Below are 72,089 nucleotides of genomic sequence, written 5' to 3'. Positions count from 1 at the left end.
TTGGCTAAAACACGCCAATACGGAATGAAGTACGCCACTGTATTGAACTTTGGCATATAGAATAGAAGAGAAGTATTTGTCTAAATAAGATGACTTAACAAGTGATAGTGATTCTCAATGACACCCATGCAAATTAGCAAGCCAATTAATGCATGATGACATAACAAATTATGAAGATAGCTGTAAAGGAATTCTGTTTCACCGAAACACAGTTTCAGATTGTCCAATCTTTGCAGTACTAATGCGTACCTAATCCTCTTTAAATTTTTATGGTACACTCATAACTCAATATTCCACAACACACTCAAAAATCATAGCATTCCAACGGTTCATTAAAACGATACAGTACTCAGAACCCGACTACTTTCAATAAGTGCATACAGAATTTAGTTCCGGATTTCTCACACTTTGGTGTACCTAAAGTGATCATAACTTCATGCAATTTGTACAGTAGGTAACCTTCATATATACAAACATCATACTAAAATTTCAGCTTTGTCCGATAAGCGGAGAATGAGATAAATAGGAATCAGTCCCATATTCGGGATTTAAACTCAGCAGACCATAGTCATATATTGTGCAAGCTTTGCAGTAGCAAACTTGACCTGATCCGCGTGAACATTTTACTGTACTTCTATAACAAGGTAAACTACGACATACTCAAATTTCATCATATTCCAACGGTTGAATTTAAAGATATCATTATAAAGAAAGCACCGTATGAATTGGCTAAAACACGCCAATACGGAATGAAGTACGCCACTGTATTGAACTTTGGCATATAGAATAGAATAGAAGTATGTGTCTAAATAAGATGACTTAACAAGTGATAGTGATTCTCAATGACACCCATGCAAAGTAGCAAGCCAATTAATGCATGATGACATAACAAATTATGAAGATAGCTGTAAAGGAATTCTGTTTCACCGAAACACAGTTTCAGATTGTCCAATCTTTTCAGTACTAATACTTACCTGATCCTCTTTAAATTTTTATGGTACACTTATAACTCAATATTACACAACACACTCAAAATTCATAGCATTCCAACGGTTCATTAAAAAGATACATTACTCAGAACCCGACTACTTTCAATACGTGCATACAGAATTCAGTTCCGGATTTCTCACACTTTGGTGTACCTAAAGTGATCAAACCTTCATGAAATTTCTAGGTAACCTTCATATATACAAACATCATACTAAAATTTCAGCTTTGTCCGATAAGCGGAGAATGAGATAAATAGGAATCGGTCCTCTATTCGGGATTTAAACTCAGCAGACCATAGTCATATATTGTGCAAGCTTTGCAGTAGCAAACTTGACATGATCCGCGTGAAAATTTTACTGTACTTCTATAACAAGGTAAACTACGACATAATCAAATTTGATCATATTCCAACGGTTGAATTTAAAGATATCATTATAATCAAATCATGCAATTTCTTACCAAGATCTTTTGAACCACAAATTAGGGTTTTGACAGAGAGTACCCACAAAAAAAAACTATACACACAATCAAAATAAACAATCCTGGAGATCAAAGATATGAAAAACAATCAAAATAGTACAGAAATCAAACTCTTATAAACAATCATGGAGATCAAAGAAGAAAAAAAACATACCTCGAAAAAAACGTTTCCTCTTCTTTCTCCTATTGTTTTCTACGCACCAAACTCCTTCCCAAATCTCTACTCTTTTGAGAGATTTGTTGTGAGACCAAAATACACTAAAAACTCCTTCGAACTCCCCAAAGCAACCAAATCCCTACTATTGTAGGGTTTTATGACTAACAGGGAGTTCAAGAGCTTTTTTTAAACTCCCCAGCGACTAACAGGTGTTTTCTAGAGAGTTTAGGAGACTCCTCTAAACTCCCCCACGACTAACGGAGATTTGAAGAGACTCCCTCAAACTCCCTCAGCACTAACAGGAGAAAACCTAAATACATTAAAATCTATCGAACTCTCCCACGACTAACCCCCTGTTATTCTTTCCTTCTCTTCTCATCTGTTCTCCTCCTTCTTCTTTCTCTTCCCTGTTCTTATGCTCCGATCGATTTGTGAGTTGAAAGTGAGTTTTATCTGAGCGAATCAGTTATTGAAGATGATTAGATCAAGATGGTGGTGGTTCTGTATAATTTTAATGAAGAAGATGGTGTAGATGAAGAATCGATAAAAGGTAATTCAGGGTTTTCATTCTGTTAAATTTGTTTACGTAATTTGGTTATGAATTGATGAATTTTAGATGGGTTCTTGTTTAATTCGAAGTTGAACTGGTTGTATGCCGTTTTGGTTTTGCTAGAGTTGGTGATTAGGGATTTTGTTTTAGTAAATAAAAACCTAGAGTCCCCGAGTTTAAATTGTTGATGAAGAAGATGAATTGAACAGTGGTGATTCGAGGAAGAGATGATATTGTTTCAATCTAGTGTTTTTCATTTGAGATTGGGTTGTTGATTTAGAGCTTTACGAAGAAGAAATACAAGTTAGGGTTTTGGTTCTTAACTGGGAATCAACTGAATTTTCTTGGAAGGAAGATGAATTAGGAATTGGGGTTGTTGCTGGTGAGTCGGAATTGGAGTTCTGTGATTAGAGGGTGTTGATGAAAGTGAAATTTATGATGGGATTAAAAAGATGATGAAGATTGATTGGCAGTCTGTGAAGTTGAGAAGTTAAGTTGTAAATTGAACTACAGGGGATGAAGACGCATTAGAAAGTGGACTTGCAAATAGTGGTGTTGAGGTTCAAAGAAGATTACAGTTCTGTGGGTAGTGGTCTTGACTTGAGGCTGTGAAGGGGATAGATTTTAATTCAGCTGAACTAGTGGTGCTGGTTGTGTTTATCAGGAGGTGTTGTGGTAGAGATGATATTGTTGTATGTGTGTTGGAAGTTGCGAGTGCCTGAGTTGAAGTTTAGATGAACATTTAGTTTTCTGCAAAGGTGATGGAATCAACTGAAATGGTGGGATTGGTATTGCAGGTGTTGGTGCAATTGAACTGCAATGGATTGGGTGCTGCCGCTGTAGGCGAGGTGGTGGTGATTTTGAAATGATGCAGGAGTATGAGATAAACAAGTAATGGTATTGAATTGAATGAGACTCTCAAATAAAGTCTGGTGGTGTTTGACTGACCAGTTGAAAGGGTGTACATAGAATGGAATGCCGATACTTTGTAAAATGTAACGGAAGTGAATCTACATTGATGTAGGAATCGCAGATGAATGCAAAAGCAAAGTGATTGAACTGCAATGCAAGCATGAAGTTAGGTTGTAATGGTTGGATGTTTTGGAAATAGTAAAATCGTTTAGACTTCAGATTTATTGGTAATGTTAGAGTAATAGTTAAGTTTGTATTTGATCTGATATGTGGGGAGATGAGTTGTATACATAGTCATCTCAGTCAGCTGTGTATTTCTTTTGACTCATTTGATTTAGCTAGGCTGCCTAAGTTAATTTAGTAAAATCAGTGTTGACTCACTGAGTTCCATGTCTTGACCTGGGTTGAACCGTTTGACTGATTCATGTTTGACAATTGACCAATACTCTGACCAGTGGACCTGACTATGGACTTTGACATGGACTTGACTTATGTTGACTGTTAGTTGACCCCTTTGACTGTAAGTAAACGTTAGTTGACCCGGTTGGACCAGACCCTGGATTAATGAGCCATATAAATTGGACCCTTATGGTCCGAATTAGCCTGTGGTTCCTTCTACAGAGTTGTAGATCTTCCTAAGACTTATTTAATATACTACAGGATCAATCCAATTGAGTTAGTAAACCTTTAGATGTGCTAGAGGTAGAGAATGAAAGGTGTAAAACCATAAATGAGTTTAGAACCATTAGATAATTCACTTAGTCTGTAACTAAAGAATTGTATGAAATATGCTATGAGCCTTATGTGAGCTTTTTGGCTAATTTCTTAGAGTGTTTGTGTGATTAACAGTTAGTCTTTATTAACAACGATCGATTCAAAGGATGAACCAGTGGATCGTGGATCTCTAGGTAGGCATGGCTTGTCATCAATACAGGTGGGAACTCTGTAACCTTCTTGTAATCATTAAGCTTTCTTTTATCTGCGAGCATGATGAGTCTTTACTATTTGAGTGCATGATAGCGTATATTGTGATGTTCTATTTCCTGTATCTTGAGTATGACGTATATGTTGTATCTGTATGTACGTTGTTGCTATAATGTGTGGTGTTTGATATGCATTGTGAGATTTTCCTGCGAGGAGTGTTCGTGTTTCCCCACGGCTCTTAGTTAAGTTAAGTAAGGAGGTAATTCATCCGTCGACAATATTATTTAGTAGGGCGGTAATTCATCCGTTTAAATATTATTATAAATATTTCATTAGTAGGTCGGTAAGTCATCCGTTTGAATATTATTGCTTAATAAGATAGTAGGGCGGTAACTCATCCGTTTCAATATTACTTAGTAGGGCGGTAATTCATCCGTTATGATATTATATATATTATTTTATTTGAGGGAAATCACTTGTGTGCATATCATACTTGTTTGACTAACTTTCTGATCTTGATGGTAATATTCTAAATCATAGTTTGTATGGGAACTCTGTGTGGATGATGTTATTATTATTGGTTAGGGTTGTTTTCACGTCGTCTTCTCCAATGAGTTTGGCGAGGTTAGGATAAAACTTGCTTCTTGTTGCATGAATTACTGAATGCTTAGATTCATTACTCTTCTTTCCAATTTCTGTTCTTGAAACTGTGAATCATGTTAGTGATTACCTGGAAGTTATACGTTTTATTTTGGTACCCTCAGGGACGATGTGCTCACTTGTTCCCACTCAGTTTCGGTAATCAGAAGGAGTGAAGCGTGCGAAGATATCCATTTTTGTAACTTAGTGCTCTTCCGAATATAGTGTTGGCGTGTATCTGTATTATATGTATTCTTTCCTTATTCTGTAAAATAACACATTTATATATTTATATAACATGAGAGACTTTCAAACATACTATACCAGAGAGTTTGGGTTTGTTTGCTAGCACTTTATGTGAAGATGGTTCTTAAGATTGATAATATGGGTTGATGCTTCAATTAGGGGGTAATCCTATAGCTAAGCAGGTTTAGGAGTTGGGGTGTCACAGTTGCATTGTCTGGGACGTCAATAAAAAATTATTATGTAAAGGTTATTAAGTATTTTGAAAACGGGTTGTTAGGCACAAGACTGTGTTGCAGTTAGTTGAATATTTAGCGGTCTTTACAGTTACATTTGGTTGGTGTACTAACCACCATTTTACATATATTAAATGAAATGGAGATTCACCTTTGTTCGTTTATTATCAGTGTATTGATGACAAATCATCCAGACAAGGGGGTGGGTGTGTAAGAAATCAATGACTGCGAACCAGATTGAGATGTAATAGAATGAAGAATGAAAGAGAGCAAACAGAGCTTAAGTAGAAGAAGAGATATGGTTACAAAAACAGAAGAGAAGTCTGGATTCTCCCAATTGAATTTTCATCTCAGTAAGGTATATATAGATAAAAACTCAAATACCAAGTTTAGGAAATGTGTTGCTAATTGATGTAACATTTCTGTAAGGATGAGACAACATCTTGGGTTTACTGTGCTCTAAAGTTTTGTTGAATGCTAATTAGATGACAAAGCTAACTGCTACTTAGGCGAGAGAGAACAATTTGTCAGGGGATTTTTTTTTTTGGTATATACCAAAGTTGTACGTAGACATATCTGTTACTGAAATGTTACTCAAAACTTTGTTTAACTAAAATCCCCTTAGATGTCAAAGGAAAATCAATTTTTTGCATTATCTCATAGAAGAAAAAATTTATGCATTCATGGATATACGGAGTATTTATTATGATAAAATTAGCACTGCAAACTAGAAAATAATTTCTGGCGCCCAAGTATACATTATTTAATACTCATGTCCCTAATATGTGGGTATATTATTTCGGACATAAATGATTCTAAACGATTGTTATGCACTTATTATACATGGAATAATACATGTTTAACCATTGGCAAATCAATCTGAAAAATAAGAATTATTCAATTTCTTTACCTGAAATTCATCTTAACAACTTAATCGTACCACCACATTACTAAATGCACAAAGATATCTTGGAAACTCATTTTAGCGTATCAGTTTATATATATATATAGCTTATCTTAATTCAATGTTGTGTAAACTAATAGTGGGATAGAAAGGGATAGAGGGCAACATTTGGACATATATCCATGCCCGTGACGTTATGTGGCAGGCCTTGAAAGGTGTATAAAAATGAGCGCAATGAAAACGGGCCTACAGTAATACCGCAAGTGCACGGTCGTCGGTTGTAGCTCGTGCAAGTACGGGTCGATCCACAGAGATCGGGTGTGTTTTGGAGTGTTTAGCTAATTGGGTTCCTAGATTTGCTTTGGGCTTAGAAGCCTTTTGGCTTAAATTGGGCTTGAGTACTAATGGGTTTGAATGCCCTTTGAATGAATTGGGCTTAGTGGGTTTGTTAAAAATAAAATGAACTGAGCTTGGGCTCAGTTATCTTTGAAGTGCAAATGGGCTTTGGTTCTGGAAACTGGTTTGAGCGTTGGGCTTAACAATTCACTTGTGAGTTGGGCTTAGTAGTGAACTAGGCTTTGGCCTTAACTGGGCTTCAGAGGCTTTTGGGAGTGAACTGAGCTTTGGGCTCAGTTGGTTGGGCCTTTAGCCTTTGGTTTCACTGAATTGGACTTGGGCTCAGGAGTGAAGTGAGCCTTGGAGAGCAAAGCAAGCAGCAGGAGTGCAAGAGAGGCAGCAGCAGCTGAAGAAGCTACAGCAGCAACAGAAAATGCACAGCAGTGCAGTAGCAACAGAGCTGTAGCAGCAGTGCAGTAAATGCAAAGCAGAAATGCAACAGAGTTGCAGGTCAAACAAGTAGTAAAGAAAGTGCAAAACAGAAATGCAAGTAGTAATGCAGCAGTGCAGGTAAAGCAAATGAGAAGTGAAGGTAAAACAAATGAAAGAAAACAAGAAAGCAAAGTTAAACAGTAGAAGATGGAATTGTGGATGAGAATGAAGGTTGATGGCAAACTAGGGCATTGATTCCACCTCTTAACCTAGACTAAGTCGGATATTCCAATTGCAACCAAATTATCCTCCCAAGGTACTAGCTATCTGATTAGAGCATAACTAGTCTGAGGTTTGGACCATAATCAATTAACATGGGCTGCTGCACTTTCAATCACAGGGGTATCCTAACTACAATGTATGCCTGACATACAATGTGAGAGCAAAGTGATGAGAGGCCAAAATTGTAGTCTCCTACACAGTGGCATTAAGGTTTCATCTTCACCCTAGTGGTGAATTAGAACATGCTAACACCTAGAACTAAACAGGAACAATTACAAATGAACAGGAGCATTAAACTAACAACACATCAACAATTACACAACATCAAACACAACACAGTGAACAAGAAGAAAAATATGCAAATGATGAAAACTGACAATGAAATTAAAATCAAACCTAACCCAATTAGGGGAAACTTGGCTAGTCCAAGAACAAGTTTTTACATCTCATACACATCCCCTTTTATACCCAAATAATCAAATTAGGGTTTACACCCATTTTCCCCAAATATCTTCACTCAACAGTACAATTAGGGTTTCGAGAAATAATGAAATTAACTCACCCTCTGATGCAATTAGACTCGACCCATGCTTTGGGTATGTCCCCTCTGCTCTTCTGAAGCTTTTCCAGCCCTCAATTGTGTCTTCTCCTCGCTGTTGGTGAAACCCTAGCTTCTCACTGTTCTAGCTTGTAGCACCTAGTTAGATGCTAGAAACGAGACAAGGGAGAGACTTGGGATGGAGTGGTGATGTACGGTGTGGTGTGGTGGTGGTGTAAGCGACAGCGGCAGAGAGGGGAGGTGGTGGAGTTGCAGGCTCTGCAACTGTCGGGTGTTTTGGTGAACTGGTTTTGGGAAGATGAGAAGGAAGAGCTCGATGGGATTAGGATTAGGGGTTGTTTGGTTGGGAATAGGGTATGTGTTGCTATGGTGTGAGGCGGAGACCTCAAGTTCGATATTTGCGAAGCTTAGATGTTGGATCATTGGATCTGAGTGGAATCGAACGGATAGATGGAAGGATGTGTGAAGCGACCGTCGGATTCTGAGGTGCAACGAAGTTAACGGCACCAGATGGAGTTAGGTACTGTAGTGTAAGGCGGAATCATCGGGAGTTGATGCACAGGCATAGGAGCGACCGTTGGATTCAACTACCATCTAATCTGAAGGCTTGGAATTTCAGTGCTGTGGTGCTTGGCAGAGACTTCCGATTTTGATGATCTATGAAGGAGCGACCGTCGGATGCTCCCGAGAACTGATCTGATGGCTGAGAACGGAGGCGCTTTTGTGTGTAGAAAATGAGGTTGTGCGCACCATTCTTCGCGGCTTCCTTGCGTAATTTCTCCCGGCTTTTCACTACTTTTCTGCTCTTTTCGCTCCACGACTCATCCGAACTTTATTTATTACCTAAAAATGCAAAATTAATTAATAAAAATATTTATTCTTGAAAACAATGAAAATACAGAATATGGGATAAAATGTAGAATTAATGCGCAAAAGATGAGTTAAAATGCCAACAAAAAAGGATAAATATATACAATATTTGGCACTCATCAAATACCCCCAAACCTGAATTTTACTTGTCCTCAAGTGAAACAAAACTAAGGAAATCCTACCTATACCACTGTCGCTGGTCTCTCGAATGCATTTAGCGTATGCACTAAGCCTTTTAAACCACTAAGTGTCCCTAGTGGACGAGTTGAAGTCTCGTGAAGGTTTACCAGAGGTGTGCCTACAAAACCTAAGGACAAAATATAAGCTCATATTCCATCAAATGTGACATGTGCAAAACAGTTAAGCTCACAGCAAAATGGAGATGTCAATCTAGCTATCGAAGGCACAATCCTAGCACTGATAACAAAAAAATACATGTGATAAGAGTGTAAAGTGTATCTACACATGTGTAAAGAAAGATCTGAAGTTATGACTACTAATCACCAAGAGATAGTTTCTCAGGCTAAGAACTGAGGTCGAAATCTAGCTAGCTGTCCGGACTTTACGAGAATTGTGAATGAGTTGGAGGTATTTCACAATTACTCGCGTTGTACATCAATGGCATACACCCTCCTTGCTTATTACAAAGAAACAATAAAATGACTCTTTACATGACTCTTATTTACATTGACTACTCTCTTTTATTTTTGGAACAAGAGAGGATGGAATTGATAAATACTTGATTTTTTTTGTATTTTTCTGATATTTTTTTTTTTTCTTTCTTTCTTTTCTTTTTTTTTTTTTTTTTTTTTTTTTTTTTTTTTTTTTTTTTTTTTTTTTTTTTTTTTGAACAAGGAAACACTTTTGATACATATACAAAAGGAAACAAAAGATTACATGACACTTTGCAAGAGGTAGCCCTTTTTGATGCACCCAGTTAAATTCGATGGTTGTCTTTCTTAATGTAACCTCCATCTTCTATCCCAACCAACCAAGGAACAAGCTAGTCAAGTTTCGTTCAGTATTCTAAAGTGATTGGCAATCGTAACTTCCTATCCAACACCTTGAAGATCGAGGCCATACATGTATTGGTAGATCGTGCGCGTGCAAATTTCTTATCACTATGTGAATTGTGCTAGAATCAGGGTGCCTAAATATCTAGACTAAGACTCCTAATAAAAGTACATATTTGCACAAGAGTCAACATTTCAAGGTAAATGAGCTCCATTTTTATGATTTTTCATTTTTTAATTTTTTTTTGAATTTTGATTTTTTAAATTTTTTTTTTTTTTTGGAATTTTTCAATTTTTTCAAAAAAGAAGGAGTTTTGTTTTCAATTATAGCATATTATCGTGGTATCTACTCTATACCCCCAAACCTAAACTAAACATTGTCCTCAATGTTTCAAAATATGGAAAGAATTATAAAACAATATATGAAGAGGAACATGCTGAGTAGAGTAAAAGGAGAGAGAATACCCGATTTCGGCGAAAGCAGAATTAAAACTCCGTTATTCAAGGCAAAAATCCAACATATTTTAGCCGAGATCATATTGGATTAGCAAAATATATACAAAAGGAACAAAAGGGGTTTTTAAGAAATTTTATCTACTGGATTATATACAAAAAATTCACCATACACTAACAATCTAAAGAGTTGAGGATCAACCCAAAAGACAAAGTGTAGAGACAAAGAAAGCTTCAAAACACTAAAATTGGACTTAAATGGGAGTGAGAGTGAAGAACCGAATGAATCACCCCTAAACCAAAATTTTTCAACAGGTTTACTTTTAAGCACAAAATCTTTTAATTTTAGGGATTCAGGATTCAAAAGGTCTAACTCATAATGGACTGTTTTCGGGATGGGCAAAGAAATGCATTCCAACTGTGGCTCTTTAAAAGTGTTATATTTTGAAGCAAAATAGTCCAAGAGGACTTGGGAAGCACACAGTTCCAATCCTAGGTTAGGAATTTTCAGAAAAATTGGTTTTACAATATTGGCACAAACCAAATCTAGGTTGGGTGGAAGGCCATCAGATTGTGACTTAGGTAGGACGATAGGCACATCATTATCAATCAAATCAAAATCTCCTAACTCATCTACACATGTCACATCATGCTCACAATCATCAATCAAATTGGCAAGATCACAATTAGAATTATCAACATCAACAGATTTATTTTCATGCATCGGCAAATCAGGGGAAACATCACATGGAATACTAGAAGAAATATCATGCATTAAGGTCGGGGCAGAGAAGCCTAATGTATTTGAACCCAAAGGTTCCATAACATTTTCAGTATAGACATGTTCTTCTAACATAACATCATAATCATCATCATCATCATGATAGGAATTTTGCAATCTAGGATAATTTTCAATCCTAAGGTCGGAGTTATTACAAGAATAAAACTCTAATTCATGGGGATGACTCATATCATGTGGTGTTGTTCCTGTTTCCCTAACGGATTCCCATTGATGGGTTTTCTCTGCAATCTCGGCTAAAAAATTCCATGCATCATCCACAGATTTATCAATAAACTCACCATTACACATAGACTCAACCATGGTTCGAGATTTAAAGTCTAGTCCCTCATAGAGGATGACGACAAGTCTCCACTTCTCAATTCCATGGTGCGGACATTCACTCAACAAATCATTAAAACGTTCAAAATAGTGAAAAACAGTTTCCTCATCCAATTGGACAAAACAATTGATACTTTGACGAATAGCGATGGTCCTATGATGTGGAAATTTTTTTTGGAAAAATTGATTAGTGAGTTGTTCCCAAGTGGTGATTGATTGTGGTCTCAAACCGTAAAACCATGTTTTGGCCCTTTCTTTTAAAGAAAATGTAAACAAACGCAATTTCAGAGAGTCTTCGGACAAATGATCAGGTTGCATAGTCCGACAAATTTTTTCAAACTCTCTTACATGAGTATAGGGGTTCTCAGAATCGAACCCTCGAAATATAGGAAGTATGTGTATCATGTTTGCATTTATTTTAAAAGGGTTATTAGTTTGAGGTAAGACAATACATGATAATGGAATTTGTATTGATGGATACATGTATTCATGGAGAGCACGAGGTTGGCCCATTTTGAAATGACACAAAGCCCACTATTTGGTTTTAATGGGTTTTAAAAAAATTTGGTTTTTGATGGGTTTGGATTTTTGGGAAAAATTTGGTTTTGGTGGGATATAAAAGAAATTTGGTTTAAAATTGGGAACAAAAGAAAATTTTGGTTTTTTTGAATGGGAAAAAAAGATTTTTTTTTTTTTTTTTTTGTTTAAGAAAATAAAATTTGGTTTTTGAATGGGAGCAAGCCCACTGTGCAAGCCTCTAATGAAATGGAAGGAAGGCTGCGGCCCCCAATCGGTTACAAGCTCAGCTGGGTTTAAACCCAGAGTCCAAAATACAAGTCCAATGGAAAAATTTAAACAAGCCCACACAAAATAAATACAAGCCCACAAATTAAACAACAAGCCCAAAAATAAATTATTACAAACCCAAAATAGAAAAATAAAAAGCCCAAAAAATTGGGTTAATTATTACAAGCCCACAATTAAAAAATTTGGAAGCCCACAGGTTGGGTTCTCTCAATGGAATGGGTTTAGGCTTACCTTTTTAGCACAGCCCAGCTGCTCTGATATTGTTGCAAAAACCCAGTTGGGTTTTGATTCTTTTCCTTGGTGGCGTCCCAGCAGAGGAAAAACAGGTTCAGAACGGCAAATGAAATGAAGCAGATGCAGATGCAAATGCTATGAAATGCAATGCAAAAATAGCTAAAAAAAAAAAACACAGATAAAACACAGCACCAATCCCCGGCAGCGGCGCCAAAAACTTGGCAGGCCTTGAAAGGTGTATAAAAATGAGCGCAATGAAAACGGGCCTACAGTAATACCGCAAGTGCACGGTCGTCGGTTGTAGCTCGTGCAAGTACGGGTCGATCCACAGAGATCGGGTGTGTTTTGGAGTGTTTAGCTAATTGGGTTCCTAGATTTGCTTTGGGCTTAGAAGCCTTTTGGCTTAAATTGGGCTTGAGTACTAATGGGTTTGAATGCCCTTTGAATGAATTGGGCTTAGTGGGTTTGTTAAAAATAAAATGAACTGAGCTTGGGCTCAGTTATCTTTGAAGTGCAAATGGGCTTTGGTTCTGGAAACTGGTTTGAGCGTTGGGCTTAACAATTCACTTGTGAGTTGGGCTTAGTAGTGAACTAGGCTTTGGCCTTAACTGGGCTTCAGAGGCTTTTGGGAGTGAACTGAGCTTTGGGCTCAGTTGGTTGGGCCTTTAGCCTTTGGTTTCACTGAATTGGACTTGGGCTCAGGAGTGAAGTGAGCCTTGGAGAGCAAAGCAAGCAGCAGGAGTGCAAGAGAGGCAGCAGCAGCTGAAGAAGCTACAGCAGCGACAGAAAATGCACAGCAGTGCAGTAGCAACAGAGCTGTAGCAGCAGTGCAGTAAATGCAAAGCAGAAATGCAACAGAGTTGCAGGTCAAACAAGTAGTAAAGAAAGTGCAAAACAGAAATGCAAGTAGTAATGCAGCAGTGCAGGTAAAGCAAATGAGAAGTGAAAGTAAAACAAATGAAAGAAAACAAGAAAGCAAAGTTAAACAGTAGAAGATGGAATTGTGGATGAGAATGAAGGTTGATGGCAAACTAGGGCATTGATTCCACCTCTTAACCTAGACTAAGTCGGATATTCCAATTGCAACCAAATTATCCTCCCAAGGTACTAGCTATCTGATTAGAGCATAACTAGTCTGAGGTTTGGACCATAATCAATTAACATGGGCTGCTGCACTTTCAATCACAGGGGTATCCTAACTACAATGTATGCCTGACATACAATGTGAGAGCAAAGTGATGAGAGGCCAAAATTGTAGTCTCCTACACAGTGGCATTAAGGTTTCATCTTCACCCTAGTGGTGAATTAGAACATGCTAACACCTAGAACTAAACAGGAACAATTACAAATGAACAGGAGCATTAAACTAACAACACATCAACAATTACACAACATCAAACACAACACAGTGAACAAGAAGAAAAATATGCAAATGATGAAAACTGACAATGAAATTAAAATCAAACCTAACCCAATTAGGGGGAAACTTGGCTAGTCCAAGAACAAGTTTTTACATCTCATACACATCCCCTTTTATACCCAAATAATCAAATTAGGGTTTACACCCATTTTCCCCAAATATCTTCACTCAACAGTACAATTAGGGTTTCGAGAAATAATGAAATTAACTCACCCTCTGATGCAATTAGACTCGACCCATGCTTTGGGTATGTCCCCTCTGCTCTTCTGAAGCTTTTCCAGCCCTCAATTGTGTCTTCTCCTCGCTGTTGGTGAAACCCTAGCTTCTCACTGTTCTAGCTTGTAGCACCTAGTTAGATGCTAGAAACGAGACAAGGGAGAGACTTGGGATGGAGTGGTGATGTACGGTGTGGTGTGGTGGTGGTGTAAGCGACAGCGGCAGAGAGGGGAGGTGGTGGAGTTGCAGGCTCTGCAACTGTCGGGTGTTTGTGGTGAACTGGTTTTGGGAAGATGAGAAGGAAGAGCTCGATGGGATTAGGATTAGGGGTTGTTTGGTTGGGAATAGGGTATGTGTTGCTATGGTGTGAGGCGGAGACCTCAAGTTCGATATTTGCGAAGCTTAGATGTTGGATCATTGGATCTGAGTGGAATCGAACGGATAGATGGAAGGATGTGTGAAGCGACCGTCGGATTCTGAGGTGCAACGAAGTTAACGGCACCAGATGGAGTTAGGTACTGTAGTGTAAGGCGGAATCATCGGGAGTTGATGCACAGGCATAGGAGCGACCGTTGGATTCAACTACCATCTAATCTGAAGGCTTGGAATTTCAGTGCTGTGGTGCTTGGCAGAGACTTCCGATTTTGATGATCTATGAAGGAGCGACCGTCGGATGCTCCCGAGAAATGATCTGATGGCTGAGAACGGAGGCGCTTTTGTGTGTAGAAAATGAGGTTGTGCGCACCATTCTTCGCGGCTTCCTTGCGTAATTTCTCCCGGCTTTTCACTACTTTTCTGCTCTTTTCGCTCCACGACTCATCCGAACTTTATTTATTACCTAAAAATGCAAAATTAATTAATAAAAATATTTATTCTTGAAAACAATGAAAATACAGAATATGGGATAAAATGTAGAATTAATGCGCAAAAGATGAGTTAAAATGCCAACAAAAAAGGATAAATATATACAATATTTGGCACTCATCATTATGGCACGGGTTAAATCCCTAGTAACTGCACATAAAATATTTATTATTATTTTTAACTATCTTATTTATCTTTTCAATTTCTCTTAATTCATTAATCATCTAACAACAATTAGTTATATTTACACCCTAACCTTTTACTAAGTTATAAGAGAATGTCTTCCAGATAACTAAGTTCAAGTGCATAACCTACAAGACTAATGATGTTTTGTAGAAAGTGGTAATAATAGATTTGTTTCTCTCGAACTTGTGAATATTGATTTAAGATTTAAGATTATGGAAAGAATTGAGACTATGGATTCCACCATTGACCAATTTTTAAGTGATTCAGTTAGTAACAATACTTATGAAATTCATATGTTTAATTCGATTATAAGATATTGCCAATATTATATTTCCAAAATATCAATCCTTAATCGCAAGTATGGAACATCAAGAGCTCTAAGCTAAGCATGCACCATCAAGAGAGAACACAACTAATTAATCAAAATCTTATAATTGTTGTAGGGCTTATAGCCCACGGATGTGCGTACCGACTAGGAACCTAGGGTTTCCCTTTACATATATATAAAGGATATTGTATCCATGTAACTCTATTTTCCTGATCAATAGAAACCTCTCTTTGTCTCTTTACTTTCTCCATATTTCCATTGCAACACGTTATCATGCACGACTCTACCAATTGGTGCGATTTTTTTTTTCTCCGTTCAAGATTGTTTATGGATTATTCCATGAAGATTAGTGTGGTTATGATACTTTTTGTTTATCATCATGGATGAGTTACCAGGTATTTCATTTGAACAAAGAAATTTCATTTTCGTAGTATATATTAGGGTTCCACACACGTATGATTATAAAACATAGAGATTTCACCGTTAGATTTTCATAAAATTTTAATATGTTTAACCCAATCAGTCACCACTTACTGTGTTAAAATCTCAATCAAATCGGAACATGATGCAATCTACAAAACCTGCGTTTAATAAAACTGTGTACGTTCAGAAAAACCCTAATTTTTAACAGCGTAGAAAAACCTAAGTTTTAAGAATTTCAACCGTTGGATTATGCTATATTTTTGGTATGTTTTGTATATTGTTCTTGGTGAGATACTGTAAAAATTTCATAAAGATCCAACCATGGAAATACTCAAAAGTACGTAATATTTCCAACTGTGTCCACAGAAACGCTAATTGGAGCAGTCATACGGCGTCATGAATAAGCTTTTATCTATGCTAATAGTTTCAAGGTTATTATCAATTGGCCTGAGCACTTCATATATAATGGAACATATATGTGGACTTTTGTTAACCATGATATAGTCAACCCAATGGACCGGGCATTGACCAATCCGTTGACTGGGTTTTGATTAAACCAACTCGAATAAAATTTGATCTTTTGGACTCAGAAGTACTTGAGCACCATTAAAGAGCCTCTGATACAGAAGTCAATTGTGTCTACAAGGTATTTACTTCCATCATGAAAACCTTAAGCCAATGACGATACATTGTTGAAAAGATGAAGGCATAACTTCTACGTTTTAAGGCAGCATATTGATTTCAGACGGTAGAATGCTATGAAGGAAGTTTTTGAAACATTCATGAAATTTTTCCCCTAAAAATTTGAGTGTTCATTGAAATTTAAAACACTTGTAATATTGTCTCAAGTAGTAACAATATAAAGTAAATGTATTTACTGAGCATGAGACAAAGACGTAATTCAAACTCATTGGAATGAGTGTTGGACGCTTGGTATAAACATTTACTGAGTATGGTACAAGCGATGGAATAAAAATATCATATAGTAGCAGCCAACTACAAGATATATGGAGAGAGTTTAAATGACAACAAAATCACTATATGTTAAAAGAAGGTCATACCCCTGCTTGTCAACTTCAGTGGCAATCAGAAACTTGCCCAATTAGTACACTTACATTTTGATAAGTTTTTATTAATTATCTTTATTCAAATGAATTTTGTATGATTTGATCCTGGACTATTGGCTGTATGGTAGTTTAGTAAACATTTTTTTAGTTAAAACAAAGAACTTTTTTATGCGAAGAACTAATTTCATAGTTTGTACTTATGAAATGAAAAGTATATCATTTCCATGAGACTAAAATACTCTGTAGCACTTGAGATATACTCATAAGTACTTCAGTTAAAAGGATCATTCGTACATTATGATGAAAAGTATATCATCCTCATGAATTGTAACACTCTAAAGTAAATGAGATAAATTTTCTTTTGTTACGTAATAAGGACACACCACTTATTACACGAATCTCTTAAGGAAATATATTAAATTGCTTGTTGAATTGTTTCCTTATGTAATACCATGCGATGATTGGCTCATTACAGATAATAGCCGAACGAAAAAATGCTCAATCTTTGTTGCCTAACTAGTATAAAGATTAAAAGTTACATGAGCTCTATAAGAACCAAGAGCTAGTCACACTTTGTTAAGTTTCTACGAAGTCTGTGCAAACAGTTATTGAATGAAAACTAACCGTGAAAATGGGAATGCATCTACAAATTACCTCCAATGAATGTGAAAGGAATCACATTTTAGAGAAAATAATGATTCAAGTAGTCTAGTGAACTGTAAATCACTAATACTTGGATAATTGACAATCTAATGTTGGGAATTGACTTACTCAGGTTTTGACATAACCATAAAGACACTTTAGTTGTGATATGATGTTTTTTTTTTTTGAAAGAACTCAAATCGACATCCTTTTATTTGAGTTAACAAGAAAATGGGAATCACAAAGATTGGAGGAATGCAAACTACATCTCTCACAATCAACTATTTCTAAAGTACCAGAAACACCACCTCCCCACCCATTATGCTTTTAAAGTAATAAAGCATGTAACTTATTTTACAAAGTCATTCTTTAGTAAAAAGGATTGAGACCATCCTAAGATGCAAATGGTAAACAACCCATTTTTTTCAAAAAAAAAGGTTATATTTGTGGGCATATCCATACATAATACGGTCCATTCAAGTGATTTATGGCTCTGGTGGATAATTCGAAGTGTTGAATTAATTATTGTTCACAAGAAGTTATGCTTTCTTGAAACAATCCTAGCACATATTATACAATTTAAGGTCTCACCAACCTTGTTATTGCTAGATATTTTACATCGAAAGGACTTGATGGATATTACATGTTTAATAGAATCATTGTAGAGCATCCTATACCCCATGGTCTCGCAGAGGCTACCATCATAGGTTATATATGGTGTCTAAGGATAGGTTATGCGTAACAACCTTCCTACAAATGCTTGGAGGATATGCAATATATTATACGCATATTCACTTATTCGTTTTAGAACCCACAATTAGTCAACCATTTTTCCGTACCAGTTGGTAACCGGTTATAAGCCTGACATTTGTGTTCTTACGCATTTTTGGTTGCACTATATATGTGTCATTGCGAGTCCACGTCGTACTATAATGGGTCACGAAAATGATTAAGTAATTTTGTTGGATATTTACTCTCAACAATTATCCGCATTTTAAAACTTTTGGCAGGAGATCTCTTACTGCTAGATTTGCAGGTTATCACTTTAATAAGACAGTCTTTCCGTCGTTAGGGGGAGATAAGAAAAAGTATTTTCTAAGGGAACGACATGAATTGTCGTGGTGTGTTCCCACCGTGTCTCATATTTATTCTTATACTCCACAAATGTAAATGTGAGTGACAAAGAATAATTAATTTTCAGAATGTACACTGATGTCGCTAAACTGACAAGATCACACATACCAGCTGCAAATATTCTTGCAAGGTTAGAAATCCTCAGTATGGGGTACACCATAGACTAAGGTGTTGCAACTACACTTGGTGGAAGTGTAGTTGAGGCCGTGGCTCCATAAAGGAAGATGAAGAGACCACCAGGTTCGATTAATGCTCACCTAGAAAAGAAGTAAATGAGTAAGGCACAACCTAATTTGTATCATTAATTAAATCATCTCATTTGATTTTCTCTGACTATGTCCATGAATCAATAATGGAGGACGCTCCGAAGTTTTAAATGATTCTAGAGAACAATGAAATCCTGATGGATTATGAGAATGCACATGAGCCAATGGAAGGATCATGCGTGCACAGTGATGATATAATACATAAATAGTTGCTCCAGAAGTAAAGCACAATGATATCGAACCATGCTTTATTTTGATTAATTTCAAATAAATAGCATATTTGGCCTACACAATCCAGGTAGAACTTAGTTCTTTGGCAAATATACGGGTATTTGGTATGGTAGTGCTAACCAACCAAGTGTAAAGCCTATTGGACATACATAATTAATTTTTCATAAAGCATAATGAGAATAAAGTAGTCTTAAAGTACAAAGACTCGCCTTGTGGCGCGAGGTTTCTCACAAATCCCTGGAATTGTTCTCTTGTGATGAACGTTATAGAGTTCCGCTACTTAGTTAGCTTGGTAATTTCAAAAAGACTTGAAATGCAGCATATGTATGTGGTTGTTACGTATCTCTGAAAGAATCAAGAGATAGAAGATATTTACAAAAGTACTTGATATACTTTTGTTACCCAAATCAAGTAACTCTAAACCACATAGTGCGTTTACAATTAGATAGAACGTTCACTTATAGATTGAAGCAATCAGGCGGAAGTGGCATACCCATCTAAGTGACTATTTGATTGGGAATGGATAAACAAGTAAGGTTTCGAACCATGCATATTAAATAAGTTCATGATTCGGAATTATAGCTATCTATATCGACGGTATGGACATGATAAGTACTCTTAATGGAATAAGAGATCTTACAAGCTATTTAAAAATCCGAATTTGAGATGAAAAATCTAGGGAAAGCTCGACCGAGTACTGAGCTTGTGGGATATTATTCCACCGGTTTGCATATGTCTAAAGTTGTCAGGAAATTTAACAAATACATGCATCCTAATAGAACTCCCATGATTATTCGAGGTTCAAATGTAAGTAAGCGACCATTTCGTCTAAAGGAAGATGACGAATATGTGTTGGGAGATGAAATTCCCATATCTAAGTACAATAGACGCATTGTTGTACTTAGTATAATAATGTACTCGATTAAATTTTACATCCTTAGTGAACTTGTTAGCTAGATATAGCTCAGCGCCAACGTAACGTCATTGGAATGGTATAGTGAATGTAATCATGTACTTAAAAGTAACCATTGACATAAATTTGTATTATCCCTACAAAGACGTTAAAAGGAGTGCTAATGAAAGTGCAATCCAAAAGTTGTTGATTATGAAGGAACAATAATCTCTTCTCCAACGGAAGTAATCATGGGTAGATATGGTAGAATATTTTCTAATTCATTACCGATATTCAGTTTCGAAAAGTACATGACTAAAGAAAATGTCTGGAACAACTCAGAAAGTAATCAGGGGGAGATGCCGACATCAGGGGGAGGATTCAAGGATATGATGTCGACATATTTTACTTCGAAATTGAAGATGTGTTGTACTCTTTTTCCTTTCGATCGAGAATAGTTTATCCCAAAGGATTTTGTTACTCGACAAGGTTTTTAGCGAGACAACACTAAAAACATCAAGTATGTTGAACGTTGAAGACACAAAGATCACGTTGATATTACTGAAAATATCTGAATCAAAGAAATGAAACGCGATATTCTTTTAAGCAACGTAACTTCCAGAATCAACAACATGGTCTTATAAACATTCAAGTCACCAAAGTAAAGTGTGATAAACTCCTTTTGAATGCATTAAACTAATGACATCAGGGGGAGCATCTAATGGTATGTTGAACTATTTTCCTTCACCGAGGTTGCTTTTTACCACAGGGTTTTGTTACTCGGAAAGGTTTTTAATGAGACAACAATAAACACCGGGAATGTAATTTCCCATCTAAGGCTATTGTCTTTCCCACGAGGATCTTCTGCCTTAGGAGTTGTGAAGCAACTAGTCAACTTCCACGGAGCAAAATGATCATATGCAACGGATCACCTTTACTTGCATCTGTCACGTTGTACTCTTTTCCCTTCGTCAAGGTTTTATCCCACTGGGTTTTCCTTGTCAAGGTTTTAATGAGGCAACGTATATGCATCCAACTATATTCTAAGTTTACTTAATATTGTACTCTTTTTCTTTAGTTCAGGTTTTGTCCCTCTGGGTTAGCCTGACGAAGTTTTAACGAGACAATTAACTTAGACTCGTCGGTCTTTGAAGATTGTATTGCATGTGATGAACTACATGTAAAGTACGAGACAACATGTGAAGTACTACATGGGAAGAGTTGTACCAAGGTTTTCCCCACTGGGATTTTCCTTATCAAAGTTTTAATGAGGCAATTGATTTCGGCACAAGTCACCAAGGAGGGACAATATTTGAAGAACTATATTCGAAGAATTTTATGTGAAGCACTGTATACGGAGTTCTGTTGGACCGCACAAGGGGGGGTGTTGTAGGGATTATAGTCCACGGATGTGCGTCCCAACAAGGAACCGAGGGTTTCTCTTTACATATATATAAAGGATATTGTATCCATGTAATTCTATTATCCTGATCAATAGAAACCTCTCTTTGTCTCTTTACTTTCTCCATATTTCCACTGCAACAATAATCAATTATAGTTCAGTTCAAATAATCATAAAAAAATTGCAATAATTAAATTAATAAAACATTACCACTTTATTATTGGAATAACGCTTCCTCCGCAATCCCAGCATGTGATTTTAGTTACTCATTATTACAAAGAAAAACTAAAGAGGAAAAAATAAAAGGAGATTCTAAAACTGGGTACCGGGTCATTGGCTCTGAATGATGACTCCTCCCTCTTGTTTAACGTGTGTGTCTATATATATACTTCAACAAATCCAACTTTCCTCTATTAAACTTCCCACCACGTCATTACCCAATGGACATGTGTCACATGTTGTTCATTACATAAATTAGCCCAATAGGGTTAAGCCATGTCATCTATTCCAACTAATTTAATTAGGTCCCTTAAAAGTGTAGGTTCACCTCCCCTTTATAACAATCCACTAACCAACTTTCACTCCCAAATATCATAAAAAAAAAGGTAAGTATACTCTTTATCTTTTATATTCAATTGATCCCATATTCCAAATGCTTTCTTGTTTACCATTCCATTTATTAATTTCTCTTTCTTCTCGTGAACTATCACGTTCTCATATTTAGTTTTGAAATTGAAATGACAACATAATTAAATGAGTCATCCAACTAGAGGTCGGCATGTGTCAAATTATCTTTTTTTTTATCCAAATTGATAAGATAGCATTCCTCCACCATACGTCATGCACCGTCTCTTCTTGCTGTATATATTCTTCCGAATTTTTATATGGAAGGTAAGAACATTCTTTCTTTCCATCAGTAGACCCCACATTAAGAAGGAAGTTGATGTTACTTCCTGCTCCACATATTCACGCCACAAGCTTGGGTCTGATAAAATCTTGTCCGATCAAACCCGTTAGTCCTATTTACTCCATAGTCCACATTTTGAGCGTCAAAAGTCTAGATTTAGACGTTTTTCTTGCCATAACCCATTTTATTCATTTACCTACAAAAATATCAAAATTAGTACAATAATAAATACCAACAATATATATTATCGGGACTAATAAAGACACAAATATGTGTCTATCAAATACCCCCAAATTTATATTTTGCCAGTCCTCAGGAAAAACTAATAGAAATAAAAATTCTAACTCATTGTCGCAGGCATCGCGATTGCACTTAGCGTGTGCAATAAGCCTTTAAACCCCTAGGTATCCCTAGTGCCAGAGTTATAGTCTCAGGAGGGTTTACAAGAGGTATACCCACAAAACCTTTAATCCAAACCCTAGCTATCTATGCAAAACCTTGGAAAGCACTAAAGAATCTCCTTGGTTGGCAAACTCTCATTGACTACAGGAGGAGATACCTTTATGTGAGTGACAAATCTCTATTCAGGTAGTCGCACTATGTACATCAATATCTGGAGTCAACGAACCACAATCACATGTGAATAGATTAAGAAGATTGATATGGAGATAATAGATGGTTTGCAATGATGTTGACTAAGGTGAACGGTGTTTCCCATATCTGTTTGAAGGCCACTTCCAAGATGAACCTATCCTAATGGACTAAGATACTGGTCTGACTAGGTAATATCAATGCATCTGGCATATACAAGGGAACCAATGATCGATAATCCTAATTCTAGATCAACTCAGCTGGCATATATAAGGGAACCAGTGGTCGATTTATTTACTGAACATTAACTATATATATATATATATATATTAAGAACTAACAACATGATTAGATCTTGCGGATCCAAGCGCATGCTTCTTGTCAGCAGATTACATGGTAATTCCCTTGGATCTTGCTTTCCACGCTTGTTTAGGCGATGGAGACAGGGAGAACACACATATTGTTATCCAAGCGTTAATATTTATTCCGATTGGTATGATTAGTCTGTTTTTTTGTTTAGTAACTCAATCACTCCATATCATCTCAGCGGTGGTAACAATTCGGTGCATGTGCCCCACCAAATCACTTAGAGAAACATATAAGTTTTTTTTTATATTAATAAAATAAAAAACAGAAAGTTATATGGTGACGACTCCGAGATACAATGAAAATACCATGTTATTTCTAACACCTGAACTTTGTGCTTTTATGAATAGACTATATCGTTGGATTCTTCGACTCCTACAACCAAGATGCTTCAATCCACTTAGACTGGTTAGTGCTGTCCTTAATTGGCATAAATTTCTAGGCTCTGGTGATTAATAATGCAACTAAAAAGTTTCTCCCTACCCCCAAACTTAAATCTAACATTGTCCTCAATGTTCTAAGAATAAAGTTTAAAGCATGAACAAGGAGAAACTGTTACCATTTGAAGCAAAAGAAGTTAAGGAGAGATATTACGTGTTGCATGAGCATGGGTTACCTCCCAAGAAGTGCTAAGTTTAATGTCTTTAGCCAGACATAAGATATAATTAATCACCTCGAATAATATAGCAATAGCGGGAACAACTATGGGTCATCTGCATCAAAAAGTGTTACCACAGATAAAAGGAAACTACAACAAACCAAGAAAGTGAATAAACATAGCACACCCTTTCCTAGTTTCCTGTTCAAGACAACTATATCTAGTTGTGGTTTAGGTTCAGGTTCTATAAAGGGGTCTAAATAAAATATTTTCATGGGCTGCACCTCCTCATAAGTAACATCCGAAAGATCAGGTTCTAAGGGATGGAAAAATTTAGAAGCACATAATAATAACCTGAATAATTGAGGGTCCTCATAGTCAATCATATTTGAATCACACAGTTGACCACAATGAAAGTGGTAGTCATTCTTAAGAAAATGTGTTGTTTTTATTTTTCTAAAATAATTAGGTTTAGTCTCAGAACTTAATAACTGACACATCTGAAACTTATACGTTCCCACAATTAGTTGAAAAGATTTTGGTGGGAAAATAAAATCAATCTGGGTATCATAGCCTGATAAACCACATCAACCATATGATGAGTTTCTAGCAACTGGACTTATTTATGGACATCACTAGTGTAGATGGGGGAAAACGATTTGCTGGTTTTTACAGAATTGAGGAGATGACCGTGTGTAGACTCCTTGAACCGAGCAAATGCTAAACCTCACACAGATGCACTACAAGAAGGGGTGTTTTAAGTTCGAGAGATCAATCTATAGGACTCCGGCCTAAACCAAGACAATGGTCGTTCCAGAGTCAATTCGGGCACAAGATAGGATGGGATGATCTGTAGGAGGGAAGCTGAGAAATGTGTGAGATTAATGGTGATCGAGATTGTAGGTGTGTTGTGTATTCTGCGTAAGAAGGTTCTGAATGATTTAATTTACTCAGTTGAGAGTGATTGCTCAGACGATGAGTTCGTGTAGACGAAAGATTGTCTGTGTGAACTTGTCGGGAAATTCTTGTCTGTTTCAATCATGATTCAAAGGCCTTTTATATTGCTGAATTGAATATACCATGATCCCATGAAGTGTGACAGTTGCTGGAGTCAAAGAGTGGGGAAGTGTAAAATCGTGTTGAAACCAGTTGCTCATCGTGCAGAGACTTGGTTAACTTTCCACCCATTACTTTGCTAACTCCTCCAACTGATTGCACGACTTGCTCACATTCTCATCGTGTGTATGAACACATGTGTTGTAGACCGCCAGACCAAAACCTTAGTTAATATCCCCCCTTGTGACACGATTGATATCTCATGAATGTGGAGTCTGCAAGACAGACGTGTATTTAGTTAGTCAGTTGCTGACTTTATGGGACTATGAATCCTTGTATTGCTGAGTTGAACATAATTTGCAAATGTTCTGAGACTCATGAATCGAATATGTATGCTGAGACAGAAAATCTAATTGTCGAATAAATGTTGATAACCTGAGCAAACTGTGCTACTGAATCGTTGAATATTGATAGTTGAACCAATATTCCTTAGTCTAAGCAAATGTTGCTCATCTGTTGAATATTCAGTTAACGATTATAGATAATTAACTGATGGCTCTATACTAGCAGGCATGGTGTCTAGGAGCATTAATTATCTGAGAAATTGAGAGATATGAGCTTGTTGAAACGTAATATTTCTCTTATATAGTCAGGGTAAACCTTGTTGCATCCTGAAGACGTCATTGCTCTATACTAGCAGGCATGCTATCTAGGAGCCGTCCAATCTTTCGATTCTATATAGAAATAATTACTGAAATTGCTCAGTATTCATGAGATGTGCCGTTGCCTCAGCTGAGAGACTACACATCTTCATATAATCTGAGAGACATCCTTCCCAGTCAGAGATTTCATGGCATGAGCTTTCATGCTTCAATGAGAGACACCAGCCTCAATACTCATCTGATTTCCGGATCAGGAGCATGTACAATTATGGTTTTACGATTTTAACCCTTGTCGAAAATCCACCATCTACATTAAGTACCCTGCTTAGTAAGGGACAATCATGTTCCTCAGTCAGCATTGAATGGTGATTTTCCAGTCACAAACAAAATAAGTAATTGAACTTAGTCGTAAGATAAGACGTTACCGGATTTTTGACTGAATGAGCAAACCATGGCTTGAATGAAAATCCCAGTGGCATGATAGAGCGTCGTCTAACGAGCATAAATTTGTGTAGAACCGATGATTTGATGATCGGACATTAGTCGGTTTAGGATTCACGGGACGGGCCCGAATAAGGAAATCCTTGTTTTAGGAACAGACACTCGTTTGTTTGTTAGTTTAAGGAACAAACAAAATAGACCTCAGTCTGATGATATAAAATTTTGTCTATGAGCTTTCACGAAAACCAAAATTTTATTTTTTAAATATGTGAGATTTCACAAAGTGGAATAAACTCTCGTTTCAAAGGTGGATGCTCGTACGAGAGAAAAGTTTTTTTTTGTTTTTGTTTTTTTAAGTAGACGTGCGTCTGTTAGTAATAAAATTTTGTTTATGAGCTTTCATGATTTTTTTTTTATCTTCGAGCTTTCAGAAATCTTTGAAAATATACTCTCGCTTCAAAGACAGATGCTCGTGCGAGGGAGCAAAAATATATAGATATATTTTTCAAATTTACGTGAGTTTCACGTTAAACATTTATATATTTTGTAAAATCATGTTTTGATTTTGAACAACTGTTGAAAGTAGACCATTATACATGGTAAAATAATGTTTGTATGTGAGTTTTCACAATTGTATAATGAATGTCTGTCTAGTTTTTGAAAAACCAGTGGATGTTAAAATTCACGTGGGTTGTTCACGGTTTTATGAAAATCAAGTCATAATCTTGAATAATGAATTTTGCTCGTCTTTGCAGGTTTGAGGGAACGAGCAAGTTTTCAAAATTCTGACGTTATAATCACTACAGCTAGTGAAATTGTAAATAGGTAAGAGTTGGATTGTTACCATTTTGTTCCGCGTTTGTGATTGGTATATCCATGACTCCATGTATTTCGCCTCAGATAGTGGTGACTTCTGGTTACAACCACTCTTCTGGCCCTTCCGGGGAACGCTCCAGAAATATCAAGTCAAAGATGAAAACTTCTGCAGATATTCATGCCGAGGTGAATCAACCTTTCAGAGACGCTGGAAAGCTGATGCATTGTATGTCTCTCGATCATCTGGGAGTCGTCCGTGGTGGAATCAACGCTTTCTTAGCCTTAGCGGATGCAGATGAGAAGCAGGGACAAGATGAGTTATTACTGAAAAGGAAAGCTGAAGATGAAAGGCTTGCAACTTATCAGCATAACTCTGACGGCTTCAACAAATGATACTAGCGGCTGAAGATGAAGTCTGATCTCGCGCAGAAGGCGTAGCTTCTGATTCAGATGTAGATGAATGAAGAAATTTGTCTTAATTCGTCATCAGAAAATTCACAAGTCAGGTCTTCGTTGAAAGTGATGTAGAATCTTCGTCCGATGTCATATTTTCGTGATCTACCCATGTTTCTTCATCCTCAGAAGTCAGGTCTTCATTGCAAAGAATATTTTCGGCTTTTGAGCACGTTTAAGGGCCGAAATTGACGAAACAGTAAACCTCCAGGAGGTTTTTTGAAATTTTTTGGCTGTCATGTAGTCCAAAGTTTTGGCCACATATTTTTGCTCGTTTCTCTAATTTCTGTGAATTTTGCATATGTTGTAGAAAAAATCAATACGAAGAGAATGGTATATGACTCATCCCTAGATTCTTCACCAATTTCTCCTAGCTTGATGCTTTGTGCGGGACAGTATAAAATCATCTTAGACGCTATTGTTGTAAAACACTCCTGTTGTGTATTTAGACCATTCGCTTGTGTCTTGAACGGTTGGTGAAGGATTTTAATGTTATTGAGTCATTTGAGATCATGAACCCTTGATTGGTACATGAGCATGGTGCTGGCAGTGCCATCTTTCTTCTGTCAGCCGTAGAAACATCACTTCTGAAACCCTGGTCACAGGACCATAACTGAGGTTGCTCTAAAGAGGGGATGATGTAATGACCATGGTTGCATGTCCTGGTCATAGCATTCCTTTTATGATGAATGATTATCACATGAGATTATGGTGCCACGGGTCTTGGACTGTGAAACTGATCATCATGATCAGTGGACCGTCAGTCCCCAGTATTTTGTTAAATCTCTCCCTTTCGTTTTCCCTTCTTCCGGCAAGACCTAGATAGAGGACCCGGGTAGAAAAATTGATGCAAAGACCTAGGTGGTCGAAGTTGGAGGTACCTTGATGAAGGACTTGATGGAAAGACCTGGTGGACACCGATTGACTGTGGAAGTTATGAATCCCGTCCAAGAATTGTTGCATGCATGTTTTATGCTCTGGAAGCTGTAGGAACCTCATACGACGTCGAAATTAGATGCTTGACCCCAACTTTTGAATCTAAGAGACTGAGTTATCACATGGGAAAAGAATCACTCAATTTGGAGTTGTAGAGGTCAGCCAATTAAGTGTGCACATTTGTAGTTTATAATCTCGCACAAATTTTTCAGATTTCATAGACCTGGCGGTAAAGGCCATATATTTCAGCTCGTATGTCCGATTGATACGCCCTTTTGGTGTGTGTAGAAGAGACATAGAAGAACATATTTCGTTGAGGAAGTATTGTCTCATTCCTTACTCTTTGGTACGTTTTTGTAAACCCATGGGCTGAAGTATGTTGTATCTCATTTGTAGAGGTGATGAAAACTTCTTTTAGAAGACTTGGAATTGTGCCCGCCTGTTGTGAAAGCTTCGGAAAGACTTTCATGTAAACATATTTCATGTCTACATACCTTGATATGAATCATTAGTGCTTGGAGAAGTCTGATCCATCGAGTAACACTTCAGAGAAGGGATAGTTGATGAAGTTGGTCATGAGGATGTTGCCCCTGAGACCGTTGTTGATGCTGGATCACGATAGAATTTTCTCCAAAAATGCTTATTGATGCCGATACTATGGTCGGAGTTGCTCCAGAGACCGAAAAGGCTATATCCATGATTATCGACATAGTCTTTACTCCTTCATCCAGTGAGCCTTTACATTCACGAACTAATTTATGAGTTGAGCGTCCCTAAGACGAGGGTGTAGGGTTTAACCCAAATTCTCCCGAACCTTTACTGTGAAGTGCCTTGTCAGGGAATCGATGTTGTTGCGGTAGATAGCAGCGACATTTTCCATTCTGGATGTGATCGATGAAGAGAGGAAATTTCTCAGTCGTGTAGGGGCTTGCGATGCTGAGAGACCCATTGATGAAGTTTCATGGAATCACGTCAGGTCGCAATAACTTGTTATGTGGATAACATTTATTGAAATAGAATTGATTTCTCCAATAAGATCAATTCCCCGGTGTATGTTGAAGGAGTTTGTGCCATCAATGGATGAATGATGTTGCATCTGCTTTAGAAGCCTTATCATGGGATAATGAAGACTTATCGATTTTAGTTCAGCTGCACTTTGATCATGCTATTGTTGAATCAGTGTGTCATCGCCGAGATATTTGTGCTGAAGCCAGATGCGCCATTATCGAAGGTGTACTTTTAGATTGGGAGTACAATGTGAAGGCTTCTTAGATGCTTGAGCGTTGAAGCGTACATTCCTTAAGCATCAAATGTCTTAGGGGTTTGATCATATCGGCCTTGGAGTATCTTTTATTGATTCAACATCCCTTTCGTTGCGGTAGTGGGATTCGACACTTGTGCAGACATCGGAGCCTTCTGATTTTGTGGAACACATGGACTTGCAGGAGAAACGCCCAAATTGTTCTTTTCCATGTTTGGACATCATCTCAGTAATGAATGTTTCGGTGCTTGATTCAGAGAAACGTCGGAATCAACCACTTGGTAAAATACTAATGCGGTGAAGCTACCATTCATAAGGTCTTGCAGAGTTGCTAGCAGAGTTGAGTCCCCATGATGGGATAGCATGTGGGAAATAAATTACATAGACATGGAATGAGACTTGCCTGAGTGTGGAACCTCTTGATGAATGTCTATGTATCTTTTGCAGGTTCTTGCTTCAACCTCGTCAAAGTTTAAAATTCCTCCAAGTACTCTGATGATGGAATGTCCGTCAAATCTTATGTATCAGAACTTTCTTCATTGGAGAGATGTGCAACCAAAGGCGCTTCGTCAGTAACCATCTTTTCAGCGTGGATCCACGCTGAAAAGAAGGACATGTCATATCCTGGATCTTCCTGATTATGTGAAACTTGGTTTATGTCCAGGTTGAACTTATGTTCACTTTGAGAGTGATGTAGCCATAAGTATTCCCAAGCGTTCCTTCAAGATCTCTGATTGAGATGGGAGCATGAGTAGCTTCTTGTCGAGTGATTCATGTGGATTTGATAGTTTCAGTGGAATGTTATTGATGCGGTGCTAGCATCGATCAACGTTCTTCCAAATTCGTTTCTTCTGAGATTGACTGTGGTAAGCAGTCCCCAGTCGTACATCTCTTGGTCTGTGGCTGGAGGCTCAAGAAGTATTTCCGGAATGGACTTCTTGACACGATGTGGTTCACTGTTGTGAACATGTCTCTCCTTTGTGCCTTCGACAGATAGAGCAATTCACGTTCGATGAAGGATTGAATTGCCTCTTTGATAGGTTGTTCAGAGAGTGTAAAGGTTCTGATTGGGAGAGGATTCTTGTGTACTTCTTCAGTCCCCAGTTGAAGCTATTGCGGATCAACATTCTCTTTGAAAATGTGCTTCAAAATATTGCAGTTGCTTGTTGGATGATTGATGAATCTATGAAGGTGACAGTATCTGGTATTCTCCATTTCTTCTTCATTTGGTTGTCTCCTGATGAACAATAATTTGACTGCACCATCTTGAACCCATACTTCCAGTAACTCGATCACTCCTTCATGAGAAGAGAGAAGTTTGAGTTTGTCCGATCATTTCCCCGTTCGTTGATGCCGGGTCAATATTTGTACATTTCAAGATTGGTTATCTTTCTTTGGTGCTTTCAGAGGAGCTGGAGAAGCGTGCGTGCGTTATGACTCAGCTTTCAATTTGATCCCTTCTACAACAACATTTGTGGAAGGTTAGAGGGTGTACTTTTTGTTGATAAAACGTCTGTTACCTCGAGTTTATCGTGGTCCCTCAGTTTTTGTAGCTTGATCTTTCCAGTAAAGCAGGTGCGGTAGCTGCCGATCTCTTCGCCGCTTCATGAAGCTCTGAGAAAGTATGGAAACGAAGATTTTCCAATAAAGCTCTGTAGACCGGGATCATGCCGTTGATACACAAGTCTACAAGTTGTTGATGTTTTACGTTTGGATCATGACAGTCTAGGGCCTGAACTCTGAATCTTTTCACGTAGTCATTGGGATGTTTATTATTCTTCTGAAACATTCTTCCAAGATCAGAGAGAGTAACTTGCTCTGACACAAAGAAGTACTTTCTGTAGAAGGCGTTAATCATTTATCCCCAATTGTTGATAGTTCATGGTGCGATGTTGTTGTACCAGATGTATGCCCTTCCTTTCAAGGATTTTGAAAATTCTTTGAGGCAAACAACATGGTTATGCTCATGTTCTCCCAAGGCTTCCAGGAACCGATAAACATGCTCCCGAGCGTTGCCTGTTCCGTCATATGAAGTGAAAGTTGGAGAGGTATAACCTTTTGGAAGAGGAATCCTTTGAGTAACAACAGGGTATGGAGGCTGGTTACGATGGATATATGATGTCTTGTCTTTTCCATGGTTCTCCAAGAGGCGTTCCAAATATTCCTGAGTAATGAAATTTGATGATTCCTTCGCTGATGGATCGTTTGCAGCTTTGCGGACTTCGCTGTTATCCACTGTATGAATTGGAACTATTTCAGGATCAGCATCTGAGGATGTTTCCTTTTATTTTCCTTTTCCTTGAGTCTTCTCTGACATCTTGTCAGTGAGAGTCTTGAGATAATTGAATAGCTCCTTCTGTGTTGGAGCCATGTCAATTTGATTCTTTGAAAGAGTCTCTTGCACCTTGATGAAATCATCCATGGTAGGTGGTGGATTCCCCCTGACTTCCTCAGGGTGTCGGCCGAACATGGGGTGACCTTCCATGTTAGAGTGAGGAGGAATAACATCACCACCGTCAGTGTTGGAGGCCAGAATGGTTTTCGGGATATCCTCATTGTTATTGTTGCTTGTGCTAGCGTCGTTTGTATTGGAACCTGTAACTAACCCAGACCTAAGACCGGTCATCTATGTGAATACTGAGATTGCAACCGAGAGAATGATCTCCCACTGTGGTCGCCAATCTGTAGATGGGGAAAAATGATTTGCTGGTTTTTACGAAATTGAGGAGATGACCGTGTGGCGACTCCTTGAACCGAGCAAATGCTCAACCTCACACAGACGCACTGCAAGAAGGGAGTGCTTTAAGTTCGAGAGATCAATCTGTAGAACTCCGGCCTAAACCAAGACAATGGTCGTTCCAGAGTCAATTCGGTCACAAGAGAGGATGGGCTGATCTGTAGGAGGGAAGCTGAGAAATGTGTGAGATCAATGGTGATCGAGATTGTAGGTGTGTTGTGTATTCTGCGTAAGAAGGTTCTGAATGATTGAATTTACTCAGTTGAGAGTCATTGCTCAGACGATGAGTTCGTGTAGACGAAAGATTGTCTGTGTGAACTTGTCGAGAAATTCTTGTTTGTTTCAATCATGATTCAGAGGCCTGACTTTATGGGACTATGTGTCCTTGTATTGCTGAGTTGAACATAATTTGCAAATGTTCTGAGACTCATGAATCGAACATGTCTGCTGAGACAGAAAATATCATTGTCGAATAAATCTTGATAACCTGAGCAAATTGTGTTGCTGAATCGTTGAATATTGATAGTCGAACCAATATTCCTTAATCTGAGCAAATATTGCTAGTCTGAGCAAATATTGTTCATCTGAAAAAATGTTGCTCATCTGATGAATTATTGAATATTGATAGTTGAACCAACATTCTTCAGCGTGAACAAATATTGTCCATTTGAGCGAATGTTGCTCATTTGATGAATTGTTGAATATTAATAATTGAACCAATATTCTTTGGTGTGAGCAGATATTGCTCATTTGAATAAATGTTGCTCGTCTGAGCAAATGTTGATTTAAGATGCTGGCATCTGAGCTGAGCATAATTATTAAAATATTGACCACGGGATCAACGTAAAATTGTTAATGTTTGAATCTGCTCAGAATTATGTTTTTCGCAGAGCTCTGGATTCGAAACCCTAATTTTGATCAATTGCTGAATTGATGATTTGTTGAAAACCGTTCATGATATGAAGGAGGGACCGGCTACATGGGATGATGAATCGACCATGTAGCTCCCAGATGCTCAAGTGAGCAAAAATACCAAAGTCTCTGAAGACCAGTTGGTGAAAGGATGATTAAATGCCGGTTTAATCATTTATTAAAATAATGCTCGTGTGAGCGTTAGGTAGTAAAACCTAGTTATGAAAAGATGAGGGACCGATCAAGAGAGCATGAGACCGGCCCTTGGTGGTCGCGGGACCAGCTGATGATCATTTGAGCAAACTCCAAGTTGTTTGAAAAGAGTTTGGACCTAATATGAGCAATTGAGCAAATTAGGTCAAAATTATTAAAACATGCGGGACCAGATATTTGCAAGCCTTAGGGGACAGCCTTGGTCAGCCAAGGGGATATGCCCGTGTCACCATAATGTCTGCATCTCAGTTCTGAGAGTTTCGATATTTTCCGGTGCGCGTTTGAGCAACATTTTGAGAAAATATGAAAGATCCAGGGTTTTGCTGAAACTAGGAAAAATTCATGAGATGATGAAAATATGAAATCGCAAGGTGTGGGACCGGCCAAGGCTAAGGCATGGCCGTCCATCTAGCAAGCTCGGTCCCGCAACACTTTTCCCAATTTTATGTAATTTTTATGTATTTTCCCTGATGTGAGGGAAACACCATGAAACTGAAGAATTTAATGAGATTAAGGAATTTCCATGAGATTAGGGAAATAATAATAATAATAAAATAGGGAGTGATGAAGTGTGGGACCGGCTATGACCAGGACATGGCCGACCGGCCAATGGGCACGGTCCCAAGGCACTCTTCCCAATTTTATGTAATTTTTATGTATTTTCCCTGATGGATGGCAAGCTTAGATGTCTGCATAAGCATGGAATCCCACTGTAAAGGGAATGCCGAACCAGCAGAATATATTCAGCGCCAAAACAATCAAGCCTAACATATTTCATGAAGGTTATTTAGTTCTCAAAGAAACTAAGCACAATCTTCATTCTGCAAATAAATCCAATTGGGAAGGACCTTTCATAATTACCATGTCTGTCATTGGTGGATACTACAAGTCAATTGATGTGGATGGGAAGACATGTGTGGAAGTAATACAAGACAATTGGCTCAAAGCATTTGACGCCTGAGAATTCGACGTTTCAGATATTGAGTGTTTGAGGCACGAATTCCCAAAACATCTGAAGTTTGCATTTAGGATTTTCTTTCACCTGTATTTTCAATTCCACCAAAACGTATGCAATACATACATTCAATAATTGAATTTCTTTCAACAATTAGTCAAAGTTCATTTAACTTAAATAAAATATCTACCAAATCCAAAGAAAAATCCTCATAACTATCAATCATCAACTTATCCAAAACCAACTAAAAAATCAAAACCAAAATAAAACCTCAAGCCTCTCAGAAGTTCAGAGTTCAAGAAGTCATGAAAGGGAAACTAAAGGAAACCGGCAAAATAAGATTTCTTCTCTTCAGAAAGTGTCATCTTCAAGTCTTGCAGAGCCGCCTTTTCCAACTCCAGCTCTTCAGCTAATCTAGCAATCTTTGCTTATTTCTCCATCACAACATCATTGGAAAAAGGTACATTTTTCTTCCATGTCTCATTGATGGCATCAATTCTTTGACGAAGCCACCTCACATAGAAACCAAGTCTCTCAGAAGCATCCGAGTTATATTCTCAGTCAAAGAGTAAATCTTTGGTAACAACACTTCTATCCTTGTCCGTATATCATCTATGACACGCAGGATACCTCCTACTTACATTATCAAGAAGTAAGCACGTTCAGGATCCTTAGTGGTGACGATATGGCCAATACCTCTGCCATATTTTATGGTATAAGCTAGCATATCCGGTGGAGACCCTGAAACCACCAACTAGTTCATGATATTGGAGAGGCTCACTGAATGGAGGTTCAAAAGCGACGCCTGCATTAGGATATTCGTGCAACACCATGCGAGTCTCCATTATCGGATTGGTATCTTTCATCTCTGGAACAACATCAACTTGGGTTTAAGTCTCTTCAACGGCTTCAGTAACAACATCTTCATGACCCTGAAGTGCAGAGACAGTTGCATCACCACTTTGGTTTACGATATTTCTCATGTCATCATTATTAGCCCCATTATCCTCTACTCCATTGTTTTGCACCTAATACGACAACTATATGAGTTAGAGTGCTTCAAGCGTGGAATTAAAATTGCAATCATCAAATTGAGAATGTAAGTGAACTACCATCGCGAAAATTCTTCGTTAGACATTTAAGACACAAGCAAATAGTATAAGGTCACAAAAAAATTGTTTTATAGCAAGCTCGTATGAGGTGATTTTCACTTCCCTGCATTAGAAAACGATATGGGATAAATTGGTAAGGAATCTAAGTTTGATCATATTTAATTCTCTTCGTATGGATGTCCTATATAACATATCCAAAATTCACATTAATTGGATGAACGAGCAAAAAGATGTGGTCAAAACATTGAACTACATGACAGTTGAAAATTTTCTGAAGACTTCCTGGAAGTTACTGTTTCATAGATTTCGACCCTAAACGGGCAAAAAACCCAAAAATATACTTTTCCAAGGCTAATAAATTTCCTGTGAATAAGAAAGTTGGGGTGGATCACAAAAAACTGATATTGGATGAAGATTTTATGGCGTTTTTGCTAAAAGACTAAATTCTGAATTTTCTGATGACGCATTACGGAAAAACTATTTATTCATTCATATGTATCCTCATTCATTCAATAACAAAACAATAATTTCATATAAAGACAATAAAATATGGATACTTACTTGAGTGGTCTCTGAACTGTTCGACGAGTCAGCGTTGCCGGTGTCACCATTAGGATCATTATTACCTCTATTCGGTTCTGAGTCGTGAGATCCATCTTCCTCATCATCCTCCAAAGACGAATGGGCATCATTAGTATTCTGATCTTCCAATCTCCTCCTGGATACACCAACAATAAGCATTATTATTTCATTCAGGAAGTACCACAGATGATTATGCCATTTTGATAGCGAAGGGAATCACAAACGGCTTCAACAAATGACCAATATCTTCAAACACGTCTCGGGACAACCACAAAGAAAAAAAACAGCAATGTCCAATGTAATATTTACCGGTCTATTGGGATCCTTATTTATTGGCCACCAATGCTTCAACCATTGAGTATAACAGTTGCCAGACGCTTTATTGATTTCATGCATCTTAGTTGTCAAGACTTCATACATCGTGATTTCTTCTGCTGAGAGCCTTCCAGGGAGATTATCTGTAACAGGAAGATGCAACAAGACTACTACGTCCTCCAAGGTGATGGTGAATTCTCCCCATCTGCATATGAAAGTGTGAGTAGGAATACACCAACGAGCGAGCATAGCTATCATACCTCACACATCATGATAAACGAACAAGTCTCTAGAAGCTCCTACGGCCTCAGCTATCTGTGCGCTGTCTAACATGGCTCGAACATGGTCGTGACCCAGTATATTCCTTTTTCATCCAGAGAAGTCTGTTAGAGGCCTTCGAGAAAGCTTAAATTCTATGGGTGAAGCAGAATAATGTCCACCTTGCAGACAAAACTGAATTATTGCTTGAGGAGACACCAACTTTCTCTGGGTAATTTCTCTGGGTAATTTCTCTAGGATTTATGAGAAGGCGAAATGCATAACCTTGAAAACATTTTTCAGGTCTATACTGGACTACGAAGAAGTCATGATCCATATTTGGATCGTTCTTGATTATTGATCCTTCTTCTTCATCATCAATTGAAGTATTATCATAGCTATCAACTGACATCTATGCAAAGTAGCTATGGCATCTATACAATACTTCTACTTAAATATATCATTCATACAAGATGCAAATTTCAGCAAAGCAACGGAATTGAAGTACAACACTGGAACAGTAAAGATGTTCACATGAACTAAAAGCGTCTACAAAAACGGTAATAACCCAACTCTTACCTGTTTACAACTTCACTAACAGTAGTGATTACGACGCAAAAGTTGATGCTTTAAGGACTTGCTCGTTTCTTCAAACACCTGCAAAAATGAGCAAAGTTCAAAAATCAACACTTGATATTTATAAAACCGTGAACAACTCACATAATTTTTACTACATGAACATCCACCAACATTTCAAAATTGGACGGACGTTCATTCTAAAACTGTGAAAGCTTACATAAATACATTATTTTACTATGTATAATTGTCTACTTTCAATGTTTATTCAAAACCAAAATTTGATTTTTGTAAAAAAAAAAGATTAAATGTGAGCAACTTACTGAATTAAAGAAAAATGTAAACGTGAACTGAACAAATCGTGTAAATTAGAAAAGAAAAATTCCTTTCAGATGAGGGTCCCACCTTTTGAAATGGAAGTCCATTCTCGAATTTTTTTGAAAGCACACATATTAAATATAAAATTTTCCGTGAAAGCTCACAGGAAAAAACTTTTCTTTTTACTACCATTAGACGCATAAAAAAAAACTCTCTTATGCTAGGGACAATCGTTCGTCTCTTGTAAACGGACAGACGTTCACTCTTAAAGAAAAAAAATTCGTGAAAGCTCACATATATATATATATATATAAAATCAACGTGAACAACTCACGTACATTAAAAAAAAATACGTAATCGGCGTCGGAATTCGGAATTAAAATCGCCGACAGTGATTAGTTGGCGCCGGCAAACGGCAAAGAGAAAAAAAAATTATCTCGGAAGTGAAGGAGATGGAAGGCCCAGTTGGGTGTGGGAGAATAAAAAAAGAAGGTGTCTCATCCCTTTTATAACAATTTTTATTTTTGAAACCTAATTAGACAAGGATTCCTTTTCTTGGGTCGCGGGTCTGCAAGTCCTAAACCCATCAAATTGGATGTTCCACCACCCAAATCAGCGGTGCGTCATCAATTCACGCTCACTGGGCAATGCTCTATCATACCACTGGGATCTTCATTCAAGCCATTGCTCGTACGTGACATCATTGGAGCAAATCGAGAATCCGGTAACATCTCTTACGACTAAGTTCTATTACTTATTTCTTTTATAAGTGTAAAATCACCATCCAGTGCTTACTGCGGTACATGACAGTCCCTCACTAAGCAGGGAGTTAATGTTGATGGTGGATTTTTGAGAAAGGCTAAAATCATAAAATCATAATTTTGCATATTTTTGATATAGCAATCAGACAAATATGTGAAATTCATATTTCAGAATTTAGGCATGAAAGCTCGTTCCAAGATAATCTCTGACTCAGTGTATAGCCTCTCAGAGCATGCATAAATATACAGTTATTAAAGCCTCTCAATTGAGCTTTCGATATTTTGCATATTTTATCAATACTGAACAATTTCGGTATTCACTTCTATACAGAATCAAGAATGATTGGACGGCTCCTAGATGGATTAACCACTATTATAGAGCAATAACGTCTTCAGTAAATCGCAAGTATTTCCTGACGATGCAGAATAAACATTCAGAACGAGTATGATGCTTTTACTATCCCATACCTCAACTCTCGGATAAATATAATGCTCCTAGACATATCGCCTGCTAGTATAGATTCACCAATTAATTAATTCTTATGTAACATTCATCAATTGAATTCCTAAAAAATATTCTATTTTCATCATAATATCTCATTGCTTCAATTCACATCTTTTCTCAGCTGAATTGCACGGGATGGTGATAGATATTCACTTTTCGGGCATATGGGCCATCACCAAGTAACCCCCGAGAAAATTGTGCGAGTCTACTTATTAATAATGCACGAACGAACACCCAAAAATATGGATGAACGAGGAAATATGAAGAGCTAAGGAAGGTTGATAAAATAATAATAAAAATAGGAAAGAGCGTCACGGGACCAGGCACACTGTCCGGCCAGTCCCGCGCCTCTGCAATTCTTTATTTTATTATTATTATTATTTCCCTAATATATTGAAACTCCCTCATTCATGCAAACTCCTAATTCTTCATATTTCTTCAAATATTGCTCAACTCTCCAAAAACCCTAGTCCCACGACTATTAGGTTTTTCATTTACCAATAATATTAAAATAACGGTATCTTAATATTCTAAAACGTTGGACCTACGAGAAAAGTCCTAATTGCTCATTCATGCAAAATTAAGAGTTATAGTCAATATCAAACTCTTCTGAAAATCCAAAATATTGCTCAAACGACCAACAAAATACCTAAGATTTTCATGAATGAACACACGAGGGACATGGTGTCCCGTGCACCACCATCACCGGACCTGGCCGGTCCCTTGGCCACAATGCCCGGTCGGTCCCACGTTTCTTAATTATTATTTATTATTTAATAATAATTTATATGTTTCATAATTCTCCAAATCCTTGTTCATGGACGTTTCTCCGCACGCTCGGACGTCTGTTCACCACCAATGGTCGACTCCCATGCCCATTGGTTGGTCGATATTTCTTGACCCACGTTGGAAAACTCCACATCTTCATGGTTCAAGGTTCTCCAAAATTAGGGTTTCGAATTTACAATAATTCGATAAACATTGAAAACTTTTATATCGATCCAGCAATTAATATTTTTAATATTTGGTCCTGCTTCCAGCATTTTTAATTGCTCGACCATACGAGCACACCCTCATTGGATGACCATCAACTTGGCCGATCATCCAATACTTCATTGGACGTCCATCCAATTTGAACATTCGGTCGCCTAATATTCACTAATATTTTAATCCTACTTTGTCATTCGAAAATACATGACATAGTAGATCAGGAATGAGCACTCTACATAACTCATAACTCAGCAACATCGGATTTTCTGTCAAATACTCGACATATCATAATAGGTCCATGATCGAGCAATCTCATCGGACTTGCGACAAACCAAATTATCATAAAATCATTATTTCCTCAACAGGTAAAGTAATACATCATAATTCATCAGACTCGACGTATGTGCATTATCCTGTCCTAGCAGACACCCTATCCTCAATCCATGAGTCTCAAAGCATACCACGTTCTTTTATTATGCTCGACTCATCAAGGCTAAGACTCATGGTCTAGTCAAGTCAACAATTGACCAATTAAATACACGTCTTCCTTGCAGACTCCACATTCATGAGGCATCAATCATGTCACATGGGGGGATATTCACTAGGGTTTTGGTCTGGCGGTCTACGGCACGTGTGTACACCCACGATGAGAAATGTGAGTAAGTCGTGCAAGCAGTTGAAGGAGTTAGAAAATTAGTGGATAGGCAATCAACCAATTCTCCCACGCACGTGGAACTGGTGTATCCACGATTTTTCACTCTTTCACTCTTCGACATTCACACTACTGGAGATCAATGTGTTTACTATTTCTGCAATGTAAACGATTGAACAACAAGAACTCAACACGATGGTACTCAAGTTATCAGAACTTATCTGAACCCAGCAGTTCACAAAACTTGTAGAACTCTCCAACACATACACAATCTTTCAATCATCATTGATCTCACACACTTCTCAGCTTTCCTCCTACAGATCAACTTTCATCCCTCTTTGTGACCGAATTGACTCTGGAACGTCCATTGTCTTGGTTTAGGCCGGAGTCGTACAGATTGATCTCTCGAACTGAAATTACTCCCGTGCAGTGCATCTTTTTCTTAAAGGTTTGGGAAATTTAATCGATCGAGGAATCGTTCGTCTCTCCATTTTTTCTCATAAACCAGCAAATCGTTTTCACCCATCAACAGAGTGTTACAAAATGCCCAAAATGTCAGAACTTTCCCAACAAAGAGGGGAGCATCTACAGGTGTTAGAGGAAGGGGTGGGGGAAGAAGTAGGAGCCAAGTTAAAGGCAATCCTTCTACTGAACCTGCTGGTAGGTGTACTTCTTCTCTGTTTACACTCTATTCACATAATTATTTGGTGCGGTTTGTTTTTAGATTATGGATGTTGTTATAGGATTATTATGGGAAAGGAAGCATGATTTTTCACAAAGAACGAGTGCAGCTAGAGGAAGAGGCACATCTCGACAAACTAGAAGAGGTGCAGCTAGAGGAAGACGCACACCGCACACCACCTTGTCAACAAACTAGAAGAGGTAAAGCTGCAGCAAGACTTGTGGAAGAGCACTAATAGCAGTAAACTTCCATATCCATAATGGATATAGAACAGATGAAATGAGGGAAGGTTTTAGACCCCCATCCCAGACCTTCAAACCACCGACTTGGAGGCCTTAGATGCATGTACACATGTGTGTGTGTGCTCTTTTTTTATGTGCATGCAGAGATTGTACTCTAGTTTAGCTTAGAATTATGCAGGTCAGTTTCCATATTTTATATGCAGATGTTACTATGTTAAGGCTACTTGTGCATGGAAAACTATTACAATACTCTGTTATAGTCGTGTATGGTCTTAATTAGGATTAGTTAGCCGATATACTTTCTTGTTCATGCATGATATTGCTTTAAAAATCTACTCTCTTTTTCATACATGATATTATTTTAAAAGTCTTAAACCAGTTTATTACATTTCAGTTTTACTTATATTAAGATTGCAATGACTTGTTCAATTTCATTGTGAGCTTTAAAACTGATTGCACATTAATATTTTTACTTGCACTAATTTGTTTCATGTTTCCTTTAGGACAATCTTTAGTCCAATGTAAGAGGCTATGACATTTTAAAACACCCTTTTTCTTGATGTTGTCTTGGTGATGGCAACCTCACTGCTTCATCCAGATGGAAGATTTTTGAGGTGTCAAAACTTTAACTGTAGTGAAATTCAATGGCTAGATAAAGCAGTGAGGTTGCCATCACCAAGACAACATCTTCACTGGTAACCTGAAAAATAAAAAATTGAAATTACTATAATTTGCATTACCCCCTTTAATGGTGTTGCTGTTGAAACCTAACTCACTATCCAGACTTGAATATCCACCTCCCATAATCACAGTTATCTGGCAGTATCCTTTCTTGATCATTCTAAATCAGCTGGGGAAGTTATGTGGTTTTTGGTGAAACAAGAACATCGATTTGAACTGGTATTAAAAGAGATGTAGAAGCAGAGATACAAGGGAGAAGGTGACTGTTGAACGATCAATTCGGTGTGGGAGGCTGAAAATATAACGTGTTTTCATGGGTAAGTATCTCCCCCTCTTTAATGCCAGCAAGGAAAGTCCAAAATCGTTAACCATTTTTCGTTCACCGCCTCTGATTTGAACGCATGCACATTTAATCCCAGCCGTCAAACCCAATCTCCCCCTTTTAATCTCACACGTCAAATAATATATCTATTTCCTCTCCTCTCGGATATGATATGGGAAAATTAGGCGCCAAAAAAAATATTCTCATTATCAGGTCCACAATTAATTTTATATACCGTGACACCCATAATTATCTGAAATTATTAAAAAATATTTGCTTGACGGTTTATGCATCCGCATGACGGGTTATGCATATTGTTTTTCAGGGATAACTCGTTATGCATCCTAATTTTTCAGGGGTATAATTGGCAACGCAATTTGGATATAACATATCTAAAAAACCGAGCCTTGGAATTTAACAAATTTTATATCGTTGGAAATCTTAATAGAGCTATACAACGAGTACAAACAACAATATCAAATTTTTGTTTTTCACGAAAAAATCGGAGCTCATCATCGTTTTAGGGTAAATTTTCGAAAAATGACTACATATTCATTATGCAGCCTCCAAAATAGATGCATAACACATTATGCAGACGCATAACGAATTATGCAACCATTTTCTCGACTGCATAACAAAGTTATGCATCTATAACGATTTATGTAGCCATCGTATTAGTTGATTTTAGTGTGTACATAAAAAATTGATGCATAAGTGGTTATGCAGCCATATTTAAGGATGCATATCAGGTTATGCATCCATTTTCTCGATGCATAAGATATTATGCAACAATTTTCTCGGCTGCATAATGCATTATGCAGCCGTATTTTCGATGCATATCAGGTTATGCATCCATTTTTTTGACTACATGATGCGTTATGCATCAATTTTCAATTTCACACAAAATAACAAAGATGCCGGATAATGTGTTATGCATCCATTTTTTCGACTGCATGACATGTTATGCACTCATAACAGCATCATCTTCTTCTTCTTTTTTGTTCATCATCCCAGCTCAAATAAGCTTTATTATTATTCCCTGTATTTTCTAAATCTCAAATCAACTTTTCTTCCTGTTCTACTTGATTAAAACAATTACAAACCTTATCTCCATCTCAGAACACATCTCAGATACATCTTCTCAATCATAATACCTAATTAAAAAAAAACCATTCATACATCTTTCGGAAATAACAAACAACAAGATCTCGATTCATCTCAGAACATCACCTCAAACCCTAACTTTCGATTTCATTCATCTATTGTTTCTAATCTTCATGTGATTATACTGTCTATCAGTATTATTGATCGTAAGTCACAATTGGGAGGAAGAAAAGAAAAATAATTGAAGAAGAAATTCCCATGAAGAAGAAGAAAAAACCAAATTTTACAAATTGTGGGTTTGGGAAAAAATTTCTCATGAAAATTGGGTGCGCACGTGAACTTTTCTGCCTGTGCGATCACGGTGTAAAAAATCTGTAGAATGGGTCTCACTGTAGTTTTCACGGCAGCAGCAGTAATGAATATCAGTTCCCCCAAATTTTTCCTCTCCTCTCCGATATTAGAAACATGAATTCAAATCCAGGGTTCGTTTGGAGAACAATTCGATTGAGAAATCCTGAAACTACAAAAAGGAGAAACAACGAGGGAATTGAAATGAAGAGACATGTGAGAAATTGGAACCCTAAATCCCCAAATTAGACAGAAATCAATTACCTGCACCAACACATGTTCATGATGCCACGCTCTCAGATTTTTACTTCTTTATGGATTATCCCATCTATAAAGCTAACTCTCTGTGTGCTAAAATTGAAATTTATATCTGAAATTGGTGTTTATCTTTTCGCTAAGACTTTTCTTTTAGTTGAGTTGTTCATAGGCCGATTAATGCATCCCGTTGTGTCTTTGGACTTGGTATAATTTTCTCGGAGATGATTCATTGTGTGACGAGCTGATGGCCGAGGCAGAGATGATTCATTCTGCCGTTCTGAGTTGTATTGATTTTGAGTCGTATTTTTAAAATTGAATAATTGCTCAGCTAGATGTCCTGAATTCTTTCTTATTCAATGTTAATAAGCATTCATTTATGTTCACAGTTCAGTATTTGTTTATGATACAGGTGTTTTGGTTCATAGGTGAGATTCATTTGACAGTATTAAGCAAACAATAGGTTATTTTTCATAGGGTGTTTTTTAAAGCTAAGTTAGGTTGTTGACATGAGACGAGGCTATACTCAATTGAAGCAATAATATGTCATTATTAATTTCTCATAGAGTCTGCATTTGGTTTGTTGAAATTTACGATTTCAAACACAATGATTGACAAGGTTTGTTGAAATTTATAGTCTGCATTTGGTTGGTTTTTTGTTTATCGTATAAGGAAACTAGCTTGGAAAAGGTCATGGTTGATCCAAATGTGAGTGTACTGATTACAACAGTTTCATTTTTAATATACACCGGTGTTGAGAGTTACAATTATGTTGTGCAACAGTTTTTGGGTTAACACTGGCTGATGCATTTGCAATGAGACGATCGAGCTTCACCCTGACAGCCTCATCCCCAAGAACCTTATTGGAAGTTTGAACCCTTGGTTGCTTCGTGGACCATTTTCGCTTGCCAAGTTCAACCGTCCCAGGGAGAAACCTACGATGAGATAGCGTATTGTTGGTGGACTTAGCTTTGAGAGCCAAGGTATCATCTTTCCAAACTGTGGATATGTCAGCCTTACTAAGTTTAATTAATTTTGTAGAAATTTGCCAACAATTTTCTCCAAACAAGGAAGGAACGTACGAGTCTAAGTCATCCTCTAGGGAGACTGTTCACTGTGTGCAGACGGTAATATTGAAGAATATCTGAACAGCCCGCCGGTCGTGGTTCCCTCCGACCTTTGTGAAGAAAGCAAGGTAGTCACTTGCTTTTAACTATGCCTAATTTATTTATTTTAAAACCCTGGTTGCGACTAAGGAACTGTCGCTTACTTATGCAGCAAAGCAGACGTGCTTGCTTATAAGGCTAAGCAAATGTCTAACTGGGACGAAGGTGTATTTGAAAGTTTGCACTTTACGTGCAATGCACATGCACTCTACTTGTGTGTTTTAATAATCATAACTTCTCGGTTGGGGCACATCCAAGTTAAATGAGGTTATATCTGATGGCGATTTTAAAAAGGAGGTTTTGCACAATAGCTGGGAGGTGGGAAGGGAGGTTTTGCAGAATAGCTGGTGGGTGTGGGTGGGAGTGTGTGTCGGTGTGGGTGGGTGGTGTGGGGTAATACTTTTATCAATTTTAGAAAAAGAAAGAGAAGAAAGACAATAGATTGCCCAAGGTTGGACAATTATGAAACCTTCTAACTTTTCTTTCTTACTACCCATACTTATTCTTTGCCTTCTTCGTTCTCATTTGATATTCCTCATGAAGTCCCTTCTCCTTCGTTGTTGTTTATTCACTTCTTTACCCTCTTCTTTGGGTCATTTTTCATATCACAATAGTCGCAGAACTCCATGTCCCGTCAACATGAATACAACCCTCATTTTCTTCCAAAACACAAACAGCAACAACATCAGAAACATCAAAATGAACAACCAAGGCAACATCAACGAGAACATCAGAATCAACAACAACAAAGGCAACGTCAACAAGAACATCAAAATCAACAACAACAACAACAAAGGCAACATCAACAAGAACAAGAACCACAAATCCCTCAAAGAGAACAACAAACCCCTCGAAGAGAAACATATCTGCATAGTCATAGACATGATCTGAAGCTACCAAATCAACGTCGAACGAAACCCACTACATGGTTCATCGCATTCTTTTGTGCCATACTATGGGTTATGATAATTCTTGGTGGACTAATCGTTCTCATTGTGTATCTTGTGTTCCGTCCAAGAAATCCACGATTCGACATTCCCAACGCAACGCTCAATACCATCTACCTTGATACTAATGCGCAACTCACCTCTGATGGTTCTCTACTCAACTCTGATGTAACCATCTTAACCAACTTCACGAATCCGAACCAGAAAGTGAAAATCGACTACAGTTACATGGTCATTGAATTATATTATATGAATACCCTCATTGCAACCACCTCAGTTAGTCCATTTTCAGCTGGAAAAGCAGAATCAAAGCTACTGGGAATACATTTCGTGACAAGTCAAGTCAAGTTATCATCCAACGAAATCCAACAGATCAGGAAGGAGGTAGGAAACAATACTGTGAAGTTTGATGTTCAGGGAAAGTTTAGAACAAGATCAAATTTTGGCAGTCTCATCCGTTATTCGTATTGGTTGCACGGTCGATGCACCATAGTTCTTGCAGGACCACCTTACGGGACTTTAATTTCACACAAATGCATAACGAAACGTTAATGTCTGATTTGTCCTTCATTGATTAGCCATTATTTATGTCCTCCTATCATTAGTCATTCTAAATTTGTGTTTCATACTCTCGTCTATCGTGATTTTGTGGCAATCAAAGATGCTTACTTATATCCACGTCTTCGCATTTCCATCACTTTAATTCTTGTACAAAGGAAAGAATACTTGCAAAGAATCTCAACCTGCAAACTTAATAAGTCCCTAAATAAATTTTATTGGCTTCTGTCGCGAAAAAAATAAATATTGGCTTTCGTCAAGGTTATATAGTGGTCAGACGCCACAAAAAGGTTTTTACCCAGAAACAGAAAACACAGTTCCTTGATACAGACGAAAAATTGTGGCTACAGTTCTGAAAGTTCTCCAACTGTTATTGATGTGGAAATAAGTTTTACTTTTTTGTAAAGGCAAACTACAATAGAAATCCTTGTAACGCAAACATAGTGCATCCTCGGAAACAAATACAATTGATACAAAATAAGTTCCATGTACAAGGTAAATTCGTGCAATGCTCGACTTGGTTGTTAAAAAGCTTGAGATATTCTTTGACGCTTGGTTGTTAAAAAGCTTGAGATATTCTTTGACGCTCTCGTGTGAAGAAAGGATGCCTAAGCGCTTCTCGAGCAGTCATTCTATCCAAAGGATCAAATGTGAGGAGACCTTGCAACAGTCCTATTAGATTACCAGCCGAGTGGTCAACATGATCCATCACTAGGTTCTGCACATTAAATAAGACTTATAAATCACTCTATAATTTGAGTTTGAATTTACGTTAAGCTACCAAATATATGATATACAACTTCCTAAAAACAACACTTGAGCACACATACCGGTAAACGTGGCAACTTCGAAACAGCTTTAATGCTTTCCCGGGATGTCACACCCTCAGGCCAATTCAATCTTCCCTTTCTTATGTATTTCTCAGCATGATATCTGAAGACAGAAATGAACAAGTTACCAGATGGAACATTTCAAAATAACCAACATAACAAGAGAAAACTTAAAAAAATGGAATCACATACCCAACTGTCTTCAACATGTGACTTGGTATTGACCCCAATACCCTCTCCATCATGGCCAGATGCTCTAAGTTCTCATGTGTCTTAAACATTGTCTCTCCCTGCAAAAACAATGTGTTGCAGCTTTTTCACACACAAAATTATGTATAATAAAATAGTATGTGGCAGCAAAGCGAAAACCTACCGAGCAGAGCTCAATTAAGATACAACCTATACTCCAAATATCACAAGGGTAACTCCATCCAAGTCCTGTAGAAACCAAAATGAATATCACACGGTCAAACAACAGAAGCTAGTGGCCAAATACAGCAACCTAAAAGATCAGATGTAACAAATATGACTGGACGTGTTAGTAACTTACCAAGAATAACCTCAGGAGCACGGTAGTGCCGTGTAGATACAATATAACTGTGATCACGACGATCATAAGTTGCACTGCCAAAATCAATAACCTTGATAGCACTTGATTTTGGCAACCTCTTGTAATAGGATCCATCTTTGGGCGATCGAGAAGAAACCTTCTGATAGAAAAGGCAAGAAGAGAAAATTAGACATTGAGAAACATACACAGGGGAAGTGGGACACAAATAAATATCCAAGTACTATTTCTTCTAAGATATTTGAGCCTAGAGATTTACCTTCAAATCCGGCACCTTTACATACTCTGGCGACACAAGAAGTATGTTCTCAGGCTTCAAGTCGGTATGGACAAGATGCAAATCATGCATAACTGTAGGAAATCATAAAGAGGTAAGACACTGAGTATTAAAATCAAGATCAAAACTAATCAAAGAGATCTTGAACACATTTAACACCAATGGAAAAAAAATCCAGTAACTGCACCCACGGAACCTTGAAACAAGATCTTAATTGAACAACTACAATAAACCTTAAAACAAAGTCTTAATTGTACAACTAAGATACTATCGGATTCATGATTGAACTTGAAAAGATAAATTAACTTGAACCAGCAAAATTTTACTACACACATGCTATAGATTCCAAAAGCTGTCTTCCAAGTTCACGGACTAGATCAATAGGAAATGAGCGATAATTGTTTTTCCGGAGAAAATCGTATAAGCTTGGACCAAGCTTCTCAAATACCTGTTGAAATCATTTAAATCCATACATGTTTTAACACCCTTAACCCTCGTAAAGATATGTGGGACTGGGAAATCAATCTACCAATCAGATACTTACAATACATATATGGTTACGATAGTCAAACCAGCTACGTATTTGCACACAACTGCAAAGAATAAAGCATCTTAACAGCTTATCCAGAGTATCACTCAATACTAAAAATGCCAGCTATAACACATAAGAATCATAAGATGAAAAAAAAATAATCTGCTCAGGAAAACTACGCACTTGATCCCATTTTTATCGTGTCTAGCAAGCTTCTCAAGAACATCAACTTCTATCATTGCTGCCTCACGATACTTCTTAATAGAACGGATGATTTTGACAGCCACCATTTCGTTCCTATCTTTATCCCAGCATTCCAAAACCTGCCCAAAGGTTCCTGGACACAGAGGGAAAGAAACTAAAGATAAGTACAAAGCCAAGAAGCACGTGATACTAACCTTTCTTTTGAAAAGATAATCAATAAAAACAGAGCACAAAAAATGTAACAACCCATCTATAAGAAAAACAAATAAAGACAACATAATTATACTAACTGTAGCTTATAATTGGAAGTGTAGAAACTGACCTTCACCCATCTTGCTGTGTATCTTGTCTGTAAGAAAAGAAATGCAAAGATATGAGAAAACGCAAATAGAAAAAATATTAACACAATTAGAAATCTACTAGCAGTCTATGCTCTTATAGAGAGCAATGGTTGGACAGTGTAATTACAGCGAGCAGTTAAATTATCTCCAATTGCAAACACGTAATGCCCATCTTTATCATCATCTCTCCATGGAGGAGAACCATTTCGAACAACACCCTTTCCAAATAGAGAAGAACTAGTAGTGTGGTCTGAAGGAACAAAGCTCGTAACATTTCCAACTTCGTGCGCACATATTATTCCTATCTGAGCCTACACACATCCACCCATTCATATTCTTCTTAAACAAAGAAACATATTTAAAATTCTCAACCCTTTATAGTCGGTCAATTCTTCAATAGTATTCCCTTTCGAATATATCTTATATGCCACAACAAAATTTGCAAAAACATCACATAATTCTTGGTTATTATTAAGCAACTTACAATTTTCTGAAAATGGAATGTGAAATTCAGCAAAAAAAAGTCATACTCCACCAAAACGGATTAAGAGAATCATAAGGCTAAATCCAATTACTATGATGCAAAAATATAAAAATTGAACAATTTTAATACGTTGTACAAACCCTTAAAACCAAACAGCGATTGGAAAAGTATGAAATTAAATTATAAAAATACATCTTATAGGACCAAACCAGAACCAGAAAAAAAATACAAAAACTATAGAAAATATCAGATACAAGCTAATCTTTATTATTTTTTAAATCGGGAAGGAAAAACAAAAAACATATACAGATCTAACAAATAAGAGATGTACAAAAACAGCATCAGATCTATACTAAAGAACAACAGAGATTACAATTTCAAATAAAATAAAAGGAAAAACTACCTCAGACGTCGCAGAAGGAAGAACATCCCAACCTAACAGCCTTAGTCTTTTACGAGGACGGCGATCCATATGATTGTGAGGAAACTCTGTTATACACTCCATAGCCATGATCGACGAACAGAATAAAGAAGAATTACTTGCAGAGCTTTATAAGAAAAAGACAAGATCGGTTGATTTTGGTGAAACCCTAACTTTTTCTTTTTTTCAAGGGGTATATATTCAACGAATTGGGAGCTATTGTCTCCTACCCAGACCAGACCCGATACTTGCTACTGGAAAATGGATTTCGGTTCTCGATATATATTCAACGAATATCCGATGTAACAGTTGAGGAAATTATCCGATAAAAAATGGTGCTTGCAAAGGTGAAACTGATACGGTACATACGTACAACAATGAGTTGGCTACACTTATTTCTAAACGATTTTTTTGCCCGGCTAGGCTTAGTTTGGGGCCTGGGTTTTTTTTGGGGGGGCCTATCAAAATTTTGCCCCTACCTAAAAGTATACAAAGAGGTGTCTAAGTAGGTGAAATTACAAAATTAGGCTCAAATTACCTCTAATCCTAAACACGTATAGAAAACATTTCTACTTTCATAAAACGATGCCTGATATTTATATGTTAAATATTAGGTCATGTGAATCGGTTTATAGGATGTTCCTTGTATACCGTTTCCAGAGTTTGATTTCTTTGTAGACTTTCATACCCATTATCGGATTACATACATTTTCATATGTAGGGGTTCTTGGGTTCGTCTTTTTTAAAGTTAGATACGTGCAGAATCGGTGGCTTCGTCGTTTTCTAATATACCGATTGGCTTGTTATTTTGTAAGTATGTATTTCAGTCATCTTAGCTTTTCAATCGGGCCACGAAGAAAAGATGGTGTCAGTAAACTGGAGATCATGGAAAGAAGCATTTACAAGTTATCCTTTGGAAGGGAGACCAAGTTGGATCAGGCATTGGCACTTGCTGACCAGCTTGCATTGGAAGAGCTCTTTCAGCTCACTAGATTTTCCAGAACAATGAGGGATGAAATCGTAACACGGGGGTAGAGGACGCCGAGGAGGATACTCTTTAGGCAGAAATGTATGTTGTTGCCGATAAAGTTGTTGATGTTGCTTCTAATGCAGGTGGTACTGTTGCTGCCAATGCCGGTGATGTTGTTGCAGTTGCCAATGCCGGTGGTGCTTGAGCTGAAAATGATGGTGGTGTTGTTGATCCTTGATGAATTTATATTTTAGCATAACTATTTTAAGTTTGAATTATTAAAAGACATCTTTTAAGTTTGGATAATATGTTTCTTGCTTGGATTATTATGTTTATGGTTTGGATTATTATGTTTATGATATGCAATGGATCTATGGTAAAATTATGTATATGGTTTGTTCTAAATTTTTTGTAAACACAACCTTAGAATCGGTTTATGTAGGTGTTATGTATGGTATGATTCTGTAAGCCTTAGAGTCAGTTTCATGTATCTTTATTTGCACACAATCATATTGTGTATGCGATAATACAAACCAATTATGGTCGGTGGATCGAACTTTAAAATTTGTTGTTGCTTTTCAAATCCGCAATCGGCCAAAGTGGACAAATACAAATACCGATTCCTTTGAAATCGGTTTTTATGGACATTTATGAATACCGATTGTTCTCAATGATTCGATTTTTTCGAAGAAAAAAAAAAACTAGTTGTCGGGGTCTTTCTCTATTTTGAGGAGACTTCATACCCAGACCCAATTTGCCCAAATTTGCTCATTCTATTCATTTCTATTATACGCTGCAACTACTCATTTCATATCTCTACATACAAGCATGACATCATTTGATTTTGCCAAAGATTTGGTCATAGTCAAAACATGTACAATGAAACCTGACATGAAGATGTCTTATCCGAAAGTGTAACCACTTAAATATGGGGCAGGGTGTATCTCCAATTCGTGGTATATTGTGAAAATACAAGGGGAAGAACTTGGCGACAAATGTACTAAAGGTTCCAACTTATCCAAAAAGGCATTGTTGATTATGTAGGCATACAAGAGAATATATTTTGTCATAGCCACTGAGGCTTGTCGATCCGAGAATTTATAAGTATTTGTTGATTTCTATTGCATGACCTTCGTTGTTTGATCTTCCACTTGAACACTAAAAAAGTAAGTATATGTTTTGTTTTGTGTAGAGGAAGTTGCAAAAAGGCACTACTTGGAGGCAAAAGGTGGAGAATTCTTATTTTTTGAAAGTTATGAATTCATGAAGTCCAAAATTTAACCCGGACCATATGTCATTCAATATATCGGACGGATATTCTTCCGATAAAGATTAAGAGTTTTAGAAGTTTTTATGTAGATTTTGTGGGTAGATTTCTATGTAAACCCTCCCGAGATTATAACTCGTCAACTAGGATCGTCTAGGGGTTTAAAGGCTTCATGCACGTGCTAAGTGCGTCCGTGATGCCCACGAAAGTGGCTAGTTTGATTTAGAATTAAAAAAAAAATCCTTATTTGAAACAATCGGTTTATATAAGTTTTCTAATTCACCGATTGTTGGAATCGGTTTATAACCTTACCAATGTTAACTGATCATGTGTATTCTTCTTGAATGAAGAACACCAACCCAGAACCAGTCCATGAGTGCACTAACATATACCGATTCTGGATTTTGGAAAAAAAAAAGTCACTTGTTTGATGTTTGGAAGTTCAATTAACATTAGTTGGTTTTACGTCTAAAACCGTTTATTTTCACCTGGAATGATTAATTAGCATTAACTAATCAGGGGTAAACTAGATATCACTAAAAATAGTGGCTAAGGGGTTTTTGGATTTACTTCAGAATGACCAACTTTAGTCATCTAATGTTGGGCCCCAAATAAACTCCATAAGCCCCAAACTAGCCATGAGTTTTTGGGCACCAGCCATTTTTCATGGGGACCATCATTTTAATTTTAATAGGTTATTATGAAGTAGACCTAATACACCCCTTATCTAAATATTTCTGTTAATATCAAACTTATCCTTGTTAGATAAGTTAGTTAGTGGAATGATTAATTATTGATTAGTTAGTGGTTAGTGATTGATTAATAAGAGGGTTTTATTATAAGAAGAAGAATTATTGAGAGAAAAAGAGAAGAAGTAGAAGAACAAAAAGATGGTTTCTGAACCCCAAAAAAAAATATTTTGAGATGGGTTCACTTGAAATGAGTGATTTTAGTGATGATAGCTCCTTTTCCGAATCAGAACCTCCTTCATCTCCTACAATATTTGTTAGTCTTCACAACGATCCGAAAATGAGTTATTTGTTAGATGGTAAAAACATTCTTCCCCAAACTCAACCTCAAGATCAAAGTGATGAATTTTACCAACCACAACCAGAGGATGAAGTCTTGGGTACTCAAGTATGATTCGAATTAAGTTAACGTTGCTTGAATTTACCAGATTTTTGAAAAATTAAAATTTTTATAAACAAATTTTGGCTAGGTCAAAGGAGTTCGGCTACGAGATTTGAAGGACATGTAACTGAACTGTTCTATAAGTGCAGTTCGGCTAGTGTTTCAGCAGACGCGGGTAGCCGAAGTACTATTTAATGGAGGTATTGGTTAGTTCGACTATCTGTTTTAGGTAGCCGAACTTTTATGGTAAAGTACACAGAGTAATATTCGGTTTACTCGAGTGTACCACTTTCCTTGCCAAAATTTTGAGTTTGAAAAGTGTTATATATACCCCGGTCGAAAGTTCGGTTACCTTTCCAATATAAAAGTTTGGGAATTCCAAAATTCGGCATTCTCATATAATTTTCTCACACTGAGAGGATGTCGAACTTTGTGTTTGGCCCTCTCAACAATATTATTTACATTGCCGAAGTATATAGTATTACTTGTTTGTGGTTGCTATTGATGTTGAGCTATTTTTTCGTGGATCCAATGTGAACCAATACCAATGCATGATCAACCTTCTCCCGCTGATATTTTGTACAAAGATACATCCTATCACTATATGAATGACTTGGTAGCTTAATGAACATTTTACATGTAAATCAAATATTTTGAAGTATGTTTATATTTTTGTAACTTTATATATTCTTAATGTAGATATTTGAATGTCCTCCAGAAGCAAAGAGAGCATGCACAAAAAGACATGTGTGTATTAGTTTTGAATGGAAAAGAAAGCGATACTCGCTTTGAAATGGTTTGTGAGAGGAACAATAAACCTGAAACTAGTCATAAGAGGAAAGGTTGTGTGTATAAAGGAAATACCTAGAGGAAGAACAAAGCCTTATTAAAGAAAACTAATTTCCCGTTCAAGCTAGTATTTAATAGAAACAAAAAATTGAAAGAATGGGTTTTATACAAGGTACGGAAGGTCATCATAACCACCCTCGTCCGGAGCATCATGAATAAAATATTATAGCTGCAAAGCTAACTATTCAAGAAATGGACAAGATAGATTGAAAAAGCAGGGGTCTAATAACTTCACCCAATATTTTGATTAGAAATCTGTATGGACTAACTCCAATATACTTTCAAGAGAATCAACTAGACAGTTGGACTCAATCTTAAGAAAGATATATCAAAGAGTTAATATCTCAATTTCTCGATTTTCAATCCTTACTCAAGCAAACAGAAATTTGCAAGTCTAATTGAATACAAGAGAAATAACTTGGATGGTACCAAAGACCAATATCCAAGGATCAATCAATTTCAATCAACAACCAAAAGGTTGGATTTCACAATTGATCGATACAACACACAACTTGTGATATTTCTATTATATAAGAAAATATAACGCTGAAAAGAAATAACACAGACACCAGAAGTTTTGTTAACGAGGAAACCGCAAATACAGAAAAATCCCGGGACCTAGTCCAGATTGAACACACACTATCTTAAGACGCTACAGACACTAGCCTACTACAAACTAACTTCGGTCTGAACTGTAGTTGAACCCCAATCAATCTCACACTGATCCAAGGTATAGTTGCGCTCCTTACGTCTCTGTTCCCAGCAGGATACTACGCACTTGATTCCCTTAGCTGATCTCACCCACAACTAAGAGTTGCTACGACCCAAAGTCGAAGAATTTAATAAACAAATCCGCATCACACAGAAAAGTCTACGATAATAGATAAATATGTCTCCCACAGAAATACCTACGAGTTTTGTTCCGTCTTTTGGTAAATCAAGGTGAACAGGAACCAATCGATAACCCAGACTTATATTCCCGAAGAACATCCTATTATCGATCACCTCACAATAATCTTAATCGACTAGCTGATAGACGCGTTTATGTGTCTAATATATCTCAATTGTATATAGTGTTAGTGCTCGATTTTGTACTTATTTGGTTATTTTATTTATTTATAGGTGTTTTTGGAAAAATAAGGTTTTGCGGCGAAATTGGCTAAAAATATGGCATTTGGACCTCCATAGATAGCATACCGGAAGCTCCCCAGAAATGTACCGGAAGTACCCCAGAAATACCCCGGAGGAACCCCGAAAAAGTGCGGAAAATATCCCAGAAGAATTGCTAAAGGCACCCCTAATTTGGATAAGGGGCACCCCATTTCAGGGCATGTAAAAGGGACACCAGAACTGGATAGGGGGAGGTCATCTTCAAAGTTTCAAAACTGGATTTTGGCGGGAAAAGAACTCTGCAGAAGAACAGTTTTAGGGGTTCGAATTTGAGCGAGTTTTAAGGATATTCAACATCGGATTTTCACTGGGCTGGACTTCCTAGACTATAAAAAGATCAGTATAAGCAATTTAACCCAACCAATTGGGCTGGAATGACCGGGAGAATGGATCAAAGTCCAAACAGGACAGTACCGTGTTGTTCACTTTCAAATATTTGTGAGAGATTTGTGGAAGACTTTTACGCTAGATAACTATGCACCTAGTCTTGTTCAAGTCTTAAGAGAATTTTGGAGCGTAATAACTGGCCATCGGACGCGTACAAAGCAACATAAAAGATATTATTCTCTCAACTGCTCGAGAAGAAAAAAAGAGAAATACTCTCGGATTTGCACGAGAATTTTGGTCCTGTTGGCTATATAAAGCATTGCTTCGAGTCTTAGAGGGGTTGGAAAGTTTTAGAAACCCTTAGGAGAGAGTTGGGAGTTCACGAGAGACGAGAAGAAGAAGTTACAGGAGGTATTGTTGTTGCTGCTGCTGCTGCTGCTGTTGCTCGAGGAGGAAGAAGAAGACGAAGAAAAGACTCGCAGAGTCCGTCGTTCTTCGACAGTCTTAAAAGCAGAACAAGTCGTTCTTATACAGCAGTAAAGGCTTATCGTTTACAGCAGTCTCAAAAACACTTACCCCTTTGTAACAGTGACGCTGTAACACTTCTACAACGTTGCTAATTCATGTTTCATCTTATATACATCAATAAAAACACCTATTTTAGCCATGAATACATCTTGTGAGTGTGTTTTTGGGATGAGGAGCTAAACCCAATCCCAGGGGTGATGGAGGAAGCCATTCTTCCAAAAGTTATGTGGTAAAATTCATTTAAATTTATTTATGCAATCCTTTTATGATTAATTGCACCGAATGAAAATTGAATAAATGATTTTTATTAATTAATTGTGTTTTCTCTTGATGAAATATGCTTGGTTTATTGCTTTTGATATTTCATGCTTGCGATTAACAATGGATGTTTTGAAAATCTGATTTAGGCAATGATTAGAATCACAATTGTTTTTGATTTGAATTATAACGTCTAGAATTGCATGATAATAATTATTATTGAATCACATGAATTTTGGTGAATGGTGAAATCCTAACCCCTTGTCTTTCCATAATATTTACATCAACTTTGAATTTAATTTGTTTTATCTTTAATTTTTTATTAAGTCTAAAAATTATTTCCTTCACAAGTCTGAAAAGAACTCAGTTTTTACCACAACTACAACATCATTTGAAAAACCATCACTAGCAAAACAAGATATTGGAAAATCACAAACGATGCGACGGAGATGTTTGTGACATATTTTCTATCTTTCCTATCGGAGATATCAATCTCAAGCCAATCTTACGATTGTACTCGTATGATAGATACAACAAGATCAGATCACACAACTACAAGAAAAGTAGTCTGGTCTGGCTTCACAATCCCAATGAAGTCTTTCAGTCATTAACCTACGGGGTCTCGAGAAGAAACCTAAGGTTAAAGGAGAATCGACTCCAGCTAACACAACTACTATCACACAGGAGGTGTAGGGATTAGGTTTCCCAGTTGCTAGAGATCTCCTTTATATAGTTTTCAAATTAGGGTTTGTAATCAATGTTAGCTTAGTAACAAAGCATTCCATATCTACCGCTAGATAAAAACCTGATTAGATTCAAGCTAATATCTTTCAACTGTTAGATCGAATCTTAGCTTGTTATACACAAATGAAATGTACTTCATTTATGTTTGAGTAACCGGACCTAAATGTCTACACTTAGTTGCTTCACAACAGTTAACCAATGGTTAGCCATATGAGCACTTTCATATCAACCATATTCTTCTTTACCACAACTAGTTCGACTCAAATGAACTAGTTAAAGAGTTGTTCAATTGCTTAGATCTTTTGAAGACGCAATTGAAACAAAATCGGTTTGATTCACTTGAATCGATTCATGAATATTATAGCCACGGTTTGCAAAGATTGCATTCCTTATAATTTAAATGTTTAAGTTCATGAACTGACCTATTTGATAAAGTAACCATCTTAAGTATGCGTACGGGTATGCGTACCTAAGCAACCGGATTTGAGTTGATTTTGGTTTCCAACCTTAGCAGAAATTCTCGGGTAGAAAACTTCCGTCAGTATGCATACGGGTACGCATACTTAAGGTGACTGGTTAAGAGTTTGTCAATTCCCAAACTCAGCAGATATTCACGGACGTGAACTTCCGCCAGTATGCGTATGAGTACGCATACTTGACCTGTCTCCTTCACCAATTTCGTACACACACATATGCATACACTTGGTTCCCGGTTCATAGATTTATACACTAAAGTGCGAACATACTATATATGCTTATATCTAAAGATGGTTACATAATCTCAACTCTACACTTCAATCATTGAAACATTCTTAGAAGATGTTATATAATTGGTATTCACAAACTATTTTTCATCAAAGCAATTTTCAAAATATTGAAATGTCAACATGACTTTCGTCACGAGTAAAGATGAACTTGGATAAAGCGAAAGCTTACCAACACATATTTCGAGAAATAGATAGGCGAGTTGAACTCGGCTCGAAATAGCAAATGTGTATAATTGAAATTTATATACTTATACGACTTTTGTCTCAAGAGTAGGAGATAGAGTAGATAGACTTTTGAGTGACAGATAAGTTCAAGTCTCCACATACCTTTTAATCGATGAAGTTCCACTGGTTCCTTGAGTAGTTTTTCGTCTTTATATGATGATTGTGGTGGAGTCTGGAGCTCAACTACACTTAACTATCCTAGTCCGAGACTTTAGCTATAAGTAGACTAGAAATCAAGACATATAGTTTTGACAACTAAACTTGACAAACAAGCTTGAGATAGCAACGCTTGCGAGTTCGACCGAGCAATGCTCTAACAATCTCCCCCTTTGTCAATTTTAGTGACAAAACTATCAATACATATGGATTACAAAATAAATAAAACTCTGTAGCTTCTCTTCCACATGCATGATCTCCTTGGTTCTTCAACATTACTCGAAATCTTCGTCACCTCCAAGTACTCCAATGATTCCAAAGGTTGTAAGTTCAGCATCATCGTTGTTGAAAATCCATAGCCATAACAATGAGAAAACACAAGCTCTCAATCATTATTACACAATGTCATAGTATTATTACACATCATCAAAGTTCAATTGTATCACAACTTTGACAACAATACTATGGTGATATGTATCACTCCCCCTTAGTCAATACTTTCATCTCAACCTGAAAACCACTCCCCCTTACATAATGATCCGAAAACCATATGTGTTTGTAGTGTGAACTACACATTAATTCTCCTCCTTTTTGTCAATAGAATTGGAAAAGGTACGAAAACTAGTGGGATCCTAATGAAATTTCCCTGGAGATGCTTCAAGACCAAAGAAAATCACATATCAACTTGTTTAGATGCAATCATAAAGTCGAAGCTAAATGCATTCATCAAGGAGTTTATAAAGATACAAGATAACCCCTATAATATTCCACAGCCGCACTCCCCACAAAGATATGGAAATTAAGCGCAAGTTCAAAAAGAACTCTCCCCCATAAAATGTCATTCCCGAAAGAACAACAAGAGCGACCTTACTTTTTACGAGAAAATAAGGATTTCTTTGGACACCAAAAATCACAAAGGAAATGATTTTGTATCCAAAAATCTCAACTAAACTAACCACAAGAAAACCCATGATTAATTTAATCAGAATACACAACCAAATTAACCACAAATGAATTCATGATTAATCTAGTTGGAAATGCTCACATAAGAGAACTTGTGGAGCCACACAGTACTTGCATAAAATATGGATCAGGGAAGATCAATAATGCAGAATAGACAAGGATTCATTCTATTTTCCATCACTATTTTCACAATGACATACAATAGACATAATCCTTGTAAACAAAAGTTTTATCCTTTCTTCTATCAAATAATGACATAAAGGCTTAACTTTTGTAAGTCAAAAGTTCATTCAATCTTTTATAAATACTTGTGTATCGACATATGAAAGAGATAACTTTTGACAAAGTATGGGACAATCATAGTTCACGAACGCAAACACATATCCCATAGCAAATTGCAATATATAAAACCATAGAGATTAATACTGCAAAAATTATCTTCCAAATAAACTTTAGAATTTAAACAAATAAATCTAAAAACATTGAAGATGAAAAACGTTGGACATAGCTATGTGTAATCACAATAATGGCTATTCCAAACTCTAGTTATTCTTCTTAAAAACACAAGAATAAAATTCTCATAAGAAGATTTCCTAGACATTAAGACCTTTGAAGAATTCTTTGTCGTCCCCGAACTCCTTGTCGTCAACAGCCATTGGAACATATGGTTCATGGAAAAGGGAGTCAATACCAATAAACCTTCTTGGCTGATGATGTCGAACCAGGGCCTTCTGAACTTCCAGTGATCTTAACACAAAAGCATTTATTTGTTGAATCTCCTTCCTTGTTTCCTTCAACTCTTTAAGAACATCAGAAAACTTCTGAGAGTTTGAAGGAACAGCTCTTGGCTTCCTCACATTCCTTCTTTTTCTTTTCAAAGTTGGAGGTAACGGAGATCTTTCTGTTTCCTTAGTGATTGATGGATTAACAATAATATTGGCATCTTTTCCATCAGAAGACATGATGCTTGGAGTATCCATATGCAAACGGTTTTGTGAGAGAAATTCACAATCTAAACTCAACAAGCAGTCTTAAGATAAAAAAAATATCAGAGAAGGAAAAAGAAATGTAGGGTTTCTAAGCCTTTAAACAGGTTCGTACACGCACAACTCACAACCCTATGAAGAGTAGAATTGTCGAGAATAACCCTCTTTTATTGACCGACTAGGTAAGTCCTTTCCAATATCAATTAGACATGGAGGAATTCCAAAAACACAATGCTAAGAATGAAAACACAAATTTTTCTTAAAGCCCGAGGTGTGCATGATCTTGTCTCTTTTCATCAGGTTTATGAGACAAGATGCACTAATCAACACAATCAAGTTATGCTGCGGTGAACAACAATCTGTCCACCATAACCTCTTTGGATGGAATCCATAGAACCCTATCTTTTTGAATGTTTAGACCATACTTTCTTCTCCAGTGGTCTAGACTTATCTTTGGAAACTAACTTCTTTGAAAAAGATAAAATCTTACATACATCAGCGGTTTTCTGAGCAAGTTTAAGCTTGTTTGCTAGACGATCTTCTCTTCGTTGAAGCTTGTTGACATATCTCATCTTGTGTTTTGATGCGCGTCATTTACACAACAAATTAATTACTTATTTCCACACAATTAACTAGTAATATAATGGCAAGGAGTTCGTTCTCACGAAGAGCAGTGAGACTTTAGTTGTTATAAGTAACCGAAAGGGGGGTTTTGAGATTTTGAATCGAACTAATTAATAAAAGAAAATAATAAAACTTTGTTGTAAACAATGAGAAGAAAGATGACTAGGGAATCCTTCGCCGTCAATGAACTGAAATAAAGTTCTCTGCCACGTGCTCTGCTTGTGTCCCTCTTCTGACTTGTTTATCACAACATAAGTGGGTCCCTGGATGACGTCATCTAATAACTCCATTCTTCATTACTCGTTGTCCATCACCGTTAATGGAAGAAACCTATTCTTCTTTCATCGTCGATCAACGCTGGTAACTTCAACGCTCTGTTTCGCAAACTCGATCGCCATCAATCATCGCCGAGCCATATTCATTCGCTGTCTTTGTTCAGCTCCGATTATTCTGTCAAACTCGAGCTCTCGTTTTCTGGTCACGATGTCAACAAGCTCCATCTTCCCTATGTTATTTCGATCAAAGCTCCACCCGAAACCAGCTCGATCTCCCCATCTCTTCCATCATCACAATCTCATCATTTCTTCCAACAGACCCTCTCCATCAATGGCCGATAATGGCAGCAGTTCACCATTATTGTCTCGCCTGATTTCTCCCTAAACTCGAGCACCACTGATTTATGGAAATCAGTCACTTACCCAAGCTTTGTCTCACCTTCAGAAACCCAATGATGCTCTCAGAAACTCGAATATCTCTTCTTCAAAATCCACCATTATTTGATCATCATAATCATCAAGTTCTGACTGCCATTGCATGTGTTCTATTTACGAATAGGGAAGAAGGAGGGCCCTGAGTAAAAAGCCAGAGGTCTTCAGTAATATTTGAATTCTGGCTTTCCCCTTTGTAAAAGACCTGACTGCTTTTAACAGTTCCTTTGAAATATGACTGCCCCTTATTAGGAGGGTGTCCCTTAGCGATCTTCATTCGACTGTCAGTCCTGGAAGACTGACAGTTTAGTTCCAGCTTCATTCTTGTTTTGCCCATAACTTCTTCATACGCTGTCGGAATGACTCCGTTATTTCGCCATTGCCTTCGTCTTCCCGTCCTCTACAAAATGAAAAGTAGAAATATTATACTTGAATGAGTTCTATTTGGTCTTTGGCTCTTCTCCACTTGTAGCTAGCTTCTTTTATTGCACAATTAAGTGATATTTCACTTCTTTTGGATGATTCATCTATAAAACAGATATAAGAGAAAACAAGCGTAATATACAATAATTTGTAAGAAAATCAACAAATACTAGCATGGAATTGACACCAAATATATGTGAAATATGCACTTATCATGTTTGTACTTGAAACACTTTGAAAGTTCATAACCCTTGAGTGAACAATAAGAGCATGTCAACGCATAAGATGATTCAGGCGTCTGTGATGTGCAAGCTGCTAGGAACATAGTTGATCCTGAAAAATTAAACAGAGAGTTTCCAATAGACAGGTCAATTTTTTCTTCCAGATTGGTTGAGTTTTCTTCTGAAAGAATATCAAGATTGATGTATGTATTGCTACAATTATCAAAATTAATATTTTCACAAAGAAGTGCAACACTTTATTTTTCGTCTTCATTAGAATCATAGTTGTCAGACATTTCATTAAGAGTTGCAGCAAGACCTTTGCTCCTAGTATATTTTTTCCGATTTGGACACTCATTTGCAAAATGACCAAAACCTTTACACTTAAAGCACTGAGGTATATCCTCGTCATCAGTCTCATCATTAACCCTATTTTTAGGAGGAACACGATTATGGGGTTTACCTGATGACCTGGATTTAACTCTAGAGAAACGTTCACTTCTCTTCAAAAGAAGGTCCCTAAACTGTCTTGTGATCAACGAGACTGACTTGTCAAGATATTCATCTGATGGATCAGTCTCAAAAAGATCATCTTCAGAGATGCAAACACTTTTACTTTTATCAAGTATTTTAGCGTTTTCCTGTGCTTTGAAAGCAACATCCTTTCCTTTTTGGATGTATGCTCATGATCAAAGATCTTTAGATTTCCAACCAATGCATTTATGTAGAGAGCATCAAGGTTATTTCCCTCAACGATGGCATGCTTCTTAGAATCGTATCTTGATGGCAACGATCTGAGAATTTTCATCACAATGTCCTTTTCAGGAATAGTCTTACCTAACGCAAAAGATGCATTAACAATTTCAGATACTTTGTGATTAAACTCATCAAATGTATCTTCATCTGCCATAAGGTTTTCCCAATCGGAATTTAGGTTTTGAAGCCTAGCTTCCTTTTCACTGGTATTTCCTTCAAATACGGTTTCTAAGATATCCGAAGCATCTTTAGACCGAGTGCACGTAGTCATATGGTGTTGAAAATCTGGGGTAATGGCATGTATGATGGCATTCTAACCGTCAGAGTTTTGCTTTGCAGCAAGTATCTCAGCAGTGTCATACGCACCAACATCTGTATGAACGGTCGCATTTCCTACTGACATAACGGGAGCATCATAGCTATTAACAACATATACCCATGATTGAAAATCACGCGCTTGAAGATAGGCACGCATAGCAATTTTCCACCACAAGTAATTTGAGCCGTCGAAGACTGGTGGTACGTTTATAGAGATAACACTTCTGTCCATAGAGTCAGATCGCTACAAACATAGACTTATAAGGTCTTTAACGTGTTTTCCTGCTCTGATACCAATTGAAAAAGCGGGGGTCTAACGACCTCACCCAATATTTTGATTAGAAATCTGTATGGACTAACTCCAATATACTTTCAAGATAATCAACTAGACAGTTAAACTCAATCTTAATAAAGATATATCAAAGAGTTAATTTCTCAATTTCTCGATTCAATCCTTACTCAATAAAACATAAATCTGGGAGTCTAATTGAATACAAGAGAAATAACTTGGATGGTACCAAAGACCAATATCCAAGGATCAATCAATTTCAATCAACAACCAAAGGTTGGATTTCACAATTGATCGATACAACGCACAACCTGTGATATAAGAATATATAATGCAGAAAAGAAACAACACAGACACCAGAAGTTTTGTTAACGAGGAAACCGCAAATGCAGAAAAACCCCGGGACCTAGTCCAGATTGAACACACACTGTATTAAGCCGCTACAAACACTAGCCTACTACAAATTAACTTCGGTCGGGACTGTAGTTGAACCCCAATCAATCTCACATTGATCCAAGGTACAGTTGCTCTCCTTACGTCTCTGATCCCAGCAGGATACTACGCACTTGATTCCCTTAGCTGATCTCATCCACAACTAAGAGTTGCTACGGCCCAATGTCGAAGACTTTAATAAACAAATCTGTATCACACTGAAAGGCTACGATAATAAATAAATCTGTCTCCCACAGAAATACCTACGAGTTTTGTTCCGTCTTTTGATAAATCAGGGTGAACAGGAACCAATCGATAACCCGGACTTATATTCCCGAAGAACAGCCTAGAATTAATGATCACCTCACAATAATCTTAATGGACTAGCGAAACAAGATATTGTGGAATCACAAACGATGAGACGAAGATTTTTGTGACTTCTTTTCTATCTTGCATATCAGAGATATCAATCTCAAGACAATCTTACGATTTTACTCGTACGATAGATCTAATAAGATCAGATCACACAACTACAAGAAAAGTAGTCCGGTCTGGCTTCATAATCCCAATGAAGTCTTTCAGTCGTTAATGTAACATCCCTCAAAATTACCCCGAAAGAAATTAATCAGAACGTATGCCCAATATGCATTTATATCCTAATAGATCTTGAAAAAGATTATTTTCAAAAAAAAAAGAAAAAAGAAATGGATTTCAAAATAAAAACTTTGCAAACAAATAAATATACTTATTTCCCTTTTGTTTGAGTAAATCTTCAACAACGAAAAAGAAAAAACTATTCATCAAACTTCTATAACCCTCTCCCTCGCTACTACATGATTAAAAATCAAAAGACGAGATCTCTGAATGGTAAAAATAGAGTCCACTCTACGCTAGACCACCACGAAAATCACCAAAATATCGAAGCATCAGTCACGGTCTTTATCAATTTCTAGTACCTGAAAAATTTATCCACAAGAGTTAAACTTGAAAAAGCGGGGGTCTAACAACACCACCCAATATTTCGCTTAGCAATATGTATGGACTAACTCCGAAATACTTTCTAGAGAATCAACTAGACAGTCAGACTCAATCTAGGTAAAAAATATCTCAAGGAGTTAATATCTCTCTCTTGTTCTGATTTACTCGAGCTAATAGAAATCAGCGAGTCTTTAATCAAACACAAGGAATACCTTGGATGGTACCAAAGACCAATATCCAAGGATCAATCAATGACAATCAACAACCAAAGGTTGGATTACTCTAATTGATGATCTAACGCACAACCTGTATTATTTGAATTATAAAGATAAAACAATATAATGCGGAAATTGAAATAACACAGACACCAGAAATTTTGTTAACGAGGAAACCTCAAATGCAGAAAAACCCCGGGACTTATTCCAGATTGAACACACATTGTATTAAGCCGCTACATACACTAGCCTACTCCAAGCTAACTTCGGACTGGACTATAGTTGAACCCCAATCAGTCTCCCACTGATCCAAGGGACAATTGTACTCGCTACACCTCTGATCCCAGCAGGATACTGCGCACTTGATTCCCTTAGCTAATCTCACCCGCAACTAAGAGTTGCTACGACCCAAAATCGCAGGCTTTAACAATAAACAAATCTGTCTCACACAGACAAGTCTATCAAAAGATCATTCTGTCTCCCACAAATAAACCATAAAGGTTTTGTTCCGTCTTTTGATAATAATCAAGGCGAACAGGAACCAATTGATAATCCGGTCTTATATTCCCGAAGAACAGCCTAGATAAATCAATCACCTGACAACAATCTTAATCGTATGGTAGCGAAACAAGATGTTGCAGAATCACAAACAATGAGACGAAGATGTTTGTGATTACTTTTTATATCTTGCCTATCAGAGATATCAATCTCAATCCAATCAATCTGATTGTACTCGTACGATATAAGATGCAAGATCAGATCACACAACTATGATAAAAGTAGTATCGGTCTAGCTTCACAATCCCAATGAAGTCTTTAAGTCGTTAACCTGGTTTTAGAAGAAGAAAACCAAAGGTTAAAGGAGAAACGACTCTAGCACGCAAACTAGTATCACACATAAGGTGTGGGGATTAGTTTTGCACAATACTAGATGTCTCCTTTATATAGTCTTTCAAATCAGGGTTTTGCCTTGGTAACAAAGCAATCAATATCCACCCTTAGATGAAAACCTGATTTAGATTCAAGCTAATATTTCTCAACCGTTAGATCGAAAACTTAGCTTGTTATACACACTTGACAATGCACGTTTCTAGGCTTGTTAACCGTACCCAAACGTATGCACTTGTTGGTTCAACAATAGTTAACCAATTGGTTAGCCATATGAGCATTTCATATCAACCATGTTCTTCTTCACCATAACTAGTTCAAATGACTTCAAATGAACTAGTTAGAGAGTTGTTCAATTGCAAGGAAATCTTATGTATTACACAAGACACAATCGAAGCAAAGATGATTTGATTCACTTGAATCGGTTCATGAACTTTTATAGCCATGGTTTGCAAACTGCATTCCTTAGTCTTTTTAAGCTTAAGTTCAGAAATCATCTTTAGATATATAACCTTCTTAAGTTTGCACACTAGGTTCGCGGACTTAAGCAATCGGGCAGAGTTTACAAACTCCAGCAGAAAATCTCGGCAAAAGACCTTCCGCCGGTTCGCGGACTGGTACTCACGCAACTAGTTTGTCGACTCCAGCAGAATTTCTCGGGATCAGAAGTTCGGCAGTTCGCAGACTGAGTTCGCGGACTTGGCAACAAGCCATTCTTCCGGTTTCTCTTGATCAACAAAGTTCGCAAACTTTGGTTCAAGGAATATGACTTATGCACATATGTGTTTCCATAACAATACTTATGTCCATCATTAATTATGTAATCTAAACTCTCATTCAAATCATTGAAACATTCTTAGAGGACGTTATATAGTTGTTACACCATTTCTCGTCAAAGCAATTTTCAAAGTGATTGAAACATTTCATGACTTTTGTCACTAGGTAAAGATAAACATGATCGAAGCGAAACGCTTACCAACACATATTTCGAGATATAGATAGGCGAGGTATACTCGGCTCGAAATACCAAACGTGTATAATCTAAGTCTATATATAGCATACGACTTTTTGTCTCAAAAAGTAGGAGATAGAGTAGATAGACTTTTGAGTGACAAATAAGTTCAAGTCTTCACATACCTTTTTGTCGAGAAGTTCCACCGGTTCCTTAAATAGTTCTTCTTCTTGTAAGATGAATCGCCATGAAGTCCTTGAGCTCCACTACATTTTCTATCCTATTCCGAGATTTAGCTATAGTAGACTAGAAATCAAGACTTATAGTTTTGATCACTAACATTGACAAACATGCTTGAGATAGCAACGCATGCGAGTTCGACCGAGCAATGCTCTAACAAAACTCCAAGCAAGTTTACTTGATCACCGAGCCAAGGAGAAACATTAAAAGGGAAAACAAATAAGTCGCAAGCAATGTATCCCTAAATAAAAAATAAGAGTTATTTATTATTATACAGTCACGCTACTCGAACCAGATACACTCCCTGTTCAAATGAACTCTATGAATCATCATTACAATTCAAAAATCTTTCTCATGTAACAGCTTTTACCATGCTTCATGTCAGCAACAAATGACACACATAAATACAAGGTCGTACTTAGGCGTATATAGCTCTACTCGGGAATGCATCCTTCGCATCCTTGTGTAAAATTCCTTTCGAAAATGGAATTTAGATCACTAGATTTGAGGCCTCCACAAGCCTCCGGATTAATCGTCTCATCATAGACAAAATCAATAGTCACAAACCATCAAAAGTTCAAGCTAAGACATTTAATCTAACTGACATATCAAGAATCTCGACATCGAAAATGTAATTCTCGCAGATTCCCTATAGAGGTTCACTCGGTGGCTAACACCATGCTGCTTAATTTAGTACTTGGAAATGAAACAGTCATTCACAAGTTATCTACTCCCCATGTTCAATTTGCTAATTAATTATTTCATATATCTAGTATGCAACTAAATAGCAGCTTAAGCTACTTAAAAACGAAGAAGTGTTTTCTATCTTTCAGTAGAAGGAAAGTGTGAGCTCTTCTTTCATATAGCAATTTAATCCACACCACACCACACCACATAATTTAGAATGAAAATCACAACAAGCATAGTATACAGATAATCATAGAGCAGACAGGGACATGAGCAGACCGTACCTAAGCAACCAGATTTGAGTTGGTTTTGGTTTCCAACCTCAGCAGAAATTCTCGGGTAAAAAATTTCCGTCAGTATGCGTACAAGTACGCATACTTAAGGTGACTGGTTAAGAGTTTATCAATTCCCAAATGTAGATGGGGAAAAACGATTTGCTGGTTTTTACGGAATTGAGGAGATGACCGTGCGGAGGAGACTCCTTGAATCGAGCAAATGTTCAACCTCACACAGATGCACTGCAAGAAGGGAGTGCTTTAAGTTCGAGAGATTAATCTGTAGGACTCCGGCCTAAACCAAGACAATGGTCGTTCCAGAGTCAATTCGGTCACAAGAGGGGATGGGTTGATCTGTAGGAGGGAAGCTGAGAAATGTGTGAGATCAATGGTGATCGAGATCGTAGGTGTGTTGTGTATTCTGCGTAAGAAGGTTCTAAATGATTGAATTTACTCAGTTGAGAGTGATTGCTCAGACGATGAGTTCGTATAGACGAAGGATTGTCTGTGTGAACTTGTCGAGAAATTCTTGTCTGTTTCAATCATGATTCAGAGGCCTTTTATATTGTTGAATTTAAAACACCATGATCCCATGAAGTGTGACAGTTGCTGGAGTCAAAGAGTGGCGAAGTGGAAAATCGTGTTGAAACTAGTTGCTCATCGTGTGGAGACTTGGTTAACTTTCCACCCACTACTTTGCTAACTCCTCTAACTGATTGCACGACTTGCTCACATTCTCATCGTGTGTATGAACACACGTGTCGTAGACCTCCAGACCAAAACCCTAGTTAATATCCCCCCATGTGACACGATTGATATCTCATGAACGTGTATTTAGTTAGTCAGTTGCTGACTTTATGGGACTATGAGTCCTTGTATTGCTGAGTCGAACACAATTTGCAAATGTTCTGAGACTCATGAATCGAACATGTCTACTGAGACAGAAAATATCATTGTCGAATAAATGTTGATAACCTGAGCAAACTGTGCTGCTGAATCGTTGAATTTTGATAGTTGAACCAATATTCTTTAGTCTGAGCAAATAATACTTAGTCTGAGCAAATATTGTTAGTCTGAGAAAATGTTGCTCATCTGATGAATAATTGAATATTGATAGTTGAACCAACATTCTTCAGCGTGAACAAATATTGTCCATTCGAACGAATGTTGCTCATTTAATGAATTGTTGATTATTAATAATTGAACCAATATTCTTGGTGTGAGCAGATGTTGCACGTCTGAGCAAATGTTGATTTAAGATGCTGGCATCTGAGCCGAAAATAATTATTAAAATGTTGACCACGGGATCAACGTAAAATTGTTAATGTTGAATCTACTCAGAATTATGTTTTTTGCAGAGCTCTGGATTCGAAGCCCTAATTTTATCAATTGCTGAATTGATGATTAATCGATGATTTATTGAAAATCGTTCATTTTATGAAGGAGAGACCGGATACATGGGATGATGAATCGACCGTGTACCTCCCAGATGCTCAAGTGAGCAAAATACCAAAGTCTCCTGAAGACCAGTTGGTGAAAAGATGACTAAATGCTGGTTTAATCATTTATTAAAATAGTGCTCGTGTGAGCATCAGGTAGTAAAACCTTATTATGAAGAGATGAGGGACCGACCAAGGTGGCATGAGACCGACCCTTGGTGATCACGGGACCAGCTGATGGTCGTTTGAGCAAACTCCAAATTGTTTGGGAAGAGTTTGGACCCAATATGAGCAATTGAGCAAATTAGGTCAAAATTCAGGGCCAGCCTTGGCCGGTCAAGGAGACAAGCCCGTGCCACCATAATGTCCGTGTCTCAGTCCTGAGAGTTTCGATATTTTTTTATGCGCGTTTGAGCAACATTTTGAGAAAATATGAAGAATTCAGGGTTTTGCTGAAACTGGGGAATCTTCGTGAGATGATGAAAAAATAATTAATAAAATAGGGGATTGCAAGGTATGGGACCGGCCACGGCTAGGGCGTGACCGGCCAGCTAGCAAGCTCGGTCCCGCAGCACCTTTCCCCAATTTTATGTATTTTCCCTGATGTGAGGGAAATATCATGAAACTGGGGAATTTCATGAAGTCAAGGAATTTCCATGAGATTATGGAAATAATAATAATAAAATAGGGAGTTATGAAGTGTGGGACCGGCCATGGCCAAGGCATGGCCGGCCGGGCAAAGAGCCCGTCCCAAGGCACTTTTCCCAATTTTATAATATTTTTCATGATCTTAGGAAAATATCATAAAATCAAGAGGTTTGTTGAAACCAAGGAATTTGTTGAAATCAGGGAGTTTCCATGAGATGAGGGAAACATAAAAAATAATAATAATAAAATAAGGGGTGTGTGGGACCGGCTAGGGAATGACCGGACGGCTAGGGCCCTGTCCCACGAGTTTCCCTAATTTTACGTGATTTTCATGACTTGAGGGAAATTTCATGAATTCAAGGAATTTTCATGGGATGAGTGAAATAATAATAAAATAATAAGGAGTCATGAGGTGTGGGACCGGCCACGGCTAGGGCATGGCTGGCCGGCTAATGAGCCCGGTCCCACGACATCTTTCCTAATTTATTATTATTTCTTTGATACGAGGAAACACCATGAAACTGGGGAGTTTCCTTGAGACGAAGGAGATTTTCTCAAATGAAGGGATTTTCATGAGATCAACGATAAAATATAAAATTAGGCGTGGGACTGGCCACGGCACGACCGGCCGTCCGGTGGGCCCAGTCCCCCAGCGCCTCGATTGATATTTTATTATTTATTATTTTCTTCTTATTTTGCATAGGTTCATCATTCCTTCGTGTTTTGGAATGCTCGTTTGTGCATTCAGGTGCTCGTTTGTGCATTATTACTGAGTACACTTGCACCATTTTGGTTGGGGCTTACTCGAGAGCTGCTCAAATGCCCGTACGTTTATTGTTTATCATTAACCCGTGGAATTATGCTGGGAAGAACCACAAATTGAAGTGACGAAATATTACGAAAAATCGTAGAATATTGTTGAATATTCAGTTAACGATTAGAGATAATTAATTAATGGCTCTATACTAGCAGGCATGCTGTCTAGGAGCATTAATTATCTGAGAATTGAGAGATATGAGCTTGTTGAAACGTCATATATCTCTAATATAGTCATGGAAAACCTTGTTGCATCCTGAAGACGTTATTGCTCTATACTAGCAGGCATGCTGTCTAGGAGTCGTCCAATCTTTCGATTCTTTATAGAAACAATTACTGATATTGCTCAGTATTCATGAGATGTGCCGTTGCCTCAGCTGAGAGACTACAAATCTACATATACTTTGAGAGACAACCATCTTAGTCAGAGATTTTATGGCATGAGCTTTCATGCTTCAATGAGAGACATGAGCCTCAATACTCATCTGATTACCAGATCAAGAGCATGTATAATTATGGTTTTACGATTTTAACCCTTATCGAAAATCCACCATCTACACCAAACTCAGCAGATATTCACGGACGTGAACTTCCACCAGTATGCGTACGGGTACACATACTTAACCTGTCTCCTTCACCAATTTCGTACACACACATATGCATACACTTGGTTCCCGGTTCATGGATTTACAC

General features: G+C 37.3%; 2 protein-coding genes across 4 annotated transcripts; one reads left to right on the top strand and one right to left on the bottom strand.

Annotated features, from left to right (window-relative positions):
* The first annotated feature begins 45,405 nt into the window (after nt 1–45,405).
* LOC113276539 (transcription factor SPT20 homolog) lies at nt 45,406–46,608 on the top strand. The gene has a single exon (XM_026526160.1). The coding sequence runs from the start codon at nt 45,612–45,614 to the stop codon at nt 46,482–46,484; it is 873 nt and encodes a 290-aa protein (XP_026381945.1). The 5' UTR covers nt 45,406–45,611; the 3' UTR covers nt 46,485–46,608.
* A 179-nt stretch (nt 46,609–46,787) lies between these two features.
* LOC113276538 (serine/threonine-protein kinase AFC2-like) lies at nt 46,788–50,414 on the bottom strand. 3 transcript variants are annotated; one of them, XM_026526157.1, is made up of 12 exons: nt 50,130–50,414; nt 49,370–49,553; nt 49,224–49,250; nt 48,881–49,034; nt 48,710–48,758; nt 48,499–48,613; nt 48,148–48,239; nt 47,871–48,027; nt 47,694–47,758; nt 47,513–47,610; nt 47,321–47,423; nt 46,788–47,208 (listed from the first exon to the last, which is right to left on the bottom strand). In XM_026526157.1, the coding sequence occupies exons 1-12, from the start codon at nt 50,235–50,237 to the stop codon at nt 47,050–47,052; spliced, it is 1,311 nt and encodes a 436-aa protein (XP_026381942.1). In that variant the 5' UTR covers nt 50,238–50,414; the 3' UTR covers nt 46,788–47,049. The 3 variants fall into 3 exon arrangements, with proteins under 3 accessions (XP_026381942.1, XP_026381941.1, XP_026381943.1); XM_026526156.1 differs by having other exon boundaries at nt 47,871–48,030; nt 50,130–50,412; XM_026526158.1 differs by lacking the exon at nt 49,370–49,553 and having other exon boundaries at nt 47,871–48,030; nt 50,130–50,410.
* Nucleotides 50,415–72,089: the final 21,675 nt, after the last annotated feature.

The sequence above is a fragment of the Papaver somniferum genome, chromosome 4, assembly GCF_003573695.1.
Source record: "Papaver somniferum cultivar HN1 chromosome 4, ASM357369v1, whole genome shotgun sequence".
Taxonomy (NCBI): Eukaryota; Viridiplantae; Streptophyta; class Magnoliopsida; order Ranunculales; family Papaveraceae; genus Papaver; species Papaver somniferum.
The sequence above is the reverse complement of the archived record's forward strand: the minus strand, read 5'-3'. Positions and strand labels throughout refer to the sequence as shown.

Excerpts from the sequence above, each read along its gene's own strand:
- LOC113276539 (XM_026526160.1), top strand. The coding sequence starts at position 45,612 with ATGTCCCGTCAACATGAATACAACCCTCATTTTCTTCCAAAACACAAA.
- LOC113276538 (XM_026526156.1), bottom strand. The coding sequence starts at position 50,237 with ATGGCTATGGAGTGTATAACAGAGTTTCCTCACAATCATATGGATCGC. Across the intron at positions 49,554-50,129 it reads TTCCTTCTGCGACGTCTGAG|GCTCAGATAGGAATAATATG; the intron begins GTAGTTTTTCCT and ends GGATGTGTGTAG. Across the intron at positions 48,759-48,880 it reads CACGATAAAAATGGGATCAA|TTGTGTGCAAATACGTAGCT; the intron begins GTGCGTAGTTTT and ends TATTCTTTGCAG.